The 56180-nt window shown below is 42.0% G+C and overlaps 1 protein-coding gene across 4 annotated transcripts; it reads left to right on the top strand.

Moving 5' to 3' along the window:
- The first annotated feature begins 27580 nt into the window (after positions 1–27580).
- Positions 27581–55641, top strand: sh3bp2 (SH3-domain binding protein 2). Of its 4 annotated transcripts, XM_080476232.1 has the most exons (14): positions 27581–27770; positions 27861–28010; positions 47712–47851; positions 48008–48110; positions 48758–48875; positions 49288–49355; positions 49481–49566; positions 49649–49726; positions 50617–51304; positions 51461–51581; positions 52284–52339; positions 52577–52652; positions 53510–53569; positions 53661–55640. In XM_080476232.1, exons 3-14 carry the CDS (start codon positions 47716–47718, stop codon positions 53790–53792), a joined length of 1722 nt encoding a protein of 573 aa, XP_080332358.1. In that variant the 5' UTR covers positions 27581–27770; positions 27861–28010; positions 47712–47715; the 3' UTR covers positions 53793–55640. The 4 variants fall into 4 exon arrangements, with proteins under 4 accessions (XP_080332358.1, XP_080332357.1, XP_080332355.1 ...); XM_080476231.1 differs by lacking the exon at positions 27581–27770 and having other exon boundaries at positions 27877–28010; positions 51458–51581; positions 53661–55641; XM_080476229.1 differs by lacking the exons at positions 27581–27770; positions 27861–28010 and adding an exon at positions 35974–36200 and having other exon boundaries at positions 51458–51581; positions 53661–55641.
- Positions 55642–56180: the final 539 nt, after the last annotated feature.

The following is a 56180-nucleotide window of genomic DNA, read 5'->3' as shown; positions in this document are numbered from 1 at the left end:
CGTTGCTTTTATCACAAAAGCTAATGTTTAACGTTTCCATTCATATCTGCTTTAAGTCATTAGAATGGCTCTGCAGCGCTGTGTGGTTTCTCTGGCTGCTTGCTTATAGACTTATGTCACCAATTAGAAAGCAGCCCATTACTTTTAATACATATTGGCCACTTTACAGTTTGTTCCTCACTCATTAGCGAGCACCAAAGGCATGATTTTTCAGTTCCTTGCAGCATGTGGTTTCATTTGTAGCCGGATTAGATCAAAACTGGAAGAAACCCAGCAGCTCATGCTGCTCTTTTAGACTGATATTAGATCAGAGTTGATGTTAACACAAACACAATTAAGCAGATTACACTGAGAAAGCAGGGTAAGGACGGTGATATCACATCAGACTTTTTACAACTGGGTTTTATTAAAGACCTAATGAGGGTCTGGTTTTGTGTGAAATAATTTAATGCATATCAAGACTGTCTTGTGAAGTAGAAACATTGTTTATGATTGTAGGGGACAGGGAGTGAACAACATGTGAAATCCTACATTTTCAGTCAACTGTATTCACACAATTGTGTTAAATGTGTCCTGGCTGACTAGAAATGCAATTGTCTTCTTGAACAGAACACATCTAGTCTAATAGAAACTGGTCTGTCTTTCTTGAATATCACTTGAGATTTTAGGGCATTTGAAGTTGGACGACGGCATTTTGGATTCGTCGGGGGGTTGAGCACAAACTTAACATCTTCACAAGTAATCATCATCTATCTTTACCTTACATATAAAATTCCAAGACTCATCTAGATGGAGACTTTAATCTATTACGTTGTGTAGATCTGCATGGAGACTACAGGTAAGCGTTAGCGTTTGCCTAGGCTGGTAGTAATAATCAGACCTAAAGTCACGAACTCGTTTTAAAGGAAAACCTTGTTTAAAGCCATGCGACTACAAGGATCCTCCTGGGATGTCGTTGCTGTGAGGCAAAAGTGCTAACAGTCATAAATAATAATATAATAGGCACTGTACATTCATGAGAGATAAAGCAATGAAAAAATGCATCACCTTAAAAAACATCTTAAAAACTTTAAAAACCAATTAATTAAATTCCGAGTATTTTCTCTTTCTTCACTCCAGGCCGGTAGGTTCTTATATTGACATGTTTCGAGTGGATTCTCCCGTCTTCATCGAAAACCTCATCTGGTCGTGTATGACGTGTCTTTTTATCAGCTGGTGTTGATGAGGTGTGACCGACCTGTCACTTTCAACAGATTGGCCACGCCCCTCTGATGTCTGCCCGCCCGGTCAGGATGCTGCTCTTGGTATGGGGCAGCATGTCGGCTCCCTCGTCGTTCCTCGTACTCCAGCCTTGCTTAAAGGCAAAGGTCAGAAGTCAGTGGTCGGTCAGGCTCCAGTAACACCAGCTGATAAAAGGACACGTCATCCACCAACGCACCCACCAGTCCAAGTAAGTCAAAGAAGGAAAAGAAAATTCTTATAAACAAACTAAAAGCATAATGAACTTAATTGAACAAACATAATTGTAAGTACTCAATTATAGTTCTTTTAATTTTATAAATTTACCAAAAGCAACACTTTTGGAAGGTATAACAAAATTATATAACCGTGTTTGGTGAAAAGTGGCACAAATCTCTTTTAGTCATTAGGGTTGAAGATGAGAAGTTCTCTAACCTGCTTTCAGGCTTGAATTTTGATTCTGTATAAGTTCATAAAAGCAGCTCAAAAATTTTACCTCACTGTGACTTTTAATCACTTGTTAAACACTTGATATGTTTTGACACGAGTCATTGTGCAGTGTGAGCTCTGCCTAAGATCAGAAGTATGTTTGTGCTGGGCAGGCGTGGGGAGCGTTTCAGGAAGAACCGTTCTGCAAGTTCATTAGCAGATTCTCAGAAGTGTGTTAGCTCATTTGGTCTTGTCCACTGAGCCATGAAATCATATTGGGATTATTAGAGACGCCTGTAAAGACTGGGACAAACCCGGAGAAAGTAACAAGCACCATATATCTATGAGAAACTCAGTGATGGTTGCATGAAGTAAAGCGATACACCACCAAGAGGAATCAATTGCTCCCAAATAGCTGGGTGGGACAGTAGTTCTGTTCCAAAATGTTGGGATGACATGATTATACACTTGGAAGAACATCTATTATCTTTATAGCCGAGATTCTTTTAAACTAAAAGTCACTGTGAGGAACAAAAATAACACATAAATGATAGATGACTGCTTTCAATGAATTTTTATTTCCTGATGACACCAAGGTTTTGCACTGGGTCAATTAAACAAAATATGTGTCATTATTAAATTAATGTTGCTTGGAAACACCAATGCACATTCAAATACAGAGAAGAAATTTACAATGTTAATGTAGAAGGAGTTTATGAAAACCAACTTGTGGAGCGCCATCATAAACTACAAAGTCTGTTGGAAACCTCTGGTTACTTACATCAGAACCAAACTGGCAACTCTTGTAAAGCAAAAGATTTACTGAACCATTATTCACACTTACAAAAGCAACGTGCAGCCAATATACATCCGTCAGAAGAACGCAGCAATAATAATACATAATGTTGGGAACAAACTGTTTTTAGTGTCGCATGTATTAAAATGTTATGGATGTGGTCAAACTGAAACTGCAATAACTATGTTTAAAGTACTATATTGTTCACTTTTGGCTAACACACAACTAGACTGACTAATGTGTCTGTTCATACATCTAAAAATAAATAAAAAAATATAAGCAAGAAGGGAGGAACGGATGAAGAAATCCAAGCATGCACTGGGAAAGTGAAGCAGGCACTGCAATGCTGAAACCGGTTTGTCGGTCTGCGCCACCAACAACCCAGATCAATCTGAGAATCTTTGAGGCCCATGTTAAAGCAGTGCTCTTGTTGTATGGTTCAGAAACCTGAAGTCTGACCGAGGGAGGGAAGCAGAAATTGCAGGTGTTCATCAACTAGACCCTGAAGAACTTCCTGCAGATTTGGCAGCCGAAAAGAATCTGTATTGAGGAGCTTTAGGAACAAACAGGGCAACGATGAGTCACTGAGGAGACCAGATGGACGCGTGGCCAGGAGGACTCCTGAGTGGAACCCACAGGGGAAACGCGAGAGGGAGACCCCGACACACCTGATTGTCAGGGTTGGAGTAGAGAGAGCTTGTGTGGCGTTAAGCAAAAGATGCAGCACAAAACAGGGTCAGATGGCTAGTGGAAGACCGATGTTCCATCAGGAAATAAGAGGAATAAGTATAAAGAGAAACAATCATAATCAGCATTTCCACATTGAGGATTAATCATTCAGCATAAACCCCTCTGGAGTCATTTGATCTAAAAGACATTAGAACAGTGATTCTGAAACTGTGGTACACCTACCACCAATTGGTGCTCCCTCTCGTGGTGCGGGGGGGGGGGGGGGGGGGGGAGTCATAAATACATATTTTAATAAAATGTAAGCTCCTCCTTGTTGTCATTTGGTAAACGGATCCTTCTCATCCAGGCCACGAGTGTTTTCATGGCCATGCTGGCTGATGTCTTGCAGAGTGTTGCTCCATGTTTTTTGGGGTATTCTGTGCTCTCATAATATTTAACAAGCCACATTGTAAAAGCAGCTGTGAAGTTAATCATCAACATTATGTTGTTTTTAATGCAAGAATAGAGAAGCGACACAGTGGTGTCAGTAAAGCAGAGACATAAGTTGGCTATCATTATGACGGCCTCTGATTATGTAACAGAGTGTTTTAGTGTTTGGAAAGTGCAAGATAAAGTTGTTTTCTCTTTTCAATATGTATCTGAGACAATATAGTGGCCGTTGGAGTTGAACATAGTCAAGTTCCCTACACACGCCTGTGTCGTCGGCTCTATTTCTGTCTGAGGGTGGATGGCTGTGGTCATGTTGTGGTCGTACTCTGATCGAACCAGACAGTTTCTCAGACGGGAGGAGATGAGAAAAGACACAAGAAAGGAGCAAAATGGAAAATAGAAATGGTTGAAAATGCAACACATCTGCCTCTCATCATGATTAAAATGATATAAGAGTCACCTCTGTTTTTATGTGTACAATATTAATATATAGCTGCAGTGTACAGACGCCACAGGAATACATTGCCTCCGAAAGACAGTAAACCAACAAAATAACAAAACGTAAACATTCCATTTCGGAAATTCTAAAACTTTTTCCCCGGAGCCACAATTTTTCTGATTTCCAGTTCAAACAAGACAAAAAATATAGAAGACTTCACCTAGTAAAAATGCAGGCTGTTTTTTTATCAGTGTACCCTCCTTTAAAGACCAAAGTGTTACACAGCGCTTCAAAACTTTCACGTTTACCCGGCAAATTTCATGACACTCTGGAAGAAAACATTCTTTTTATTTCCCATCTACTAGCGCATGAGCAGTACAACTATTTACTATGACAGTAGTGCGCAACGCAGTAGCAGCGTTTTCCACTGTCCACACGGAGTGTTTTCGAAAATTTCCACCTTGGGAGCCGTTCTCAAAAAGTTGCTCGGAGCCCCTGAAAACGGAACAGAGGTTTTGCATTTTCACTTGAAAAGGTTGTTTAGTGAACAGACCCTTGAGACACTAACCCAGCCTCATGTACTACACAGCCCTGCTGTGGTGTGTGTGATAGAGTATCACTGTGGCCTTCGCTACGTTACCACAAGTTCCTCTCCATTGTTCCTGAAACCTAAAGTATAAACGGCGCAAGCGACTGTGGGAAACCCCCGTCTTTGTGGTTTCACCAGGTCACTGTGTTTTTAGTAAATCGGGCAAAGAGACAGTGAGTTTTTCTGTTGCAGCTGCCGTCTCGTGGATCAAGATTTAAAAATGCTGCATTTGGTTTTTCTTAAATCTGCTGTATTTTGTCACAAGCCTCTGCTTTCAGAGTCTTTTCCTCCGCCTGTGATCAAACGATCTGATTCCAGCGTTATCAGACCAGTTGCACTGCCACTAAAGCTTTTTGTCAATCCCACAGATGTTGGTTGGTAGGATCCAACTTCACCTGCTCGAGCAAAAGAGGAAGATTTGTAGTGAGCTCTCGTTGTATAACCACGCGAAGCGTTCGTTGTCGCATAAATGGTTATAATCCAGTGGCTGCATTTGAAAGTGACAATTACGTGCTGCGGACGAAAGTAGTCCACCGCAGTAACAATAAAGGTGAATACCAGAAAAGTATGACCTGAGCTTTTCTCCAAAAAAGAGGGCTCTTTGGTGTTTTTTTGGTGCATTTTAAGGTAAATTTAGGTGAAATCACAACGTCCTGTTTGTATGGTATATAGGAGTTATGGGTCATTATTGAAGCAACTAGAAAAGCTGCCTAAAATCAAATCTATTCATCGTGGTCACTGCTTCACTACGTTGTGCGGCGCTGAATCCAATCCCAGCCGACAGAGGACAGACCAGCAGTCCGTCACATGCTCACATTGACGTTGTTTTTATTTGTAAGAGGTCAGTCAGCCTCAGGTTGGTCCCACTGTACATTAATTTAATCAAATGATTTAAGGTGATTGGTCTGACTTAAAGCCACATTTTATTGCTTTAAAAGGGACTTTTGGGTTTGAATCATTGTCAAAGGTATCTTGTGGTAATTCATGCATTCAGACTAAACCTTCAGATGAGAAATCTTTTTTCCAACTTATCCACACACCAAATGCTATAGTTAGCTTCTGCTAGTATTCATGTATTTACTTAATTCACTTTATGCATTCTTTGGGGGGTTTTCTGGGCAGAATGTGTGGTTCATATATTTTGTTTTATACATGCTAAAGGACGTTCAGCAATACGTTCCGTGGGAACTAAATGCCTTGCTGTAATAAATTCATGAATGACTTGACCGAACCATAAAAAAAAACATGTCATCGGTCCAAAACTTGTGTTTTTCGCTCAATTAAAATCTATGTATAGACTGTTCCCTCACATAACCGCTCCCCATAAACACACATCATATTTCCAAGGAACCTCTTTAATATTTATAGACCCTGACCCTTTATTAGTTTCTCATAAACTGGGTTTATGTGTGATATTTGGAGTCAAATCTGACCAATATGAGGTCGTAAAAGCAGGCTTTGTGATGCTGGAGATTATAATGGTGAAAATACTGCTGATCCGGTGAGCTCAGAGCCTCATTTAGCGCCGTGTGTGGTGCTGTGCTTTTCATGGATCACTGTCTGACTGTGTGACACATCAGGTAGTGAATTATTTTATTGATGTCGAAGCAAATACATTTACAATGATTTGTTTAATTTTGAAAGAAACATTGCACAAACCTTATCCGTACAGTGAAGCTAACGTCTGCTCACATCTATAATGTGAGCAAAAGTAAATAAAGTATATAGTTCTCTTGTTTGGGTTTTTACCAAACGATTATAATCTGGATGAGAGCTGCAGCCCTGAGTTTCCCTCACAAGGTGGAAGGCTTTACTCTGTGTGATATCTGGGTCTCTGTAACTTCTTGTTTACTACCTTGAACCTTTGTGGAGTAAGAAGGTGGTTGAATCGATGGCGCTTTGACATGGGAAAATACATTTTTGCGTACTAGTTTTGGGCCATAAGCTTTATTGTGTTCGTGTTTTATACCCCTGCTTTAAAAACATACATGTACTCTTTTTGCAGCTTAAATTGACTGGAGAAGCACTGAGAATGAACCAGGGGGGGCAAAAAAAATCAATGTGGGCCTTGAAAATGACATGTTTCAACACAATGTCTCCCCACCAAGTTGCTTTGGTCCTCCCCCAGTTTACTTCAAAGAAAGCTTCTCATAAACATACAAAAACAGGAGTTTCTGAGGTCTGCTTCAGTTTTGGGAAAGTGTGTTATCGTGGTTTTCTTTAACATGCAAATTCAATTTGTACAACCTCAGAGGAGGCGAAGCATCAGGCCCCCTGTCTCTGGAGTGTCCCCAGTGGGGTCTCAGACCTCAGACTGTCTACAGGTTCAGGAGCGATAAACTTCACGGCAGCAATTTCCCCAATAAATCAAAGTGCTCATTAAAAGGGTTGCAGCAGTTAGCACTCGGCTGCAGCAGACGACAAGGTGGAGGATCCTGAAGAAAAACATAAAAGCAGCTGCGACCCAGCCCTCAGAAACCAAAGTGAGTGGGCCGAGCTTCCCGTGTGTTTACTTCTCACAGTCAGTTCCTAGAAGAAGAGGAGGGGAAGAAAAATAGCAGGCAACACCAAGTCATTTGTTTTTAGAGGTCTGAGAAGAAGACACAGGAATCCACTTAGTTTTGGCAAATTCTTTGGTTTTGTACTTTTTCTTCTGTAATTCCATAAGCTGTTTGGAATACATACGTACGTTAGTCATTGAAATCATTACAATGATGGATATTGAAGCTATATTGAATCCATGTGGGAGTATTTTTGTCCTATTACTCATTATTAGACATAAACTCCTCACCACACAAACTGAGGCAGTCCGTCACTGTTTCCATAGGTTATGACTTCAATCATTTACATACACCACTTTCTGTAAACCTTCGATATCCCACATTGCACTCCCACATTAAACAAGTCTGCAGGACTGCGTAATGTCTTTAAGATCAGGAACATGTTGGCTGACAGTGACGCTGAGACACTAATACATGCATTTGTTACTTCTAGACGAGACTGTTGTAGCTCCCTATTGGCAGGGTGTGTGAATAACTGCCTAAAAAGTCTTCAGTCGATTGAAAATGTTGCAGCGAGAATCCTGACAGGAACCAGCAGGAGAGATCATATCACTCCCGTATTAGCTTCATTAGCTTCCTGTTAAATCTAGAAAATGATTGAAAATCCTCCTTTTAACATTTAAAGCTCTTAACAACCAGACTCTGTCATATCTTAAAGAACTGTTAGTCCTATATGAACATTTTGTTCTCAGAGTGCAGACCTGCTGGAGGTTCCTGGGTTTTCTAAAAGTACAATTGGAGGCTGAATACTGATAATAATGTTGGTGAGGCAGGGGTCACCCTAAACAGACCATCAGAGAGCTGTAAAACTCCCAACTTCTTCATTTTGCTGATTAAAAAAATGAGATCACAGAAAAATCTCCATCAAGAAGTGTTGATTACTCTCACAAAGTGAGACTTCAGTGAACCATCCACAAATGGAGACTGTTGAGTTGATTATAGATACACAGACTGGTCCATGATCTAATCGTAATGGCTTAAAGGTTAACATCTCAACATCAGCTCAACACCACATAACATACATGCAGCACTACTTAAAGTGTTAAGAGAGCAGTGTACCCGAACAACACCATCCTCATGGTGATGTATGGTGGAGGAAGCATCATGATGTTGGGCTGCATTACTGCGTTATGGCCCAGACTACTAACATTTATCAAAGTATCTTTAAGGATAATGTGTCTGAAGCTCTGTAGACGTTAGGGAAGCAGCTGTAGAATGTTCCTGAACATAGAGACAGACAAGATTGTATTATCGTTCAGCTCGCAGCACGTGATGCATATCGGAACAGGTTGTGACAATGACTCGACAGCAACAACAATAATAAATAGTACAGGAAGGTAAAATAAAATCTGTATTAGTATATAGTATAGAATATTTTACACAGCAGTTATAATTCTACTTCTGAGTGTGGAGCAGTGACTGAAAAATCATTGTTGAGTAGTGAAAGTGTGTGTGTGCGTGTGTGTGGGGGGGGGGTTGAGGTCTTATAGCTCGTGGAAACAAACTGTTCTGAAGAGATTTGTCACAAGAAGAGTCCATGGTGGGGACGGGAGGTGTCTGCGGCTGCTCTGAGCTGATAGTCAAGCAAGTGAAATTATTTTCTCCACATAAAGGGACTCCTCATCAGACACTCTGCAGGCTCCAAACCAGATGGAGATTCAGGTGGTCAGTATGCTCACCACAGTGCTGCAGGGGCAGAGGATTCTGTCTTCATCTGGTTTGGAAAGTGCATTGGTTATGCTTTGTTCACAGGTGCTCTGACGTGAGGGGACCAGGTCACCTCCTGGAAGCTGCTGCTGCTGCCGACTCCCTCCACTGCTCCTCATTGATGAGGAGAAGATGTTTCCCCTCCATTGTTGTGTCCTCTGAATATTTCACGATGTGGTTTGTCGAGGTTCTGGAGATTCCGTTATGGACAAAATTTACCAGCAGCTGAATCAATCAGTTGCATTTCTCCAGCTCATTCAGAAAAACAGAAGCAAGAGTCTTTACATGAACATGTAAATTGAAATATATCCTACTCGAATCCTGAAATCTCTTCAGTGGTCATATGAAGATCCTAATGCTTCACTCCCCATTTACATCTCTCACTTGCTCACGAAGAAAACTCAGACCTGCAGTTTATGACAAGCTCATGTGAGAGCTCATCGTTAAAGGCCTATAAAATGTCAGGAAACTGTCGAAAAGTTTCACCATGTGGCCAGGACTCCTCGCTTCCATTTAAGTTCATTTCAGGCCGACTTTCCTTGACTCCTTAAAATAAATTCTCTCAGATGTCCGTGTGTGTGTGTGTGTGTGTGTGTGTGTGTGTGTGTGTGTGTGTGTGTGTGTGTGTGTGTGTGTGTGTGTGTGTGTGTGTGTGTGTGTGTGTGTGTGTGTGTGTGTGTGTGTGTGTGTGTGTGTGTGTGTGTGTGTGTGTGTGTGTGTGTGTGTGTGTGTGTGTGTGTGTGTGTGTGTGTGTGGGTTTAATGGGACATACTGTAAATGAAGATGCAGCTGACAGGAAGAAGGTTACAGAGGGTTTGAGGACTTATAAAAACCTAAATAGAATCACTGGCCACTGCAGACAGATGAACTTTCTGTCTGCGTGGGAGTCGTGCATGTCAACTTCCCAGACAAAGTGTGTGAAGGCCATCGGGAAGCAGGTAAATCATAAATATAGTAATGTAGTGTTAAGAGATTTATCCCCCTGGTGGCTGTCATTGGTATAGGTTGAAAATCCCTTATTCCTGTGACTATCAGGTATTATATGCCGTTTCAGGAGCGTGTTGTGTTGTGATTGACAGATGAGAATCTGATACACATGAAAAGCAGTTAAACAAGGACCAAATTAGCACTCAAGCTTGTAAACTTGTTTTTGTCCACATCTATAAAAATGTGCCTACACTTTCCAAAGTCCCTCTCTCCATGTTGTGGGCGTAACATCTGCAGCCTTTAAGCAGGCACAGAGCTCAGTCCTCTCCGTGAACAGATGAATTTGTTTGAGGCTGTTTCTACCCAAGAAACTTCCCTTATCTCATGAACACTTACTGAAATATTTGATTGACAATAGATTTGTTTTCAAACCAAAAACAATGAGCTACTTGAATGAAAAGTAAGATAAGCATTATTTTCTGCTGTCTCCTTCTATCGGATGTCGGGACGGATTCACTTCTTAAGTTCAGATGATATTTTGGTTTGTTTAAGGTGGCCAGGTATTATTAGTTTCCTATTTTCAAATGCACACCGGATGGATTAATGCACATTTTCACTGTATACAGAACTCCACTGATTTGTGAACCGGAGTAGCCACATCCTGTACACGACAAAAGTTTTAGGTGAAAATCAGGTTTGGCGTGCTCATAGTAGCTCTGAACCAGGTGTATATGCAGGCCTGTGTTGACGTTTTTTTTTGTAAACGTAGAGTGGGAAATATCCATTCTTGTAAAAACCTGGGTCCATGTAAACGTGACCTCAGGTTCCTTGTCTTCCCTTCCTCATGTCTGATTGCTGTTCCCTCCTGATGTGTTTCACCTGTTCCTGAGTGTGTGATTGTCTTCACCTGGTGGGTTTGGTTTATATTGGGCGTCTTCTATGTGTTCCTCTGAAATATCCTAAGATATAACAAACGATCAAAGAAATTATTACAATGAAATATCCATACATGTGTCAGCGACGTATTTGCATGATTCCAGGGTTTTTATGAAGTGTTGCTGTGCAGGAAACTGAGGCCAGTGACTCATCACAGTGAACTCATCCACTCTGATGTGTCTGTGGCGTTCATTGTGTTTTCGGGAAACTGGAGGATGTCGGTTTGGTTTACGTGAGCAAGCGTCGGTGTGTTTTTAAACGCGTGTGCGTTCTTGGTGTGACTGTGGTTGCTTGTATCTTTACTTGGAGCCACAGGTCATGACACAGCAGCACTACCATCATTTTAATCAGGTTTCATATTTTATCCTTGGATTCACTTTAGGCTGAAGAAGTGAACCTGTAGACCTTCCCACAGTTCGTCACTATTGAATCATGAGACCTCAGCAAAATGTGTTTTTTTTTCATCTTCTCTAAATTGCAAAAGACGCTTGAGGGTTTGTGAGTGTTTTGTTTTGGGGTTAACTGAAGTGACACAGCCTTCAGATTTCAACCAAAACAGACTAAACAGTCATGCTCCTCACAGCAGGTTCACGGCTGGTGGAAGGTCAGCCATGCCACAACACATTTACAGGCGTCGGGTTTTCTTTTAAAACCTTTTTCCGAATGCAAGATGTCATTCTTAAGGTTGATGAGTTCAACCTCGAGCTGTAGGTGTTGTGAGGAGGGTTTGCTGCGAAGCAGCAGCTCCATCTTCTTCTCATCTATACATTCATCTTAAGGAAAGTGGAGTTCCAACTAAAAATAATGAAATCTTTTAGATCGACTCACATTCAGCCTTTAATTTGCCCACATTTAGCCTCTAAATGACTAATCCAAAGCATTTCATCAATGCCGATGCACCAAAAGGAGTTTTGACCATTAGTGAATGACAATGGGAAGTCATAAGACGACAACAGTAGCAATTTCGGTCTGGCTTGATCATTTGTTGTCTACAGCAGTGGTGTTGGTGTTGTGGTTTGTGCAGGCTCGCGCATCAAACAGGACAATGACTGTAATTTAAGAAAATATAAGGCAGATGAAAAGACTGAGGCGGACATGAAAGTGTCCAGTGGTCAGAGTGTCTGCTGACCGTTGGTTCTGGTGGCCGGGGCGTTGAGACGTAAACGGACTTGATGCATTTTAACACGTAGACAGTCTCAACACACTTTATATGATTAATCACATTCGCTCAGTAAGACACACCAACAATGAAGACTGCCATTCCAGATACTACCACACCATTGGGAGCAACTTGGAGCTTTGTGTGCAAATGTTGACTAAACCTATGCTCATGTTCCAGGTGGAACCAAGGGACCCAACAAAGAAAGGTTCCTACTACATGACTGCTCTTTAACCTGTGACGCCGCCTGAGCCAACATACATTCATTTGCTCCCGGATAACAAACTTTCAAAGCGGACTCCAGATATCGACGCCACAATTGTGTTACAATCCCCTGGATTACAAGACTCCGTCTGCTCTATGACAGCATGAGTACATCTCACATGTGTATTTAGCATGTGTTTCTGAAGTTAGCCTCATTACCTCAAATACAACTTGGGAGCAAATGAAAATATGTATGACGACATACTTCAAAGTGGTCGATAGGCTTATAATAAGCTTACTATGTTAGTAATTGTATATGTCAGAGGCGGAGTTGGAACGACGAAGGGAAAAAAGAGGGTTTTGCCCCCTCTGCTTGAGTATAGCACTTCATTAAAGACTCAAAACGACACAACTATATTTAACTGTTGTTTTAAGTCTATTCACTATGTGTTTGTGTTTAGGCAGGTGGGAGGAGAGGTTTGTGTGCACTGATTTAGAGAAAGATCTATGTATAGATCAATGTTGCAACCTGGAGTCGAGGCCCCAGGTTGTAGGGATGACATCAATCAGAGAATTGGAGGTTTTTCCTGCTTTGAGGTTGTCAAAATGACATTTTCACATACCAGAAAGTTCCTGCGTTTGTCCAGCAGCATTTAACGTCTCGCTAATCAAATGAGAGATTAACAAAGGGGCTTGTGGCTTTTCTTAGAGGCAACAAGAAAACAAAAAGCATGATTAACACCAGGCAGAGAAGAAATCTGACTTTATAGGATTCTACATTATGTATTCAGTAACAGTTACTATAAACTGATGTAACCGATCGTTCATCTGTCTGTGTTCCCTGACTCCTCTTACCAAACCTCATGCAGATACAGCAGCAGCGGCAGCAACCATAAATCACGGCCAGGATATATGAAAATATACAGTTTTAATCACTGTGAGATTCCATACTATAGTATGGTTAGACTGAGGGTTGCATTTCTGGGCTGTCATGCCTGAAGGCAGAGGAAATGGAGCCGCCATAATCACAGAAGACGCAAAAGGCAACATTGAACATGCAGTGCATTTCAACGCCACCTCAAGAATGTGTGCTGAGGCCACAAAGGGCCCCCGGACATCTGCGTGTGTCTGCGTCGTCTGAAAATATCAGCCGGAAGGGAGCGAGCCGTGAGGCCGCGAGGCCGTGAGGCCGCGGACCTGCGAACGACCTCACGGAAACCTCATGTTTTCAGTCGCTCGTGAAGACGGTCCGCCAAACATCCCGCGCTGCCAAGAGAGCTTCATCGCGGTGAGCGTCTGTCCTGCAGACCGCAGCGCGCTGATGCAAAGTGGTGGAAACACAGAAAGCCACTTCGGAAGAAATTCACACAGAATATGAGCAGGAAATGATGCCGTGAGAGAGAGGCTTGTCTGAACAGAGACTTTCTGATTCCTTTCTTCTGCCGCCACTCGTCTGGTGATCTTTCTCATGCTGTCTCTCATGCTTCCTGTCCCCCTTCTTTAAGTTTTTCGCGTGGTTGTAACTAGAGATGCACAAATACCGATACCAGTATCGAGTATCGGGTCCGATACGGCCCGACAGGAGAAGACGGGTGATGTCAGCAGTTTGGAGATTCCTTAGTGTTGATTAACGACAAAAGTAAGACAAACTGTTTATGTTCAGCCAAAATATCAAGAGGCGGTGAAAGGTTGTACAACACCAGCAACTTCATTACCAGTGACATTTGGACCAGCAGAGTGAGCCCGATGTCGCTCAGTGGTTTAACTAGTGGATCCAGGAAGATACTACATGCTACACATGATTAAAGTACGGCTGATGTCAAAAACTAGAATGCATTGCTGAAAAAATTTGCATAAGTTCAGTTGAGTGTCTGGCCAGAAGAGTCAGTTCATTGAAATGCTTTGATTAGATATATGAATATGAAGCAAAAGATTTGCATCTACTGTTTTCTGTTTTGTATTAAACAGTAAAGAAATAACTACTTGATTCTGAAGTTGCTAGTTGCTAGTTGCTAGTTGCTATACAATGGCCTCAGTGAACACACAACACAGCCATCTGAAATAATACAAAAAGTCACTGTTCATCAAGATGAACACTTCTTCATCACCATTTTCTGTTTCTATCAACACGTGATACACATACGTCAGCCAACAACAGAGGAAATGCACTGGACTGCTTCTTTTTCTGTCTTTGTTTCCTGGAGGATTCAAACCAACTGAAACATTTTGGGAAGTTAAACCGCCGATACAGTTGGAGACTGACTCAGCTCCCAGCCTGTTGGTCTCTGTACTGTCCCATGGTTTTGGGGGGGGGGGGGGGGGGGGGGTTGAGACATTTTCACATCTACTGTAAATCCGTCGTGAAGTTTGGGAAAAGACGGGAATACACACACATGCGTGCTTTGTCATTGACCACTGACCATTTTTGTGATGCTGAATAGGAAGGCGTCAGCACAATTCTGAAAATATGACAGCGAGAGAGATGAGATTAATGCACTGGTCATCTGTTGTGCTCAGCTTAGACTCCAGCAAACAGCAGCTTCACTGATTTGTTCTTATCATCTGGTCGGTTGTGATTTTGTCAAACAAACTGTCGTCTAACCTGAATTTTTAAGCTCCATTTCTACAAACAAAGAGTTTAACAAAAAAAGGGTCTGTATTTCTAGAAAAAGGTCAATCCATCAACGTGTGAGATTTAGACCAGGGGTATCAAACATAAGGCCTGTGGGGCCAAAACCAGCCCGCAAGAGGTTCTAATCCAGCCCGACAAACCACCTATATTGCGAACATTTTTGAGAAAACATTCATTTTATTAACAAATCTCTTAAGAGTAGCAAGCACAACGAACAAGCCTCAAGAGTTTGTAAAAACAAGCATAATGCAACAGCTATAGATGTGTTTTTGGACATTTCACTGTATTTTGCACCAGAAGGTTTAATTAAAATTGGCTTTACGTTGAGATTATAATAAGTTTTAATGGTAATTGTTTGGTTTTGTAAATATTTTGACATTTTCATTACATATGCTTAACACCACAACAAACTTTAAATTTAAAGGTTATTATGGCACTATTTTACCGGCCTGGCCCACTCATGATGAAATTGGACTGTATGCTAAAATGTCGCCCCTGTGCATGGGGATTGGAGAAGATTTGCTTAGCATGGTCTTCCTGTTCGTGTGCCAGCAGGTGATTACATGTTTAGACACGTGTGATTTACCTCTAATTTGAAACACACTTGGAGGCTCTCCACTCAGCCTCCTGCCCTTATTGGACCATCCTACAATAATTACAGACTTTCCAGCCAGAAAGGGTGGCGATCGCCAGCCGGCGAGCCCTGCAAGAGAACTCCTGTCTGAAGGGAGGAAGTGCCCTTACATGGGCAGGCTTCTGGATGTGTGGCCTGAGGAGTGGCTGTGGAGGTGCTGACCCACAGTAACCTCGGTCTGTGTCTGTACACACGGCTTTCTAAATGTGTGTGTTTGAACAAGAGGAAGCACGGACAGGAGGGAACCGAGGTCAAAGGGGGAGAGCAAGTCGCAGCTGTGACGTCTGTGTACAACCGCTTGAGATCAACACGTGGAAGGAAACTGCAATTATCAATGGAGCAAGTAATGAAAATGTGCACTGGTATCAAAACTAACAACATTTGAGAAAGCGTGTGCAGCAAATCACATGTGGTTTAGCTTCATTCAGCAGTAATAGCATGTGACAATATTCTGTATACATATCACTCTCATGTCTCTTTGTTGATCAGTCTTCATGAGTTTCTCCTAAAAATTCCTGGTCCCCTGATGGTGAATAACTTCTCCACCTTGAAAAATACTTGACATGCATTCTAAACTTTTTCTGAACCATTTATCTGTTTAGGATGGCTTGAAAAGAAAGCAGACTGAAAGCTTTCTTCTGTAAATGAAGCCCCATTCACTTCTTGACTGGACGCATCATTTTTGCATTTTAGTTTCAGAAAAATTTCCCATTTACGTGGCAAAGTTCTGAAAACGATGTAGTTAGAATGGTGGGCCACTAGTGGGTGCTATTGTCTGTTTTTGTAATGAAACCACACACACACGAGGGCAGAGAACAATAAGCTATAAACAATAACGATTTGAGTACACAGACATTCATATGGACAGACGATCGAGTTGTATTGTTAAGGTAGTTAAGTGTAACAGGAGAATGCGGACTGGGAGTCATGACACTCTGGAGGCAAACATTGTTGTTATTGTCTATACTTGTGCATGTACAGAAAAACTCTTTACTGTGTGCGTGGCGTGCATGTGCAGTAGCAGCGTTGCCGCCGTCAACAAGGCGACGGACTTCGAGCGTTTCCAAAAAGTTGTGTTTTCAGTGGCTCCGAGCGCCGTTCATCTTTTATTATGACGTTTCATGGTGATTAAAAGTACATACATATGGAAAATGAATCAAACAGAGATGGGTATGTTCAGAAATGCACTATTATTATGATACATCATGTCCTATAACAAAGGAATGTTCTATAATATATTCCTTGTACATACAGTAGTAATTCATGTTGTATATCACTTAATTTTTTTTGGTAACAAGTTAATTTAAGGCAGAAAAAAACCAACTGAGGAGCCTCTTGGGAGCCCCAAAAAAAATTTTTTTAAATATCTTTTTTGGTAAGCTGAATCAAAACAACTGACTTTTTCTTTTCTCTTGACTAATTCCTGGACACGAGGAATAACCAAAGCAACACACAGCAGGAACAGAGGTGAGTATTAATGAGACACGAGTAAAAGGAAGCTGTAATCACTTATTAACTTTCACAACTGTAATTTAAAACCCCATCAAAGCTCTCGAAGGGAAGACGGAGTACGTCAGCTTGTTATTTCTTCCTTTTAAACATCCGGATTTCCAAGTGTGAGAATAAACAAGCCGAATGCAAACAGCAAGGTGAGCGTCTCCCTGGAATAGAGAGGACAAACAGTGTGTCGAGGAGGAGGAAAGGGAACCGAATCAGAGGGAGAAAAGGGGGGAAACAACATTGTGCCAGCGGTGGTTGGTTCTATTTTCACCCAGTTTTCCACGTTTTGTCCCATCGCGGCTCAAAATGATGACATGTTTTCCATTAACTGTTTGAAATCCTCACCTCAGGTCCTCAGCAGAGTTTGGGTCAGATTCAGGAGAGCAGCCTCGTCCTAAAAATACCTCTCAATGTAAACATGTAAAACAAACACAGTCGCAGCTCTGCTACTTTATAATAATCCGCATGATTTATGTCATCGCCATCTCTGCTTTCCCTGGAAACTCGGTTTTAAACAAGTCACTTCTGTGTCCAGAGGAGCTCAGACTTCAAATCAAGTACAGCAACAGGACAAGGGGGATTTTAAAATCCTCATTCGCAAAAATACTGGCAGCTTCTCACTCAACTCTTTCTGTAAAGCGTCACTTCCACTGAGACTGTGCAAAGTTTTCATGCCACTTTGCCTCAGTCTGTACTTACCTTGTCCTTCCAGCAAGTGGCGAAGGAAAGTTACACTTCGTGTAACACGCTGAAATACTTTTCTCCCCTGGAGGCTCCGAGCTGCTTCTGCCCCGGAGGCATTTAGGGCTGGTTTACGTTCAGACGTTGTCAAGTGGAAACGCAAAACTGTTGTTGCATTTTGGAGGGTCCATTTACATCACAACGGTACTCAAAGCCACTGAAAATTATTATTATTGAAATTTTTTTCCCAAATGATCCCAAAATAGTCCCCCGGCTAGCTCAGTTGGTAGAGCATGAGACTCACATTCTCAGGGTAGTGGGTTCGTGTCCCACGCCGGGCGCCACCTTCCCGTGGGCTCACCACCTGCAGGAAGGTTCTTAAATGGTGCGATGTGATCTGGGTGACGGTGCTCAGACTGTCACCCCCGCGACCCGGAAACGGATAAGCGGAAGAAAATGAATGAATGAATGATCCCAAAATGTAACTTTTCAAAAACACTCCGACTCTGTCGTCGTATAAACGGGCGACAACGACACTTTCTGGAAACGCTCGGGCTCAGTCTTTGTGTGGATGGCGGTAATGCTACTACTGCGCCGGCGCACCGCGACGGCATTAAACATTTCTTCTTGTTAGTATTTATAACGTGTTGTTCTTTGTGTGGTTTCATTACCAAAACAAACAACAGCAGCTACAAGTGGCCCAATATAAAAAAACAAACAAAAAAAACAACGACATCGTTTTCAAACTTTGTCATGGAAACGCGAATATGTTCTGACTCATAAATGCAAAAATTATGCGTTGTCATATGAGAGGAACCGAATAAACAACAGATTGAGGAAGTGCGGCAACTGAAATCAGTGAGGAAAGCGTGTATCTTACTGTGAAGGACTTTGAGCAGAGGGCTGGAGGGACCAGCTGGAGATTACGACACAACCTTTCAGGCGGAGAGACGACAACGCCACAGTCGGTTTCACTGCTGGCAGCAAAATAACTATAGTTCTAATTTGACTCCGACTCACTAAAACTGTCTGCTTTGAAGGGGGTGACACACCAAGAGGTCTGGCTTACTCACATTCTTCATTACACATGGTGAATCGCACACTGACACCATTAGATCGCGCTTTTAGTTCTGTGTGTGTTTTGCTGGTAATTCTCTCAGAATGACACCGCTGGGCATCGTAAGTAAACAAAAATACGCTCAGGAGGGGTTTGCATGCATCAGGTCATCAGGTAAAAAAAGAAGAATATTCTAATAGTGGAATATTAGCTCCATTAAAAGACATCGTGTGATGTTAGATTTATACCAAATGATGTGTTATGACAAGCTGCTTTGTGTCTCTGGGTTTCTTTCCCACTAGAAACCAGACAGTTTTCATTAGATTGTTTTACAGAACAAACTCGTCGTATAAAAGTTTCATGAGAGGAAACACTGTCTTCTCTCGGTTTTTGCTTTTATTGGCTTTTTCCTGTTTGTTTGATGCTACACGAGCTCCATGAAGCTATTTTAATTCGCTAATTGATTTTTTTTTTCTTTTTTTTTTTTTTTAGTTGGGCTCTTGTTCCACTTCCTAATGAAATGTGAGTGAAGTTTGTTTAAATAAAGACATGGGGGAATAAGATGAGGTGCTAATAAAAGAGAGAAGAAGACATGAAAGAGTGGAGGATGATGGAGGGTTTTAAAATGAATAATAACGTTTGGCTTTTAGGTGGTTGAAATAGTAGGTAATGTTACACCCACAGAGAGACAAAGAGAAGGAGCTTCATTTCAGTACAAGTCAATAGGTACGCAAAAGTTAAAAATAGAAGGCAATGCATCAGTCGCAGTTGCAGTATTGTTCTCGGCACAGATGTGTGTGTGGTTTCTTCATAAAAACAACGTGCTACATCGTTTTCAGCATTTCTGCTGTTTCTGTCTAAACGCAAAACTTTTATGAAACGAACGTGCAAAAATTAGGCATTTTCACAAGAATCACCATGTAAACGGAGCCTTACCCAGATTGTTACACCAAAGAAGCGTTTAGATTTTTCAGAGTCTGATCAGGAATAGATGAACATGTTTTGTTTTAGAACCTCCAGAGGCCCCTGTGGGATGCTGGTGGCACCAACATGAGAACTACAACATTTTCAGTGTGTATAGACATCGTTTCCAAAACTTTGCCATGTAAACAGGGCCTATACTTCAAATCAAACCACCATTTCATTGTGCCAGAGGGATTAGCCCATTTTTTTTCCATCTATGGCAGTTGAAGTTATTCCATCAAATACAAAACAAGAATAATCAAATATTTTGTCTTTATTATCTGATATTTTGTCTTTTTATGCCAATAAAATGATGAGGAATTTGTGAAAACTGGGGTTTTGGAAGTAGGATTGTTTGTTGTTTGTTGTGGTTTTTTGTGTGGTTTGAACAGTAACTTTCTTCTTTATTACAGTGGAAACAAGTGGTTGAGATTAGGTTTAAGAACTATGCATAGGGACAACAACAAGTTTTAATGAGGAACAATCTTGTTTAAAGAGGATTAATGAAGCACCTGGTATCTGTAAGCCTCTTCTTCTGCAGCCAGGTTACTTTGACGGGAAAACTTCATTTCATTAGACAGTTAAACCTGATATTTTATGTATAAAACAACACAGCCATTGGCCATGTTGGTGAAAGAGGAGCCTGGCTCAGTTTCAGTGTGAACACAGTTAAAGTCACATAATGTTCATCTTCATCCTGGTAAAAATCTGTTAAAGCTGCATCAATTTATGTTTGGAAAAGGGAAGTCATCCAAACTCCAATAAAGACCAAGCTGGAACGGAGCTCCTCGGGTCATATATCATATATTTAATTTATTCTGCTTCACACGGAAACACATTACATAGGGTTTTCTTCTCATATTTCTGTAACATTCATCTCATCTCCTTCGTCTCTGCTTCTCCGAGGACGATAAATATTGTGTAACGCTTTAAAGCAGTACCGCTGTTTGACCACCAGATAGAGCCACCGTGCGTTTACCGGCAACCACCCCTTGTAGTTTTCTCTTTTTGCCACTAGAGGGCAGCACTTCCCTCTCTAGCTCATTCTGGTGAATGAATAAATGCAGTAAGAAAGGTTTTTTTCAGTTTCGTCTATAGAAACACATGCAGGGTGCGAACTATAGGATGGACGGGGGGGAGGGGCTCAGCCCACCTTAATGAGACAGGAGCCCCCCTTTCTCTAAAATATTGGTAAAATGCAGTTTTTTTCCTATGCATTTCCTTTTTGTTTTTTGTTTATTTTCCGTTTTGTCATGAGCATGTGTAAAATTAGGCTGTTTTAATTTCGTTTTGTTTGAGCATGAGTGTCAATCATCAGTCTTTCTCTTTTAATAAAGTTGCCAGCCTCCATGCAATTCTTGTCCTCACCACTGAAGTGTGGGGGCTCTAGTCTTAAATGTCACTTTAGATCATACAGCCGCTCAAGTTCAAACAGGGAAACCTCGTAAATTTCAGGATTTCCTAATAAGAAAAATAAGCTGGGGGACTCTGAGGAGCAGCAGCAGGAAGCTGATCCAGGTCTGTGGTGGCTTCTGTCTGAAGGTAATGTCGATAAAGTGTATTATTAATATTAAGCACTGTGTTGAATATGATGGTGCTGAGGACTGGATCTCTTGGTGTCAATTATTGGTTTGTTGATGCATGTTCACAAATTGCAGAGGTTATTTTGTGCATGTTAATGTAGATAACACTCCCCCCCACACCACCACCACCACAGTACGGTTCCCACACTGAACACGTTTCCCTTTTCCTGTATAAAACACGTGTGAATTCTACAAAAAAATTGCATAATAGGAAGGATTTCTAACGTTCTCCTATATGTCGTCATTAGTGACATAGAAAGCAACTTGAATTACACCAGTGTGCTTTACGTTCAAAGGAATGGAGAATTGAAACCCAGCCAGGTTCAGAAATGACAGCAAATGTCTTAATCACAGGTATGAGCAACTGAACTGGAGGTTTACTTCCTGATACAAACATCAACCCACAACAAGAGTCACTGTGCGGCAAAAACACCTTATGCAAGTGAACAGCAAGGGGAATTTTCTTTCTTTGTTGGTGTTTGAAGATGAACAAAATGTAAAGGCAATAAATAAGCTCAGATAGTACATGGAAAATAGTGCAAAAACAATTGAATTTTAAAAAAGGATAATTTTGCACAAAAAAAGATTAAAAAAAAACAAACAAACAATGTATACAAAAACAATCTAAATAGGCAAAATAAGATAAAGCTGAAAAGTACAGTGAGAAAGAAAATAGTGGCCAAAACAAAGAAAGATAGAAAGGCTTCAATGTGAACACAACAGTGTCAAGTCGACATAGGAAGTAAATAGTGCATGAAAACAAAGCTGAAAGGGCAAAATCTTTGTAAAAACAAAACAAAAATTGTGCAAAAGTAGCATTAACTGTGAAAAACCAAAAGGTGTGCAAAGGAAAATCAAATTTCCTGGAAAATATGTGGAAAGTCAAAGTGAAAAGAGTGTAAGAATGGAGCAAAATATCAACTGCACAAAATGAATAACAAGTGGTGCAAAGGTGAATCTGTGCAAAAATAGAGCCCAAAGTGTGCAAAAGCAAAGCACATGTGGTGCAAAATAAGAAAAAAAATATTGCAAAAAGATGGTGAAGCCCAAGAACACAAAAATGGTGCAAAAAATAAAGAAATTGTGCAAAAACAAAAGAGACGCAAAGAAAAAGCAAAGACCTGAGAAATGCATGTAACGCCAAAGAACAGAATTCAAGAACAAATGTGCAAAGACTTGCTAAATGATGCAAAATAGTGCAAAAGGGTCCTTGGTAAAAACAGTAAGTGAAAGAAAAGTTTCCTGGAGAAATGAGATCGTGCAGACTTGTTGTCAAACTGTTTGCTGACTCAGCCAGAAAGTATTTATAAGAACAATTAGATTGAGTTCAGTGGGCAGGAATGCGGGAGAATGAGGCTGATTGAGGAGAACTGCTCCTTCAGCTTCATGTGAGGCAGCACATGAGCGTAAGAGAGGAGGAAAGGAGCGGAGAGATACAGTGAGGAGAGGAAGAGATGAGTCAGAGAGCGAGAGACAAAGAGAGCGAGTGAGAGTCGGGCGAGTTAACATGCTGTGGCTGGCAGCTTCCTGTCAGAGGTAAGAATAGCCTCAGTGTGTTCCTCTCTGTGGAAGCGTGGGAGGAGGAGCCGGGCCGGGACACGTGGGACGGACGCTTCTTACTGTCACTGCGGGGGAAACGGCAACATCCCCTTTCACACGCGTAAACAAGCCGGTGTTTCTGCAGCTTACACAGAATCCCATTGAGCCCCTCTGATCAGAAGCAAAACCTATTTAACTCATCAAACACTCAAACTCTTTAAATTTCATCATGAAATGATCAGAAACATGTTGACGCGGTGCCACGTTTGTCCAGGTAGAATCATTCCAAAGCATCAGGTTGATTATTGAAGAGACTTGATCCACTTCAAGCAGGCCACAGGTCCCTTTATTTGTTCAGGCGTGAAGCCTCGTCTGCACCCTGGTACTGAACAAAGAAACTCTGGTCTGCCTGAAAATATGGGTCTCGCCTCACGTGCAGCACGTGAACTGTGTGACAAAAGTGGAGTATCGGATATGAAACCTTGGAGATTCTTTAAGGGGCCTTTCACATTCAGATAGTCCGGCACCAAACCGCCTGGAGAGTGTCACGCAATTACACCGGCTGCAGGTTAGGGGGCGCTGTCGCCCCAAAGCAAACACTGACCAGAGAGGAAATAAAGAAGAAACACGACTCATATCGTATCGGTACTCGGTATCAGCAAGTCGCTAAAGGTTCGAACTCGTACTTGTACTCATCCTTTAAAAAGGAGGTATTGGAACATCCTCTAATGGTAACACTTTCTGGTACTGACGCATTTTGAAACCAACGTGTCGTTAACAGATTTTGGAGCTTGCGCACTCAGGAGATCTATACTTTGGAGTAGATGTATCCTTGAGCTAACACATTGTGGGTTGTACATACTTCACAGGTAAACACACTCTTGGGACTTTGTACATTGGAGCTATTAACTGTAGGGCGAGCACTTCTCAGAACAAACACACGTTTGGAGATAGACTATTGGAGTTAACACACTCCAGTAAGCCCTTGGTGAGCTGACACAATGTGGTGCCAACACACTCTACAACCGACTCACTCTGGAGCTGACATGCTTTAAACACACTGAAGCAGTCGCACCAGAAACAACTGGACACGAGAAGAAACGTGAAACGCACGGATCGCTTCGGAGCTCAGTGGTCAGAAAGGGATGCAGCTCTCTGCTGAGTTTCTTCGTCAAACACAGGAAGCTGCTGAGCTGTGGGGTTATTCTGGCACTCTACATCCTATTTGTGTAGAGTGGAAACACTCACACACGCACACATAGCCACAAACACATCTTTTGTCCCCCCCCCACCCCCTGAAATGACCTCCAGTCAACCAAGTTCGCATGAAATTGTCTTTATTTAGAATGTGAAAACCACTGAAGAAGGTAACTCAATCAGGTGAAAAGAGTCTGGATCGGGTCTCCTGTCATGTCGGTATGAAAAACACACCATCAGTTTTTCCTTCACTTCTCTGGTGGGTTCAGTCAGTCGGCCCAAAGGTGAGAGGTATTGGTCTGGCCAAGGGTGGAAACCGTTTCCTCATGTGACCTACAGATCGTAGAGGTTCTTTTCATTGCTTTGTGCTGCGGGATCTGAGCTCCGTTTTGTTGCCCTGCTCAGGGAGACGGGACTCAAACTGAGTTTTCCAGAGTTTCTGACACGTCTATCTATAAAACGTCTTGGTCATATTCCGATTGCATCGTTCCTTGGAGGCATTCAGCGCCTCCAGTGGCCAGAGGCAGCAATGCAACTCTTTAACAGGACAAGAACAGAGACCAGTGCTTTGTCTGAGGCCACCAGAGGATCATTAATAACCCTCACCAGAGTGTCTCTGTGCTATGATGCGCTCTAAAGCGAAGACCGAAAAGACGCAAATAGGTCGTTAGAACATAAATGGTCACAAAGCTGACTCGCAACAACTTTTTCTACGATTTTAAAAAATTAAAGGCAAGGTTTGATGTTGGCCTGTAACTTAACTTTACATGCATGTTTTTGGACTATGGGAGGAGAACCAGGCAGACACGGAGAGAACATGCAAACTCCACACAGAGAGCGAACCCCACTTCTCCACCATGCAGCAGATTGAATACCTAATGGGGGAAAAGGTACGGTTTTTATTTTTCCAAAATTATAATTTGAAAAAAATAAATAAAGTGAATAACAGCTTAACTCAACATAATAAAGTATAGGACATTTTAAATATACACTGTGTATATATATATATATATATATATATATACGGTATACTGTATTTTGCACCAGAAAGTAATATCAAAATTAGGTCTATGTTGAGATTGTTGCCATTTCCCACAGTAATTGTCAAAATGTTCTGCAAACACTTTGTCAAGACTGATATTCTTGACAAAACTTTAAAGTTAAATTTGTAAGACTTCCTGTCATGACAAACCCGAGCAGTTTCTTTTCCTATCTGCGCCCCACACGACACCCACCTCCCCGTTTACTACCCCCCCCCCCCCCCCCCCATCCTTCCTTCATCCCTCTCTCCCGCCCCCGAGTCCTCTCTTCTTCTGAAGAGCCACTGCAACATGCAAATGTGTCACTGCACGGTAACTCCCACACACAGCACAAGTTCAAACAACGTCTGATCGGCATGTTGCTCCGTTTCGGTGTGGGGGACCCCCGATCTGCCCTCATTCCCACGGCTGTCGGTCTTGGGGAGACTTAGATTCCGTCTTAGTTTTCTTTAATGTATATGTTCAGTAGACTGTTTGAATTTTCCCCCTTTTCCAGGTCGCCACGCTGCGGGATGGTTTGTTGACTTAGCAAAAGGAAACGGGTTAACTAGTGTTTGTTTGTGAGATAATGGCTAACTAAAAGAGGGAGTTGAAGCACTGAAACCTGAGATGTTCAGATGTTAAGACTGGTGTCACGAGCGACACAACAGCTTCACAAATGTTTTTTTTTTGTTTGTTTTTAGATCTCATTTCAAAATTACAACATAAAAAAGTACAAGCAATGCATCCTTTGCTTGTATGGTTGCAGTATGGTATTTCCAAGAAAGGATGAAAGTAGGCACAAATATGTCCTTTCTTGACTTTCCAGAGCTCTGTGGGTATTCTTACTGGCAGGTTTTACTGTCTGAAGCTGAAGCGTCTGTAATGACCGGTTTTACATCCACATGCCGCGTCCGTTCTGATTCTGTTGCATAGCAATGTTCCTGGGGTTTTTTTTGTTTTCCAACAGACGAGCTAAAATGAAGTCGGCCTTAAAGCCACAGCTATTTACAGGGGATTTTAATAGTGCTGAATGCTGAATATTGTCCGCTCAAGATAACGTGCATATCTGTCAGTGGCAGACTTTCTCCACGCCACTGCATCATCTTATAAATATTCCAGATGATCTTTGATTTTTGATATGAAATCTTTTCTGAAACACTTGTGGGCACCGTGCTTTATGGAGGCGATTATGGTTTTTCTCAAGTAGCCTGTGGTTTTGGGCTAAGCCTTTAGGTTCTTGCAGGGTTTTTTTTTACCCTCATTCGACCTGCGAGAGTCAGAATAAAGTGCACGTCGGCAGATTCCATTGAAGGCTTATTTGATCTGTGTCTTTTTCAGACATGTTGATAATACCACAGTAGTCACGTATGGGATTCAGTCGGTGTGGAACAGCAAGCGGGCCACGAAGAAAAAAAGGCAAAAACAATGCAGGAAAAGTTGAACAGTAAAGAATAGACTGTTGGGCGTTGCAAAAATATGCAGGAAACTTGTGACTAAACCCTTAAAAAAAAAAACTCAACTGGCTGCATTCAATGAGTGAATGAGGTCAAACTGATCCTGACAGACTCAGGAAATCCACCACCAGTTGAAACTTCTTCCCTCTGGACACAGATACCAGGCATCAGCCTGGGCCAGATCACAGGGTCAATTCATCACATTGTCACAGAGACAGAAAGCAACACAAACACATTACAATCATCAATTAACCTTTGACCCCTTTCACACAGCAACATTTTGGAAGAAGTTACCAAATATTAGAGTGTTCCTGATGCCATAAACAACACAAATATTTTTATATATTATATGATGTTTTTTTTAATCGGCATGAATTCCTCTTAGTATTTTCCATGACGTCGACACACGTGCCTGATATGCCACGTTCAAAAGACGTGAAAGGTTCCCCCGAGGATGAACCCTTTTGGTTAAATGACGCTCTGAGCTGTGCTGAAGAGGCAGACTTTTCAATGACATCATAAATAGATTCCAGGGCCTGTTTAAACAACACCCTTTTCAAGAGAAAATGGAAAACTTTCATTGCTTTTTTTGGGTGTCTGAAAAACTGAAAATGCAACTTTTTAAAAAATGCTCTGACTCCGTCTCGGTGTAAACAGGGGGAGACGCTTTCACTGTACATCCGTGTTACAATCGTAGTAAATAGTTCATCTGCACATATGCGATTAGATTGGTGTGAACAACAATGGCGGCCTCTGGAGTGTCATGACTCCCAGTCCGTATTCTCCTGGGACTTGGTGGTTTTATAGTTGACGGTCACCTGGAATAACAATCCAACTGTGTCATTTGTCCATACGAATGTCCGTGTACTCCTCATTATTTTTAGTGTACCGGTACTGTTCTCTGCATGCTTGTGCCGGTTCATTATGAAAACAACCGACAGCACCCGCATTTCTGTCATTTTCTGTGGAAATGGACTTTATTTTCCAAACATTAGCATGTAAACAAGAAACTTTTCTGAAACAAAAACCATGCACTCTCACTTGAAGCGTTGTGTAAACGGTTCCTCACTGCCTTCCACTCCACTTGGAATTCTTTTCCATCTCCTCACGCTGCGGGATGGTTTGTTGACTTAGCAACAGGATTTGGGTTAACTGGTGTTTGTTTATGACATAATTGCTAACTAAAAGAGGGAGTGGTCAAAACGAATCCACCGATGGGAAGTCAGTCACTGGAAGTTGTGTCTGCAGGAGTTGGAGCATTGAAACCCGATCTGTGCAGATGTTAGAAATGGTGTCATCTTTGGTGAGGATCCAGCCAGCGCAGACCTCCACCGTGCTGCAGGGAAGAGTTAATACAGCACCCTAATCCGGCCACAAGAAGCACCGTTTATAGGATTCTGCTGGTAAGTAGGCCCACATTGCTCTTTTTCTTTGAATGTCAGCCTGTCTGTGTCTGAATGAGCGCTGCAGCCGGTTTCTCTTTGTGGTCGGAGGGAGGGTGTTGTGACACTTTACACAGCGGCTCTGAAAGAAGGCCGGCCAGGAAGTGAAGTGAGGCTGAAGTGGAGCTCTTCTGCACGGCTCAAACCACTATGACACAGACACACAGAGAGGAGCCACACAGCTGACACAGCAATCCATGGGTGAGTTTTTATCATGAAATGCGCCTTTATTCAAGCTTTCTTCCAGGAGTTTTCAGACTTATTGTAATTGAGAAAAATGCATGGACGTTGAAGTTTACTAGAGCAGAACGTGATGATGATGCTACAGTGCAGGAGGTTAGAGTGTCAGACAACTGACAGATCTGGGGTACGTCCGAAGTCTCCCTCCTATCTCCTTATCTATCGACTTCTCCTTCACCCCAGAAGTGTTTTGTGTGGCGGCCATGATAAGGACGGTCCGAATTCTCAAAAAGCAAAGGAAAGGAGGCTCGTTGCTTCCTTTGGAGCCTCCTTTAGCTTCGGAACCACTGATGCTTCCTTTCGCAAAGGCAGGCGAGCTCATGCTGCCCCACAATTCCTTGCGGCGACAGCATTTAAAGGGACCCGCTCATCCGAGCGTTCAGGGAAACTCACAATGTCGGAAAAAGTGAGCAGATCATGTAAGTTACCAAAGCAATAATCTGCCTTGAACAACTTTAAATCATCGAAAACCCAAATGCACTTTTTGTAGTCCATTTTCAGAAACTTGTAGTTCTTTCCCACCCCGGCGGACGTCACTAGCTTGCGCCGCCGTGGGATTATTATGACTTCACTAAGTGAAAGTGCAGTCCAACTGCCACGCCAACGTGATTGCCTTTCACTAACTCCTTCAGGAAGCCTCCTAACACCTTTCCTTAACTCCTTGATTTGTCTTCAACATTTGGTTTGAGAAGTTCAGACTAAAAGACCAAAGTCAGCTGGGATCAAGTTCTGCGTCCCAACATCTTAAACTACATCCACGATGGATGAATTAATGGATGGACACACTCCATTTATTTGATTTTATCCATCCATCCATCCACTGATCTTCTGGGTATTATTGTTGGATTTTCAAGTGAAAATGGAAAGATATCAGTGTTTTGGGGGTCTGTTACCATGACAACGGTGCTCGGTGCTACTGATTTTTAAAAATGCTCCATCGCCGTGAAAACAGGAGAAACAACTTTTCAGAAACACTGCTACTGCACACGTGCACCACAGCCATATTAAATATTTCGTCTGTGCATGTGCGACTAGGTGGACAGTAACCATGTTTCCTCCAGGGGGTCATGACTCCCTGTGCTGATTCTCCTGGGATCTGGTGGTTTTATAGTTCAGAGTCACTTGGAATAGCAATCTAACTTCTGTCCATAGGAATGTCGGTGGACTCCCATTGTTAATATTTATAGCGTGTTGTTCTCCGCGTGCATGTGTGTGCGGATTTATTACAAAAACAAATAACGGCACCAACTAACTGCCCATGAAAACTGAAGAGTTTTCAGCGTTTCTACCATTTCCATGTTGATGGACATCGTTTCTAAGACTTTGCTAAACTTTTCCGAAATGAAAATGGAAAAACGGTGCATTTTCACATGAAACCTTGTCCCGGGAGCGGGCTCTCTTGGATTTATTGATCCAGTTACCAGCAGGTTATCCGATGCACATGGTAACTTGCAAGAAAAGTACCACAAGTCCAGTCCGGTATCCTTGCTGTTTGGCTAAATGTCACCGAACACAATCAGCCCTGTTAGAGAAAATGTCACTATTCAACCACATGATGCTCATTTGGGGCTAAATAAGGGCTGCAGCGATTCTATATAACATATGGAGTGCTGTATTTTCCTTTAAACAAATGGAGCAGGATTACTGCAGAGTCACTATGGCTGAAATGGGACTGTGGAACGTGGTCGACCCAAAAGAATGCTGCAAGATTACTGGAAACCCAGTGAAACATGTACGTACATTAAAACCAGACCTCATAATAAATGAACTCGCAAAGAGTGGAACTTGGAAACAGACATTGATACATGCAGTCAATGCAGAAACATCAAATAACGCAGTGAGCACGTATTTGGATTGTGGGAACGCCTTAATAAAATTAACATATTAAGAACATGTTGTTGTGGTGAGGTAGCAGTGCTATGCATTACACCACCATGCAGTGGTTGGCCACATGGTCAGTATTGACCAAATACAAGCATTGTTTGGGGTGAAAACCAGGTCATGTGCACTGTAAATAAATAGTTCTTCTGCACATGCTCAGTAGATGGACAATAACAATAATGTTTCCTCCAGAGTGTCGTGACTCCCAGTCCTGATTCCCCTGGGACTTGGTAGTTATATAGTTGAGAGTCACCCTGAATAGCAATTCAACTTGGTTTTCTGTCCTTACGAATGTCTGCGTACGCCCATTCCAATCCAATCCAATCCAATCCAACTTTATTTAAAAACCCCATTTAGAGGCACCACAGTGGATGAAAGTGCTATAAACATTGTGTGTTCGGAAGCAGAAACGTAAAAACGAGGCGTTTCCACTTGAAACTTTGTGTAAACGGGGCCTGAGTTCACGGTTTATAGTGACGATGGAGGCAGTGTTAGTGAGTGGTGTGGATAAAGTTTACAAAGAGTCTCATAAAGTCACATGACTCGTGAGAATTCTGGTCGAAGCTGCAATCTACAGAACAGGCTTCTTGCACTAAGTGAAAAACATCATTTAAACGAGCGTATAGTTAAACATTACTTGTGAAATTATTTCTTATAAAAGGGTCTGAACACAGGCTATACAGGGGGAACACTGCATTTCATTTCAGATCCAAGTATGCATGAATGTTGCACTCTGGAAATACAAAACCTCTCGGGAGAAGTGACAAAGATGCAAAAAAGTTTTTGAGAGCTTGATCTGAATCTTTCCCTTTTTTTAAAGATCTATTTTCTTTTATTGGAGTTTGAGGGATCTCCTCGTCAGTGCTGCACCTGAAGATGACGCTGATCACACAATATCCAGATTATACAACCACGTGTTTTCTTACAAGAAAGTGTGTTTCAAGCCTCGGTGAACTACCGGAGGAATCCCTGCAGTGTGTACGTGTGTCACTCTTTCATGTGCTGTATGAACTAGTTTGCGAGTTTCTTTATTGTTTCAACAACTCAGTCTGAACTTCTGCTTTATGTGGCGCCAGAGTGCAGCCACATAATGTTTTTGTGATCAAAAATGGTTTCACAGCTTTGAAAACGTTCAACCTTCTGGCAGTGTTTAAGAGTTTAGTGTCTTGAAGCTGGACTGTGCGGAGGGGGATTTTGAATTTGGCATTCAGACGGATGATAGAGGGGAAACTTCCTTCTGATAAGTGGGACAACTTTTTCAACATTTCTGTGACTGGGTGTGTATAAGGCTTCCTTTTTTGGTCACATATGTGCATACGTTTGTTTTCATTGACTACCGGACACATCACACACTGAGACCCGAGCTGACGAGCTGCCCGGTTGCCATCAAACTAGCCTCAAAGTCATGCAGTCAGGTTTGTAAGGGAGTTTGTAAAAATACCCATAATGCAACAGTTTTTTTTGACATTTAAATGTATTTTTCACCAATTAAAATATATTTAATGTTAAAATTGTCACTGTTTTCTGTCGTAATTCTTTGGTTTTGTGAAAATCGGGACATTTTCATCACGTATAATCTGTACCACAACACAGAAAACCCTTGAAGTATAAATATGAAGATTATTATGGCACTGTCACTGTATGTGGCCCCTGAACTAAATTATGCTTGACACCCCTGATATGTAATGTAAATAATTATTATCGGGACGTATTCAAACAGGATGCAATGACTGGACCCTGAAAAGAAGAATTACTGGCAATTGATCGCGTTGTTACACAAAATATTGCATCATAAATCACAAAAGCAGTGTATTTTATTATAAAAATACAAAAAGTGCAATACCAATCTTTTAACAATAACAATTACAACAAATAACATGCTTTTAACAGTAATGTTTCCTTTACACAGTACTACTTACACATCTTAAAAATAAAAGATTCAAAAGACTGTCAGGGCATTAATGATTTATGGAGGTTGATACTACAGAACAGGTCACCGCCGAGTCCAGAAGTACAATCATAATACTGTAGTAGTCTGAGCTCAAGATATTTTTTTCATGGAAATATGTCAGAAAAAGTGAGTTTGTCTTATATTAAGGCTCTAATCCTCCTTTCACACTAAAACTGGCCCACTCAACCATTGGTTCTCAAAGTGCGTCACAGTTCAGACAACACTGTGAAACCCCAGCGAATGCCGCATAGCCTACGTATTGTCACATTTTAGAGCTTTACAAATCCATAAGCAAATAATTGAAGTTGTCTAATGATAGATCTACAACCAATGTCAAAGTCATTTTTAAACATTTTTTATTATTTCAATTCATCTACATTACATCTACAATGGATTCATCAATGAAAACGTGAGTTTGAAAGTCTATTATCCGCCGATGAAGCGTTTTTCATCAGGATTTAGATATTAAAAGGAAAATGGCATCCCCTAACTGTTACATTTCTTCTGCTGCGAAGCTTTCTTGGCGTGTTTTGTCAACTTTGACTCATTCTGCTTGTGGAGGCTGTCAAACATCAGCCGGGGGGTTTCAGGCAGGACGGGTGACTCACTTAAACAGGAACCAACAACCCTGGCTCATATGAATATCAGATGTCACAACACAGCCCCTGCAGGGTGTTACAGTACCGCCACGGTTTCACTCGTACTGTATAAACACACTTGTTTCATTTAATCATATGTTCATCTTGCACGTTGCGTGACTGTATAGTAACACCATCCCCAGCCTTTCTGTGTACGGTTTGCGTGCTCTGGGTGGGTTTTCTTCAGGTGCTCAGATTTCCTCCCTCAGTTTTATTCATTAAACTCGTTCATGCAACTGTAGTGTGCAAACTCTTCTAACCACCCGACTGTGGTGAACTTTGCACTCTTTACTCGTCTAGACTTTAGGTGGTCACAAGCGCCTCGAAAACAACACTGCGTCCGTGAGACACGTGTGCACAGGGGTGTTTGCTGTTTGAGCAAAGTGTGAAACCAGCACATACTCCTGGCTGCAGATCAGGCGCTCAGAGTACATTTTCACCTCCAACATAATGGCACTGTCACTGCTTCTCCTTCGCTCCTCCTCTTTACCTTGTTGCGTTGATGCATTGATCCCGTGTGTGTAGATGAACTACAGAGAGTTTCACTGTTTTTCATTGAACTTTTGAATTATTGAAAATGATGGCGGGATACAGTTATATGTATAGTGTCATGGAAGATCTTTCTAAAAATGAAAAATTACAATACAGTTTTTAATCTTACCTATATTGAGCCAAATTGTGTTTTCTTTACGTTGTTTTGCCACTGGCTGGAGTGCCACTGAGGTCCCACCGAATAATGATTTTAATGCAGGTTTTTTTTTATGCATCTGTAACTATGGATTTTATTGCTGAATTACTGCGTTTCCGAAACAAAAGTTTCCATTAATTTCAGGGAAATTTATCTCGGTGTGATATTTGGTTTAAACTGTGGATAATAATGCTTTTTAAAGTGGGCCGGGAAATTCTTGAGTTTGAGGTTTTATGTTAACTCTGTCTTTCAGTCTGCTGCTGAAGGAGTGGTTAGAGGTCCTGCAACCAAAATTGTAGTTTGTGCAATACTGCAGGCCCAGGAAGCCATAGCGGTTTTGTTTATGTTAAAGCTCTCACGTGTATTGACGAACGCATTAATGTCCTCTTTGCTCAGAAGTGCTCCCCGGCTTGTATATTCGGCACCAAAACAGAAAGCATGTCTCTTTTTAAAACCGGTTCTGCTCGAGGGCCGAAACATCCCAGTAATCTGCTCTTGTCTTCAGCTCCATTCATGCATATCTCTCTTTGTTATCTGATGATGTTGGATGCCACAAATGATGAAATCGTGAGTTTCTTTGTGTGTCACGTTGAGAACTTCACTCTAAGTCGTTGTGCCATTTGCACTGACGTTTCACAAAGTGATGGATCCTGACAAGCATGGCAAGGAAACCCTGCAAATTATATTTCACGGTGGTGGTGAATTAGTAGTGCGATTGATGAAAACAGTTGAAATTGGGCACAGAACTAATATAAACATATGAGACATTTCATGTATAGTTAAACACTTTTTAAAAAATGTACTTGTTTCCCTATTCATTTATTTTTGCAGAAGCCAGCAAAATGTAGTTTCTCTAGTTTCTCAGATTATCTGTAGATTACTAAATGATTAGAGCAGGTTTACATTTTTGAGTTTATTTCAGTGTGAGATCTTAGCATTGCTCATTGTGAGGACCGATTACATCATCGGTTTAAGTTACATCAGACAGCTGGAGGGCTGTGAATCAAGTCAGTCGACTCTTGAGCCATCACTTTATTTGCACTATTCAACACTGGTCTACTCATTTTTATTTAGCTTTTGTGTGCCAAAATGTTTTTTTTTTTTTTTTTTATTATCATTAATGTCATATAGTGTGGAGACTTTCAGCACTCAGACGGTGTTATTGAATATTTCAAGGCCAGCTTTGTTACAGTTTGCTCAGAAGAGGACTCAGAATGCCAAGCACCCTGTTGTTGGTAGAACAGAAACTCTTTATTGCTGTACAACAAAAACACAAATCCAAACAACTAAAATCAAAACTTCCTCAAGGTCACAGGAGAATAACCATGTGACACTGGAAAGTCCAAACATGCAGAACACACTGAAACACATAAGGGCAGGGAACGGCAATCAGACACAAGGAGGGGTACTAGTCCTGTAAAAAAAAAAGTCTTTTCATCAGAAAGGTGATGTGTTATTTCATTGTTAGTAACTTGTAAAGGTCAGTTTAAACGAGAAGAAACCAAATCTCATTTGTTTTTCAACAAGGCCCTGCTTTTATTTCAATGTTCATTGGATTTGCATTTTCGTTCTAAGTTTCATGTCCAGACAACAACATTTTCAATTGATCACAGCACACATGCATTTTGTTGTTCTAATACAAAACCTACATGTGTAGATGCAATGAATGGTGCGATCTGAACATTCAAGCTCCTAAAACTGGTCTTTCTTCATCGGATTGGACCGCTCAGTATCTGTGGCTGCACTTATGCAGAGGATGTTTTAGTAAATGTACACTTTATTATATTATAGAGCAGGATCTGATATTTCTATTCTTCTTCTTTAGGCCTTTTCAGGCTGTCGTGTCACGGACACATCAGGCAGGAGTGTATATGTTGTGTGGGACGCAGGAAGGCAGAACGAGCACCGATGTTTTCTTCACGTGAATTTGAGGTTTTATTTGTCTTTGCATGTAGGAGCATGTCCAGGTGTCACTATTTCTGTTGATTGCAGAGCCTGCACTTTGCTGACAAACGGGGGACCATCGTTCTGCGAATTTATCAGAATCAAGATTTTAATCTTGCAATTAAAGTTAGACTATAGTTAATACTAAAGTTTGACACTTGGTTGTGATCAGTGAGTATCAATAGGCTGCAGTCAGCACTGCTGTGCAAACGTGTCTGTGCAAGCCTCTGTGTGTGTGTGTGTGTGTGTGTGTGTGTGTGTGTGTGTGTGTGTGTGTGTGTGTGTGTGTGTGTGTGTGTGTGTGTGTGTGTGTGTGTGTGTGTGTGTGTGTGTGTGGGTGTGTGTGTGTGTGTGTGTGTGTGTGTGTTTGACCTCTGCATTGTTCCAGTGGCACAAGTTGGAAAGTCCCACAGCCTCTTTCTCAGGTCCGGTGTGTCTGAGTATGTGAGGTGTGTGTGTGTGTGTGTGTGTGTGTGTGTGTGTGTGTGTGTGTGTGTGTGTGTGTGTGTGTGTGTGTGTGTGTGTGTGTGTGTGTGTGTGTGTGTGTGTGTGTTTCGCGGTGCGGTCCTCGACTGGCAGCCAATCACATCCTGTCTTTGAGGAAGCAGGAAGGAACGTGTCGAAGCTGGTCGGCCTATCAGAGGCCGGAGCCAAAGGAGGAGCCCCGTTCAGGAAATGTCTGGTGGAGTACCCGAGTGTCAGACCACCAGCAGGCTTCCTAATCGACACCACCGATCCTTCTGTTTGCCTTTTCTTCTCAATTTCAACCTCCTTTAGTCCCTTCATAGATCTACAATCTGCTCACTCAGTCTTTCCTGAACCTCTTCATCTTCTCTTTCTCAAATCTGTGATTGGATTGACTCTGTCCCGGGCTCTTCCTGCAGTGCGTCCATCCTCCGTCTCTTCCACGTGCTTGCAAAGTATGGTCGCATGTTGTACCGTGGTGTTGCCGTCATGTCCGTCGACATGTCCGCCCCGTCTCTGAGGAAGAAGAAGTCGTTTGCGCGGAGCTCCAAGCCGAGCCCCAGGATGTGCATCAGGGAACAAATGTAAGTCGGGACGCTACCTTCCATCTACATTCAATGGCTTTGGACTACTCAAAGAACTGAAAGAAGTTGATGTGAGTGGACTCTTGTGTTCGTCTGATGTCTATTAGTTGGACTAAGATGGGTTTTCTTCATTAGGTTTGGTAATATCCTGAATATCAGGCGTGATTTGCAAAAGCAGTCATCGTCTTTGATTGTTCCTCAATGCCAGAGTGAAATGTCACAGCTGAAGGCTGCTGCGGTCGTGTCGGGCATTCTTTCAGCGCTTTGATGCCGAAGTGTTTATTTTTGTTTCTATTGTGGGACATTTCAGCCGGTTTAAGTTGGACGTAAACACAAGCCTTGTTTCTCACGACACCTTGAAAATTGCAGCACTTTGTCGTCTTTCCTCGGATGTGAAACCGTGGCACAGAAATGAGGTTGCTTTATTTCACAGCGGTCAAAGAGCTGCAGTGAAAGTTGCGATGGTATTAGAAACATCTTTCACACCCACAGCATGACGCCTTCAGCTGGAAGCACTCACGTCTATGTTAATCTGAATTTCACACAAAAACAGGTTTGTTAGAAGAGTTGAGTTAATTTTACAAATCACTAGTGATACAGAGCTGAGTGCAGCATCCCAAAAGAAGGAGACGCGTGTAGTGGGAAGTTATTTTAATTTTTCTTAGTGAAGCTGAGTGATGGAACCGTGCTGATGACTGAAGTACATTTATTTACCATCCAGGCTCTCCACATGGTAATGGGGACAAATGAAATACACACAGGTGTGAGTGTTGGATGTTTACACAGTTACTTAACTCTAACATCTTCATGGAGTAGTTCAATTAATATTAGAATGCTTCAAGTGCAAACGCATAGTTTTGCATTTTTATTTCAGTTTAAAAGTTTCACATTTACGCGGAAACATTTTGAAAACGATGTCTTGCTTACATGGAAACGGCAAACATGCAGAAAACCAAGCAGGTAGCCTGTTGGACCCCTGCATTCACACAATCAGATAACAAGCAGATAACGTCATGCTTTAAGCATTAACAAAAGTCTTTCACTTGAAAACGTATAAAACAAAAGTGATAAACGAGCACGGTAGAGCCAGGTGAAAGTTTTCTTGCATTTCAAACTCGCTTGAAGGCAGTGATAATCGAGTGATGGTGTATTTATGTTCAAATATGACACTATGCACACTATTCACTCTACTGCATATGCTCTCGCAACGTTTCAGAAAAGTAGATTTTCCTTGAAAGCGTTGCGGTGTAAACGGGTCTTGGTATAATGTGCGCGTGTTACATGTTATTTAGAACAAATGAATCCGATTTTTAAAGCTAAACTGGTTTTAATGTTCTTTTAGGGTTTGAAGGAACACAGTCAGTCAGTTGAGGGGGCTTCGGTTTCACTTCCACACGCGGCAAAGAGACGCTCACACTTTTCTTTCATCTTTGGTTTGTTGATGCTGAAACAAAGAAAATCAAATCAAATCATGTGGGTTGGTGATTTATTTTTTTTTGTCTTTCCTTCCTTGGAGTCAGATCGTACGCAAGAGTTTTAGGGCCACTGAAGAAAAAAAAAAAAAATTGGAGGCTACAAAAAAAACAACCCTTCGTGGCCCCAGAAAAAGTCGAAAATCAAAGTCGAGAATTTCTTTTTTCACGGTGGGAAAAAAAGTCCGTCCATCCACTTGCCGGCGCGTGTGACTGCTTCCTCAAAATGCATATCAGGCGGTTTAATGAAGTGATGAAAAGATGCTTCAGGACAGAATCTCGCTCATAAACATGGTGCAGTTATCATCAGTATCAGGATTATAAGAGACGGAAGACAAAGACACGGATCCCGGGCTGCTTATTTAAATGTGTTCTTATTAATCAAGGAAATCCTGTGTAAAATCACACGTCCATAAGCAGTAAGCAACCCGATATAGTCAGAATTAAGTGATTTAATGTGAATTCACATCTACGGGCAAATGATGAGGGATGGATGGACGTCTCTCCGTGAAAAAAAAAAATCTCGATTTTGATTTTCGACTTTTTCTGGGGCCACGAAGGGTTTTTTTGTTTGTTTTTTTAGCCTCAGAATTATTTTTTTTCTTCAGTGGCCCTAAAACTCTTCCGTACATCGGCTTCATTTTCTACTGGATATAAAGCTCCCTGGTGGCGCATGCTCTCTGCCGCATGATTCCACTGCAGGTTTGAGTCAGAGACCTCGAACGCGCTCAGTTTACAGGAACCACGCTCTCCTTTGTAACATCCGTGCTGATATGATATGAGCGATCCCTCTTCCTGCATTTGCCTTACTTTTAAGATTTTAGTAGGAAACTCAATACAATGGGAAGATTTGTACAGTGTGTGTGACAGGAATCCTTCTTCTTGGTTTTCACAGTATGATGATGGACAACTTCCTGTTCACGGCCATATTTGGACTCAGGATGTGATGATAGGTAGCAGAAGTCACTGTTTAAGGAAGAGAACCTGTTTTTTTTTTTTTCCTGTTTCAGTTTTTAGAGAATGCTACTGTTGCAGGTGAACTTTCTCTTTCTGCTGCTTCTACAAAGGAGGCTGATCTTGATGTTGCACATACACACGTCGTAGCACATTTCGATTTGTGATTTTTGGACTACGAGGAAAGCATTTATGCTCATAGACTCGTGTACTGTAAATCACGCTGTGAGATTTACACCTGAAACTCTTGTTTGTTTTTTATCAGAGATGCTGCTGTTGAGGCATTTCCTCGGTTGGCCTCCCACGACATTTATTATATGATATTTCCTGTGCGGTAGCGCGTCTTCGATGTTGCAATCTCTTCTGATTTTCTTCTGTTGCTCTTGTTTTCACATCATCTCCTATAATGTGTTCTTCTTTGATCCTTTTCCCAAATCTATGTGCCGGTAACACTCCGATGTGTTTGATAACTGCTTCCAATCACACCGTGGTAAACTCCAAAAAAAAAAGAATGGAGTGATGATACTGTTTCCAGCAGCTCCTTCTCATGTAAACAGGCCAAATGGATGCAAATTAGGGTCGTACGCTCACAATTTGATGCAATTCATGATACTATGTCCATCAAGACATCGGATGTATTTGCAGAGTAAAGCAGAACGACCTGGACCGAATTGCATGTGAGTTGATTCAGGTGGTTCAGGTTTGATTGAGGCGCCTTGGTTGTCAATGTGGTGCGAGAAAAGAGTGAAATCCTAACATCTTAGCTTGAGCCCACTAACATCAGCACATATGAAATGCCCCATTTGTATTCAAACCCAATGGAAACTTGCAGTAAATCATGAGTCAGTTGGTTTGTGGCACATTTATATTGAAAGTTTGTACCATTTGAATAGAAAGTTCACTCGGGCGGAACCGAGAAACCTTCACTTGTCATCGTTGAAATAGTCTCTCGTCGGTTTCATTTCACCGATTTCTTTTCTCCTTTTTGGTACTCGCTCTCATTCGACACACAAACCGAAGTGGAAGTGGAAACCTCGCTGACTTGACGTGAACCCGTGTGAACTTGCTTGATATCAGTTTCTATTGATGTGAGCACACCTGCGAGGAGGTGAAGCCGGACCAGTGGATGAACAGCTCAGGCCGCTCTCACAGGGCGGTGAACAGGAAGAAGCTGCGGTTCAGTGCGACAGGCGTCTTATTTCCTGGCCGGGACGGACGGCGTGCGCTGCAGCTGGGTCGGCGGTTTAGCTCTGACCTTTAGCGACTCTCTGATGCTGCGTGTCTGTGAGCTGATTGTAGAAGGTGGAGTGGGGGGGGGGGGGGGGGGGGGGGGGGGACTTTGAGATTAGATCTGAGGTGAATGCACAAGTTTTACTTAGCCAGATAAGTTCTTCTGAAGCAGACACCTGACAGATGTTTAAACTGACTGATGACAAACGCTGGTCTGCTCAGGTCCAGACATACCTGCGTGACAAGTCTCCAGAAATTCCCTGACGGTCCAGTGAGCTCCACTTTCAGCCAGAAAATAGATGTGCTACTGTAATAAATGTTACTCTTGAAGTTAATGAATGGTTCAGTAGTGTGCAAACTAAAAAAAGCACATCAGACCCCAGTGTGACACCAAACATTAGAACCAGCAAACCTCCAATCCCAAGTCTGCTTCTCTAACCTCTAGTTAGCCACTGCTCACTAAAGCAGTGGTTGTCGCTGCTATGCACGGTGCTCAATCCATCCAATGGGAGCAGTTTGGGGTTCAGAGCCTTGCTCAAGGACACTTCAACGTGTGGACAGGAACAGATGGGAATTTGAACCTGCAACCTTCCGATTGAAAGACGAACGTTTTGAAACAATATAAAAGACAAAACTTTATGACATAAAAGGTTCTGTTTTCACAAACAGAAAATGTTTGTTGTGTTTTGGGTGACTGTTTACACCACAATGGTGCTCCGAATCACTGAAAAAAAAAAAAAAAAAAAAAATATATATATATATATATATATATATATATATATATATATTGTAGTCAATAACAACAATGTTTGTCTCCAGAGTGTCATGACACCTCGTCCACATTCTCCTGGGACTTGGTAGTTTTAGAGTTGACAGTCACCTGTAACAGCAATACAACTTCATGGTTTGTCTGAGTACTCGCCATTGTTAATGTTCACAGCGTATTGTTCTTTGTGTATGTGTGTGTGGATTCAATACAATAAACAACAAACGGCGCCAACTGGCATGCTGATTACCGTTGTTTTCAGCATTTCTACTGTTTCTGTGTAGATATACAAAGAGTGAAAAAAACAGACTTCTGTTGGATAGGGTGCCGCTCTCTACAAATTCAATTAGTACAAAAACAATACAACTACATTTTGTATTGATAATAATAGCATACTGAGCACAAAATAACTGTAATCCAGGAGGTGTAACAGTCTGAAGAATACTTCTTTGTCTACTTCAGACTGACTTACTTCTTTAAAAAATAGTTAGGATTTTATATTTGAGGTAAGTACAAAGGCATTTCACTGCTCGGAGTGCATAAATAAAACTATATATGAGGTGGCATCCTTAAAATGTAATTTTATTATCATAACTGCAATACTGTTAACTGACAGGATGTCTCCTGATTTCCTCTTTGGTAATTTACAATGACAACATATGTGATCACCATATTGACATATCTCTCAGGGTTAGGGAACAATGTGTGTGATTGATAGTCTGAGTCGGAGGATCCTGTCAGTGCTAGTGACATTTGATAGAATGCTTCGGTAGAAATCTTCTCCTTTTCATCGGAGTTACTGATGAAAAGAAAACCACTTAAAGTCACACAGTCTACTGCCCTGCAGATCTTCAGAATCCTCAACTCACAGCTAATTTTACTCACTTGTCTGCACGTCTGTATGACATCACATTGTGGTGTGGTCATTCAGCAAAAATACAGTCCTGAGACCTCATTCATTTGGGGTTTTCCAGGTTACAGCAGCACCAGGTTCAGTTTCATTTTCTCCAAACTAGAACGGTCAGCCTCCAAACCTCAGTTCTTCTTCTTGCTCTGTGATAACGAATTTTAAAAGAAATGTTTCTGCTTTTTTGTGCTCTTGTTGAGGTCTCAGTTCACCTCTCAGTTTTAAATATAAGTGAGGTTTTTTTCTGTTGTTGTATCAAGTGTATTTGTACACCTAATACAATCAGTATTCAAACCAGTTTGAATTTAAATTAATCTAAATGAGCAAAGTTTTCCACTTCCACATCCAGATGTTCTTCTTAGGACCTGTTTTCAAGTGAAAACGCAAAATTTGCATTGCATTGTGGGTGTTTGTTTACACGACAATAATGTTTGGAGCCACTGAAATGTTTTCAAAAATGGCTCCCAAGATTGAACTTTTTGAAAACAATCCTACTCAGTGTAAACGGAGGAAAACGCAACTATTTGAAAACACTCTGGCTTCATCTCACCACAGCCACGGTCAATAGTTCTTCTGTGCGAGTTTATGGACAATAACAATGTTGGCCTCCAGAGTGTCATGACTCCCAGTCCACAGTGTCCTGGGACTTGGTAGTTTTATAGTTGAGAGTCACCATAATAGCATTCTGGCTTCATTGTCCGTCCATACGAATGACCGTGTACTCACTATTTTTAATATTTATAGCATATTGTTCTCTACACGCATGTGTGTGTGTGTGTGTGTGGTTCTATTGCAAAAACAAACAACAGTACAGACTAGTGGCCCAACGTGCTAACTACATCGTTTCCAGCATTTCTGCTGTTTCCATGTAAACCGACATAATTTGCGAAGGCAGAGCTGAATGCACACCGGGTCCATCTTGATGATGGCATGGTGGATCGGAAAATGTGGCTTTTAAAAGAAAATAAATATCTATATATGCTATGCTTACTTGAGTAAAATATCTTACTCTCGAGTCATTCTGATGATCCTGCTTCTTACCAGCAGCTGTTTGCCAGTGAGCTCATTGTTTACCAGACGGCACAATGGCATCTAAACACAATTAAAGTGACTCTAACGAAAGTTCCAGTTAAACCCAGACTCTGTGTGTGTGTGTGTGTGTGTGTGTGTGTGTGTGTGTGTGTGTGTGTGTGTGTGTGTGTGTGTGTGTGTGTGTGTGTGTGTGTGTGTGTGTGTGTGTGTGTGTGTGTGTGTGTGTGTGTGTGTGTGTGTCCAGGGAGGAAATGTGTTTGAATGGGTCTGGTATGCGAGCGGCTCCTGTTGCTTCCCTTCCTGTCAAAAAGCAGTTTTGTGATAAAGATCTCTGGCCCACGAACTTCAGCAAAACTCAGGATGGAGAGCGGAAAAGAATAACAGCGAGGTGGGAGGGTTCAATACTGAAACTGTTCGCTTTTCTTTTTAAGCAAGCGTCGGTGAGTCACACTTCATTTCTTAGAATGAGAAGATCGGATATGAGTAAATGTGGTCTGAAGTGAAGTTGTTTCATTCAACCTGTGCCCAGTCCATTTCTATCTCTTTTCTTTAAGCTGCATAACTGAGACTAACAATGCCATGAGGGACATCACGCCTAAACAGGAGCGTTCAAATGAAGGTTTCTGTTTGTCTCAGGTTGCTGTGTACACGTTCAGTTGTAAACTATCTCTTCCGCATTGTTTGCTTGCGTTCCCCACATGGTGACGGGACCGGTCACCGAGGATTCACCATCACCAAATGAATGAAGTATTGATTCCAATCAGGTCGTTCCCTCTAACCTCCACCATAAAAACACTTTTAGGACTACTCACTAAGCTTACACAATGACGTTCCAAGTGAAAACCCATCGTTGAGGAGGTTTAGATAGTCAATTAAACTTCCCATCATGTTCCCGGCGCCGCCAACAAGCGGTCGACCCGGAAGCTAATCACAGTATTTTATCTCATTCGGCTTAGGAGTACCTTGGAGTATACGGGCGAAAGGACCAACTGATGCACAGACATTGTTTTTCTAGATAACGACTCTGGTTAAGCCGGCAATTCTCTCACTCCAACATGAACCGATCATCAGTCCTTGTTCCTGAACCAAACCAGCGAAGGCAAGAATCAGTAGTTTGTAACGGAGTGAACAGGAGCAAAGACAACATCTTGTTCTCGTCTTTTCATGACATCCAAATTTGGACTCTTACATCTGTCTCACCATCTTTCACTACTGTCGGAGGAAAAGGACGTTTAGACACTTCCTATAAAGACGGTATGAAAATGCTGAGTCTGTAGTCGCACGTCACCATTGTGTTGTTTCAGACTGTAGTGTGGACGAGACCATCAGGAAATCCTGTGGTGGTAAGCCGCCATTGACCTCAGTCAGATAGTGTCAGGTTCAGTTAAGTGCAGAGTACTCAGTTCTTATCTGTGTCTGTGTGTCACTGTGTTATTGTGTGTTAGATTGGATTGACTTTGTGGGGTTCTCCCTCCCTCGTGGGGACCACAATGCTGGATTCAAAAATGTTTGCCCATTTCTAGAGTTAAGATTTTTTTTTCGGACCTTTTTCGGTGAGATTTTAGTTGAAGACTTGTTTCAAGGTTCATCTCGAGTTAGGTGTTAGGGTTCAGGTTAAGTTGACGCAGGTTTTAGTTACGGCTTAGTATCAAATATTTCTCCAGGAAATTAGCACGAGACAAAAATGTGTCCCTGAAACACCTGGAAATGTGTGTGCGTGCGTGCGTGCGTGCGTGCGTGCGTGCGTGCGTGCGTGCGTTATCATGCATGTCATGTATGTCTGTGCGTGCTGATGTCTTATCAGGGAGTTATCAGTAAACAGTAAGCAGAGCAGTGATGGAACAAGCCACATGTTAGCCTTTAATGTCCTCTTGAAGTCCACACACACACACACACACACACACACACACACACACACACAGAGCACAGGGCAATCAGAGGTCAGAAACAGCTGCTTCACCATGTGATTTATTGTGTTTCAGGCAGGTTACTGGCCTGCATCTTTTATCAGTTCTTCACTCTCACTCCCCCCGTCTCTCTACGTCTCAGCCGTCTCTCTGTTTATTTTAATTCTTAAAGCCTGATGTGATGTTTTGCCATCTTGGGTTAACCTTTTACCAGAAGGTACAAATCAATATGACAGCATTGTCATAGTTATCACGTCGTGGCATTCCTTTAAAAAAAAAAATGCTGAGTTTGCAAAAAAAAAAAAAAGCTGAACTGATAACAGTAAAAACTGGTAATGTTCAGCCAACATGTTGTATCATGACCTCAGGTGGTCTCATTTCTGGAATTGTTTTCCCTGCTAGTTCCATCTTTAATCTGAAGTCCAGGGTGGTTGTGCACATTGAACTCCTCACTTGGGAAACAAATTTGTATTTTGAGGATATTGTGTCCCTGAACTTTAAAAACATCCAGGATGTCTTGACACACTGTGGCTTTCCTCCTCCATTTGTCAATTATCAACCGCCTGGGAACTCCTCTGAGGCCAAGCTGTGATTCCCAAGAAACAAAATAGCACCAATGCACAACAATACAGAGCCTGCATTGAATTGTATCATCAACTTCCTGAAATGCAGAGTCATCAAAAAAAGGAGCCTGTTGTTGAATTATTCTAAACTGGGTGTGGAATGGTATAAATGTACTAATTTTAACGATTGCAATAACATATTGCGGCTCTATAAGAGACTTCAGGTCATAAACAATGTAATGTATCCCTGAGGTGCTCAAGAGGAACATTCATTTAGATTTTATTGTCTTAAGTCTGGGGTGGTCAACATAAGGCCTGTGGTTGAGCGCATCAGTCATAATGGAATCATGTGTAGCATGAAGTATTGCTGACGTGTGAGCCCCAAAATGCTTTAGCATGTACCATGTAGCATGTAGCACAGCTCAGAGGTAAATCCTCCTGGATCTACTGAGCAATGAAACTGATGAGCAGCTTTGAGCGACCTCTGCTGGTCCAAATGTCTCCGGTGATTAAGCTGCTTTTTCCTCCTCTTGGTGTATTGGCAAAACATCAGTTACAGTCTGTCTTACTTTTGTCCTTCTCATTAATATTAAAGAATCTCTAAAGCGCTGACATCGCTCATCCTCTCTTGTCCACCTGATGTTGACGCATGATGCCAAGTAAAACTCACCAGGTTGTATCTGGGATGTTTTATGAGTAGGAGTACTCTGCAGTATCGGACCCGGTGCTGGTATCGGTATCGGTGCATCCCTAGTTGTGTTGTGATCATGTGTTGGAGTCCATTAGAATTGGTCTTTGAGTGCAAATCAGTGGAGACTAGATACCAGTTTGCTTGTAACTCGATCACAAAATCAACCAATGGAGATTCAAACTGCTTTTTTTTCCTTTTATTTTCCGTTCCGTCAGTGTAATAAAGTGAATTCTGGCACAAAGTCGCTTAAATAACTTAATTCCCGGACTTGAGACACACACACCCTCTCTCCCTCTGAGGTCAGTAGATGCTGCTGATAGACTGGAACTCACACAAAAACACACCCAAAGATGAAGACCGTCAGAGCGGATGTTTATTTTGACTTATTTTTCGCTTATTTTTCTCCTTTAAAAAGTTGATCGACATTTCATATTAAGTCTGCATTAAACCCTCAGCTGAACGGGCTGTGGCATTCCTCCGGTCTCAGGTCAATGTGTCTCTGAAAGTGTGGAAATCTGTAAAAGCGTGTGTGTGTGTGCGTGTGTGTGTGTTATCTCAATCCGAGTGTTTATGTGTGACGGAGCGCACGAGAGAGAGAGAGCGAGAGAGAGAGAGAGAGAGCGAGAGAGAGAGAGAGAGAGCGAGAGACTTTAACAGACAGTGAAATGAAAAGAGCTTGATCAGAGGACGCAGTCAATCAGAAGTCCCTTTCTGCTTGGATCGGATTCGGATGAGACACACAAGTCAAGCCAGAGTGGACGGAGCGAGAGGAGAAGAAGGACTCCAGTCTGTCCATCATGGACCTTCTGCCATCTTTAGCCTCCACAGTCTGCCTGCTGAGGGAGAGCTCTGCTTTCCAGGGCATCAGCAGAAAGCTCAACAGGAGGTAGGGAACACCTCAGCGCTTCACCCTTCAAATACGGTTTTCACAGAAGAAAACACCCCGGAAGTGGAGACGATGCTTGTGCTGTCGCTGTTGGATTCTGACGTTTCTACGCCAGAGAGTGTTTCTTGTGGGAAAAGATCATCTTTACAGAATCTGCCTCGATCCATCAGGACTGAACCGACTCCCTATATCTTGATTTCTTGAGCTTTCTTGATTCCCAAGCTGTTTGATGTGGGGACGCACTGATACCAATACCGGTATCGGGTATTAGGTCCGATACTGCACGGAGTAAAAGCTCCCAGATACAACCCGGCGGGTATTACGTGACGCCGTGTGTCAACAACATCAACCGCAGGTATGCAAGAGAGAAACAGCGACGACAGCGGATTGGAGATTCTTGTGTATTAATGAGATTTAATGAGTAAATTCTGATCATGCCAAAATATCGGTACACTTATTAACAGTAAACTCGGTCCCTTCATCGGCGATCTCTGGTAGATACACGCTACACCCTCCCCTATGTGGACGGCAGATGCGGTAGTATCCTGGAGCTTTCAGGGCTGTTGGACGGGGGCGTAACGTGGACGCAGACGCTGTGCTGAGGTTGTTTCACAGCAACATCATGTTTGATCGGAGCTGTCTGTAGTCGTGTCCCACATTTTAAGGAAGGACTTTGAATTTACAATCAAATAAATGACAACACATCCCCATACTGAACTGAAGTTACAGTTCAAACCACTTTACATATCAACACATTATTGCAAGGAAACAATCGAAGGGGTCATTAACTGCAATCAAGATGGATACTAATCTTTTACTTTCTTGGTTACAATATTCAAATTTATGTTCTCTACTAGTAGACACGTGTTGAGGTTGATGAGCCATCCTTTCTGAAATGCAGTCAGGGAAGCTGTGCTCGTCAGAGAGTGGACTGTTGGTCTTGGCGGAGAGCTTCCCTCCTTAAATTCCCTTCAGGTTTACAATCTGACAGCAGATGAGTCGGAGTCAGAGGTCCTCCTTGACTCATCCCTTCTGGCTTCTTTCCCCGTGCAACGCTAATTTTCCCCCTCGACTGGAATTGAGAGATTCATCTTGTGTTGCAGAACCATGTCATCTCCAGAGGTGTGCTGGCCGGTGCCGATGCGAGCCATTGGGGCTCAGAACCTGCTCACCATGCCGGGGGGGGTGTCCACCGCTGGGTACCTCCACAAGAAGGGGGGCAGCCAGTTCAGCCTCTTGAAATGTGAGTTTCAGGACAGGGATTCAGGATTTCAGATTTATTTTTGGACTCGCCCAAAATGAATTCTGGAAGCAATAAAGAGCAATTTTTCTACTTTAACAATTTTCAACATAAATTGATGCAGAGAAACATGTTTAAGGTTTGGTGCTCGTCCCACAGGGCCTCTGAGGTACATCATCATCCACAAGGGCTGCGTGTACTACTTTAAGAGCAGTACCTCCGCTGCTCCGCAGGGGGCGTTCTCTCTCAACGGCTACAACAGGTCAGTACTGAGTCTGCCGCTTGTCCGCCATCAGGTCAGTTCCTTCGTAGAACGGTTCCTGATCATCTGCATCTCTAGAAGCTTCTTGCTGCTGCTCGTCAAATTTAGAGTTCGAGACTTTTTATTTTAGACTTGAAAATGCAACTTTTTTAAAACAGCGAATGTCTGCGTACCCTTCATAGTTAATGTTTAGCGCGTATTTGTCTTTGTGCGTGCTTATGCAGGTACTTTCATTACAGAAACAACCAACTGCGCCAACTCGTGGCCCTGGCAGCATTTTCAGCCGTTTTCGTGTGAACGGACATCGTTTTCAAAAAGCTGCCACATAGACACAAAACCCTTCTGTAATGGACACAAAAACGATGCGTTCTCACTTGAAACGCTGTTGCCTAAACAAAGCTGACGATCAGAGACGCTAAAAGCCTTTTTTTTTTTCCATACGCAAACCGGCGGGCCTCCACAAACAAGCACTGCCTTAGATTAATGGTTTTTTACACTGACACGTTCCCTCGCCCTTTCCCGGAGTACTGAGCATAGGAAACGTTGCACATTAAGTTGATTTGTCTTTTTGAGGGTTGAAACATTCACACTTTTTCATCAATAGAAATGCTCTTGAGCACAATTTCTGTGTTTTCCCTCTTCCTCAGGGTGATGAGAGCGGCAGAGGAGACGACCTCCAGTAACGTTTTCCCTTTCAAGATCGTCCACTTCAGCAAGAAACACCGGACCTGGTTCTTCTCCGCGGCCAGCGAGGACGAGAGGAGGGTGAGGGCGGGGCGCTTTTACTAGATCAAAGTTTAGCTTCATGACCTTATTATTTATTCTCATGACTTCTTACTGTTGTATCGTTACTAGTCCGTTAACATCAGACTAAACGGTCTGATACACAGACGTTTATGTGTTTTTCTTACAGTGTGAAAGCTCCGCTAGTCGTTAGCAAAATGCTAAAAGTTGAAATTACAAAGCTGCATCTTCAAAGCCTTTTTTTTTTTCTTTCATCCTTATGCTAAGCTAAGCTAATTGAGCTAAAGCTATATAATGTTTCAATGAAATATGCAGAGACAACCTTGTCCTGTCATGTTTGGCCTCTAAAAGCAGCAATCAGAGCCGTTCACACGAGCGTTTCCGTTAAAGCGCCAACAACTTAATGTCGTCTGGGAAATGTCTTGTCTCACAGAAATGGATGCGACATCTGCGGAAGGAGATCGATCACTATAACGACAGAAAAGAGTCCCACATTCCGAGGTAACCCCATTTTTCAAAACTGGCATTTTTTCACTCACTCACTCTTTTTTTTTTTTTTTTTTTTAATCTACTTTGCTCACTTCTGCCTAAACGTCTCCTCGTGGTTCTTGTTCTTTCTCCCGCAGTGACTCTGACTCTGATGCAGACAGTTTCTACGGCACAATAGAGCGGCCCATGGATATCAAACATGCTGTTGATACCACAGAGCTCGGTAAGACATCAACAACAACAACAACACAACAACTCCAGCTCACACACTCCTGTGCTGACGCACCCCTGCTCCCCTTGTTTAGATTACGGTGAGGATGACGATGACGATGATGAAGAAGACTACCTCCAGCCGGATAATGACTGCTCCCCGACATCTACAGGTTGGTATTGCTTTACCGTTATGCCTAAAGTGAGATGTTTTCACGCCAATGCTTTAAAATTGAATATATGATTAAATTAAAACAGGTCTTTTCATAAATAGCTGTCCCTGAAACACTTTTTGGTTTGGATTGTTTAATCCTTTTTTTTTTTTTTTTTTTAGTTATTTAGCACTTTGACCATTATTTATTCTACTTAACAGTTTTAGCTGTTCAGTCGATGCAGCTTGTGTGGTCGCTTTAGCTGTTTGTTTTAGCCATTTTAGCTCTTTTAGATATTTACGCTCTTTTAGTCATTTTCGCATTGGTTTGAGCCATTTTGATTCTAATAGGCGGTTTTAGCCAATTTAGCCATTTATCAATTTCCCTATTAGCTTTTATAGTTAATAATTGTTAACATTTCATTATTGTGTTCAATAATTTTGGCTGTTTTTACCAGCTTTAGAAGCTTTAGAAGCTTTAGAAGCTTTAGAAGTTTTAGTTTTTGTAGCATTTATCACTCTTCCTTCATTGTTTGGCACCACTTTCATTTTATCATTGTATTTAAGAGTTTTATCCATTTTCGCTGTCGGCCTATTTGGCTGTTAAAGCTATTTTAGTTCTTTTAGTGCTTTTCCTCATTTCAGCCATTTTCACTATTTTTGCTATTTTAGACATTTATCGCTAATATCAGTACGTTTGGTTGTAAAGAGCCGTGAAGAGATTGTGGTATTTCCTCAGCTGGCTCTCTGCAACTTTCATGTGAGAACTTTATTTTAAAATATCTTCAGTATTGTGCAGCTTTTATTATATTTTATTTCTGGGCTCAGAGTTCGATCCAGCCCTTCACGGAGTTGCCAGCTGGTCTTTCTAATGTAAATTCATCTCAACTGTCGTTCTTCTTCCCCCTGCAGGTCGACCCACTGGGCCGCCCCCTTCCTACCCTCCGCCCCCGGTCCCGGCCCTGATGCCCCTCCGCCAGGATTCCAGCCCGATCTTCCACAAAGGCCCGCCTCCTCCCATTCCGCCCCTCCACAGGATGCCCACCAGCCCCCTCCCCAAGAAGCCCCCACCCTCCATCCCCCCTCCCATTATCCAGAAGGACCTGGTCAAAGGCCCGTCCCCTCCTCTCCCGTTCAATCTTCGTGGGCACAAGCCCCCTTCTTTAACGCCTCCGCCTCCCCCGCCTCCCAACCTCAAGAGACCTCTTCAGGGCAGGTTGGCCTCGATGGGGGTGGGGGTAGCCGGTACCGACAGAAAAGACTGGAGGTCGATGAGCACTGTGCCTGTCCAGTCCCCGGCCACTCTGCCCATCTGTGACCAGCTGGAGACCCGGATGGCCCTCAACGGTCCACTTCACTGTCCCCTCGCTGACGGAGGGAGCCAGTCGCTGGGCAACAACTTCCTCCGGGGAAAGTCCAGCCCGCTGGCCCCGCAAAGCACCACCCTGTCCGTCAACCACGTGTCCCCGGGCCACCCACCGCTCTCTCCGTCCCTCAAAACTGGACTGCACAATAAGACAGCGACACCCAAGCCTCCTCCGCCGACGGTCAAACCCCCACTCCCTGCAGCCAGGCCCAAACAGCAGGGGGCAGCCCTTCAGTAAGTCGGAAAGAAATCTTCTCAAAATGCTGCAGCGCAGAGAGGCGGGTCGCCCCGCTAAGCACCAAGAGTGCTCAGCTAGACATCAGACAGAAACTGAGGGAGTGTAGGTGTCCTTTCAAGGGGTCTTTATGAGACGTGTTTTCTCACCAGAAGAGCATCTCCGGAAGGTCAAAGCTTCCGCTCACTGAGCGATAAGACGCCCGTCGACGTCCGGAGGAAGCGAGAGCTGAGCAAATGCGGTGGGGGAGAGGACTCCGACGACGACTACGAGAACGTAAGAGAAGCAGAACGGAGCCCACCGTGATTCTCACTGCGGGGAGATAATACAGCGTGTACAAATGCTGCGTTTGGTCAAAAGGATTTTTAAATCCTGACCTTTGTGCAAAAGTAAGAATAGAAAGCATGAACAAGTTGAACGACTTGGAATTACTCTAACTAAGACAGTAACTTACAAATACCAAAGTTTGGATGGTCATGTAACTTTTATATTAAACTATACCGGTGCATATCACCTATAGCGGGCCCATTGTGGCCCACGGACCTTATGTTTGTTGTAGAGTTTGAGGTTTCAGGGCCGGTAATCTAAAAGAACAAACAGTATTAATATTAAACGCTATAGAAAAAAATTGCTCTCAAAGAAGAAAAAGTTATTTGAGTATTTTATTTACATTAAAGTAAAAAAAATGTTAGCGGATGTCATATATACAAAGTATGAGCATACATGCTGTCACTTGTCTCTAGAATAGAATTAGCAAATAGAGCTCAACCTTGTGTGTGTGTGTGGGTTGTTTTTTTGTTTGTTTGTTTTGTGGGAAATAAATATTTTTTTGTTTAGTTCTTTTTACGATTCAAGCAATGAAGCGTTCATCCACATCATTTAAGTTGGAGTCTTCTGAAAGCCCGTGAGCCTGATGTTTCAAAGAATTGTTTAAAATGTTTGAATCTCAACACCCTTCAACTTGTCCTTTATTTACAGATGCTGCTTCCAGAGTCTGTCTTCATTGATTCCAATGAGACCAGCTATGTGGAAAAGTAGGACTTCTTCTTTTGTTTTAGACGCATATTTCTGAGCTGCAATGTTGAATTTACACCAGCAGGCTGCCGCTGAATTGTTTTCTGAGTATTTCTGCCCTCTAGTGGACAAAAATCTAATCGCAAGTTCTTAATTTTTGGGTGTACCGTTCACTCTTACTTAATTTTACCATCTATTCATTGTTTTGGGGTATTTCTTTTTAAAATAAAGACCTTGTGCTGATGTTTGTGTTGCAGGTTGTTCAGAGATGGTCCGGTTGCTCCTCAGGACGGCCTGTACGGCATCAGAAAGTCAGGGACCAAAACAGCAAAGGTACAAGAGTGGGAAAAAAAGACAACGCTGCTCTAGTTAATGCACATCACAGGAAATAATTGTTAGAATTGTATGGAATGATTATCGTTCATTTTTACTTTTTTTTTTTATTCATCTGGCAGAAACTCTGGTGATCAATCAGTAAAACATGTAAAAGAGCCAGAATGTGTTAAATCCGACTGTTCTTCACTTCTTCCTTCTCCTTACGCCTCTTTTTTTAATTCATAATTACTTAGTTTGGGACTAAAATTTTGCATTTAATTGCATTTTTTTAAATAAATTTTTCTTCTATTTCACAATTAATGAATGTCTAGTCTGTTAGAATTATGATGTGATTTTCCGGGCATTCATCCTTTGTTTTATTTTTGCAAAAAAAAAAAAAAAATGTTCTACATGAAATTAATGTTGAGACTTTAGCAAAAAACTACGACGTTTTGGGCAAATTTGCAATGATAGCTCCAATTTTCTGGAAAGCCGTTAAGAAAACCCCTCAAAAGATTTAAAATGTATTTTGTTTGAGTTCGCTTTTTTATTAATATTATTATTATTTAATCTTAATTCAATCTCACCTTGAAGTTTAAGTATTTTACTGGAGGGTATCCTGAAAAGGTTTACATTTTATAAAAATCAACTTCAAAAAGATCTCTCTTAGATATCACAAACTGAGTATATATTTTTTTATTTAAATAGACCGTAGATTTGTGTTTTTGTTTACTGCACCTGTGAAGTGAATGCGATCATTTATATTCAGGCTGTTTATAATCAGGTTACTTGTTGGCACTTGGGTTCATCAAGCGTTCATTGTTTGATTTCTTTCCAGATTTACATTTCAATCCTCTTTAATATGTTATCTGCAGGTGCTGGTGGTTTGGGACGTCAGTATAGGCAAAGCCAGGAATTACAGGCTCTTCGAGGAGGTAAGAGTATTACTGAGATGTATTGCCTGTGCTTCGAACGGAGCAGTCTTAAATTAGGTGTCAAAATAAAAAATATCAAATTTCCCCACAGGACGACTGCATATTTCTGGAAACCGACTTGACCTTCCCAGCTCTGTCGGCTCTGATCGAACACTACCACGGCAATCCTCTGCCTCACCACGGCTCGCTGTGTCTGCAGAAGCCCTTCACAAAGAGTCCCTGAGAGTCCGTCCGCACAACCAACCAGGGGAAAGAAACAAAAAAAACCAGGATGTCTGATCCTGCCCAGCACCTACGATCAGTCTCTGTCACGGAGGTGTGAGGACTCTCATAGATTTAATAAGAACAAACCAAAGAGAGGAATTTCTCCAAGTGTTTCCTCTGCAGGTCAATAGGAACATTACTTAACATTACTCATTGAATTGGTCCACAGGGGGCGCTGTGATTATCTTAAAGTTACAGGCTGGACTTTTTCCTCTTCGTGTTGAGATCCAGGATTTAGGCCATTTATGCAGCAACGTTTGGAAGTGAAAACAGGAACCTTCTGTTGCATTGTGGGTGTCCGTTTTCACCACGGCGATGTTCGGAACCACTGAAAACACGACTTTTTGAGAACGGTCCAACTCCCATCGCCATGGAAACGGGGAGAAACACAACGTTTTGAAAAGGCTCCGTCTGCCGTGTAATTTTTATAGCTTGTTGTTCTCTGCACACGTGGGTTTGGATTTATTCCAAAAACAACCAACCACCCACGAGTGGCCCAACATGAAGGCTCCATCGTTTTCAGCAGTCCTGCAGCGGTGTAAATCGTTTCCAAAACGATGCAGAGTCAGCGCAAAACTCCCAATGAAAGGAAAGCACGAAAACGATGCGTTTTCACTTTAAACGTTATCGTTTCTGAAAGATTGTCCCCCGACACATAATTCTAAGAAGCATGGTCAAGGGGAGAAATTGCCTCCTATATTCAATTCAATTCAAATCAACTTTATTTATATAGCGCCGAATACAGCACAGTCACTTCTTGGCACTTTTACAGCGAAAACCCAACAAATCCACACGAGCGAGCGGAAGCAACTGTGAAAAGGAAAGGAAAAACCTTTCAGAACCAGGCTGAGAGGAGGAGACTCTGAGCTCCTCCAGTTCAAGGGGGACGGGTTTAGAAGGAGAGAAAAGGAGAATTCACACCTTGGAATATTAATCCTTACCTCTTTTTAATTAACAACCCCCCACATGCACATTTCTGCTCACTGGGTTCAAATAACCAGAGCGTCTTAATCCTTTTTCCACCGCCAGGTATCACATAGTCATCAATTGATTCTCTTTGTTGACCCGATAGCAGAATAAATAAAAAAAACAACAACAATGTACTCTCACTGGATACATTTGTTGGCTCATGTGAAAATACTGTCTATTCTTACAAAGCAGCATGAGTTTAACATCTTTTGATAAATGATGTCTTTTCATTCTATATTCGGTTTAAGGAGGTGCTGTTTCTTTTATACGGTCTGTGTGATCTCGGTGCTCGCTCGCTCGCTCGCTCTCGCACATGAGCCAAGTTGTTCTTTTCTTTTCCTGAAACTCTGTAGAAAAGATGTGTACTCATAACCATCCTGCTCTTGTCGCCCTCTGACAGAATGTATGTGTAACAATGTCGCCTTTTAGAAATGATTTCTTTTCAACAATTAATTAGGGAGTAAAGTCACATAGCAACACGGAGATGAAGTTATTTATAGAATAAATAATGTATAGTTTGTGAATTACAATATATTTTGATATGAGCAGAGGATGATAGTAAACTAGGAGCAATATGTCTCGGCGGGCTCGTTCTAAAAGAATCTAACCAAACTGATGGAACATGTTGGGCCGAACAAAGAGCATTTATTTTAGTTGGTGTCGATTTCAAAACATTTGCAGATACGATTTGCACAGCACTGACTCTTGACGGTGTAAAAATGTCTCCTATATTTATTTGTAAATGCTGTATGTACTGTAAAAATGTAAATGTGTTGTGTGGGGTTTTTTTCTACAGAAATATTATGTTGAGAATTTATAAAGCATTCCAGAGAAGTCTGCTCTTGTTTGGTGTCAATTTAAATATCTCTTTGTAAAATTAACGGTGCAGAAGTTGGAGCCTTTAATCAAAAGATTAGATTACATAGAAAACCGTGATGTTTTGTTGTATAAATTACCTTTTTTTATTTAAGTTGATTGAATTCTTGCGACACAATTTCTTCTTCTCAAGTAGATGACAGTCAGTTACACGGGGGGGATGGGTACATATATTAACTGATTTTATTTGTCATTCACTCTTATTTCCACTGAAACGTCAAAGTAAAAAGGAGGTTTATCCAGAGGAGCTCAGTACTTGTGGAGGAGCCACTTTGGCAGCAGTTAAAGCTTTGGACTCCTCCTGGGTATGTCTCTGCAGGCTTTGTGCAGCTGGATTCGGGCAGTTTATCCTCTATCGTCCTGACAGATGCTCTTAAGCTCACTCAGATTGCTAGGAAAACATCTGCGAAGGTCTCTCCGCAGCTGTTTCTGCCGGGCTTCACGTCTCATCAGAAACCATGTCGAGGATGGAGCCTCCAGCTCAGCGTTTCGATTATTTCTT

The sequence above is a fragment of the Lipophrys pholis genome (genome assembly GCF_963383615.2).
Source record: "Lipophrys pholis genome assembly, chromosome: 12".
NCBI lineage: Eukaryota > Metazoa > Chordata > Actinopteri > Blenniiformes > Blenniidae > Lipophrys > Lipophrys pholis.
This window is presented reverse-complemented; position numbering and strand designations above follow the sequence as displayed.

Bases quoted from the DNA above. Each gene is read 5' to 3' on its own strand.
- sh3bp2 (XM_080476229.1), top strand. From the start codon at position 36,082: ATGTTGTACCGTGGTGTTGCCGTCATGTCCGTCGACATGTCCGCCCCG. The intron at 49,356-49,480 runs GTAACCCCATTT...TTTCTCCCGCAG, and splicing joins AAAGAGTCCCACATTCCGAG to TGACTCTGACTCTGATGCAG. The intron at 49,567-49,648 runs GTAAGACATCAA...CCCCTTGTTTAG, and splicing joins TGTTGATACCACAGAGCTCG to ATTACGGTGAGGATGACGAT.